The sequence below is a fragment of the Papio anubis genome, chromosome 4 (genome assembly GCF_008728515.1).
Source record: "Papio anubis isolate 15944 chromosome 4, Panubis1.0, whole genome shotgun sequence".
NCBI classification, from domain to species: Eukaryota; Metazoa; Chordata; class Mammalia; order Primates; family Cercopithecidae; genus Papio; species Papio anubis.
The window spans coordinates 159,338,605-159,410,693 of record NC_044979.1 but is presented as its reverse complement, the minus strand read 5'-3'; the positions used below and the strand labels follow the sequence as shown (position 1 = coordinate 159,410,693).

Below are 72,089 nucleotides of genomic sequence, written 5' to 3'. Positions count from 1 at the left end.
AGATTATTTAAAATATATTAAAAATAATTTCACTTTTAGATACAAATTTCTCAAGAAGTAGGGAGAAGAATTTGAAGAAGAAACTCTAAAGCCAGATAGGCAAATCAGTTAAATTAAATTTAAAGAATGTTTTCATGTAGGCCTAGATGATAGACAATACTTCATTATGCCTAGGCAAAATATGAAACCCAGCCAAGTGAAAAAGTGAATGGAGAAAGTTAAAGGCCGAATCTGTTTATAATCAAACCTAATTTTTTTGGACAACCTCTATATTTTCCTATACATCCTTCTACGTGCTGACAAGAAAATGTCTTGCTAAATCTGAATCATAAATATTTGTCAATTAATAGATATTTCAAGACATAAATTAATCTTGACACAATTGAATAGAGTGATTAGAAAATCTACTAATAGAATATGAGAGTATAGTAGGTATTTTATTGTTTCTATAAAGCTAATACTTTAGGGAAAGAAACTGAAAGTTTTATCCAGTTTTTAACCTATTTTCTTCCCAATTTTCTATCTTGCTCTTATATTTGTAACCAAAGTGATGTGTTTGTCAAACAGCCAGTTGATAAATTGATATACATTGCAAAGACATGAAACTGTCTCTGTTAGAAGACAGCTGTTTTGCCTGGGGTTTGAAGCATACCTTGACCTCATTAGCAAAAGGATTTATATAGTCTTGTTAGAATCATTAATAAAAGTTTTACAGATTGCTTAATTTAGGTCACACAGTAAAATGCTGTGCCAGTAGCACTATGAAATAAATAGATCAAACATAGAAGCTAAAAAATGAGAACCTTCAATTCTAGCTATAGGTATATTTTAACTGCTGTACATTGCAAACAAATTTTTGTTGTTGGTTTTTTCTTTGTTTGTTTGTTTTTTGAGACAGGGTCATGCTTTGCAGCCCAGGCTGGAGTGCAGTGGTGCAATCAGACCTCACCGCAGCCTCAGCCTCCTGGGCTCAAGGGATCCTCCCACCTCAGCCCTCCAAGTAGCTGGGACTGCAGGCATGTACCACCATGCCAGGCTAATTTTTGTATGTTTTGTAGAGACGTGGTTTCACCATGCTGTCCAGGCTGGTCTCGAACTCCTGAGCTCAAGGCATCCACTCGCCTCAGCCTCCCAAAATGCTAGTATTACAGGCATGAGCCACCGGGCCCATCCACAAACTGATTTTTAATGCCTTAAAAATACTGTCCAAGTTACCTTTCCTTTTGATTTATCTTTATGTATATTTTCACCAAAACTGCAGCCTTAAAAACACTTTCAAAACCTCACGGAATTGCCCTGATAAAACGTAGTTTAGTTTCAGTTCAGTTACTCCATTTTATGTGTCACGTTTCCAATTACTATGCAATATCTACCTGAGAATTCAACTACTCCACCTTAGATGAAAGACCTCAAGTATCTTTGATAAGAATCTTAAGCATACAAGAAACTTATTTCATTCAATCTATTCAACAAATATACATCGAGCACCTGCCATGTACTATAGGCAATGTTCTGTGAGCCAAGTATACATGAATAAAGAGCAGACATTCAATACGTGCCTCTGGAGAGTTAAGGCTTACTTTTTAAGTTCAGTCATCTGAGTTGCAAGTGATCTGAATGGAGTAGATGTGAGAAAGTGTTACATGTAGAAAACAAATCCAAGAGTAATGTCAAATTGGAGGGATTGTTATTTTTCCCACCCTTTTATATAAATTATTGTAACTTCAATAATTTTTAAATTAACTCATTAAGCACCACATAGATCACTTTATTTATATACAGCATGTCATTGAATAACTTCGTTTCATTCGATGCCATTTTGTTATATGTTGTTGAGAATAAAAAAGAAAAGCAATTCCCTACTGTTTGTGTGGAATTCACATTTTCTCCCCACATCTAGATGGATTTCCTCTGGGTACTCCAATTTCCTCCCACGTCCCAAAGACGTGCACATGAGGTGACTTGGTGTGTCTACTTGGTCCCATCTCAGTGAGTGTGGGTGTGTGGTTGAGTGCATGCTGAGAGGGAATGGCATCTGTCCAAAGTTGATTCCAGCTTTGGCCCTGAGCTGCTGAGATCAATTCCTGCCACCCATGACTCTGAACTGGAATAATTGGCTAAGTAGTGATCTTGTCTTTATTAATCTTTCTTAAATGTATGTATAGCTTACATTTATCTCAATGTTTAATACTGAAATAAATATTAAATATTAAAATGTTTTGTTTTTATTTAGAAGTTTGCTGATGTTTTTGTGACCAGAAATATGTTGTAGGAACTCAACTCTTATTTACATCAATTAGCCTATGGTAAAATGGGTTTCCTGTTAGGTCATTTTTCTTAGCATCACAGTTTTCAAGAACCTCTCTACAACAATATGTGAGAACTTACTCTATGTTGTTTATTTTATATTTTATATATGTTAAATATATATTGGCAATATAATACAAATACATATGTTATATGTAATAAAAGTCATGTTGTATACTATCTACAGTATAAATATGTATTTATATTTATTTATATGTTTTATATTTAAAATATTATTTATCCCAGTGGTCAGACCAAGAAGACAATTAGTGAAATTTTCAAAGATACAAAAACAAACACCCATATTTTATTAGATTAGCTTTGTCACAAATTCATAAAACATATGAAGTGAATACTTATCCAAAATAAAACTACTTAAACAAATAGTTTTGCAGTATTGAAAGTATGATGTCTTTTAGATGAAAACAAACAGAAAGATGACCCTTAAGGATGACCATTCAGATTAATCTGAAGTTTGTAGAATTTTTCTCTACGAATATTGATGGTTTCCATCAAGAATTCTCCAGAATTCTTTTTTAAATAATTTTATTATCAGGATTAAAAGATTTTAAACCTACTTTAGTGAGGTTGTAATATTGGATCACTTTACATCTGTTAGTAACTGATATGGATTCGCTCCCCAATCCGTATCATTTGTTCCCATCAAAATCTCTTCAAATATAATCCCTGTAATCTCCACGAGTCATGGGTGGGACCAGGTGGAGGTAATTGAATCATGGGGGCGGTTTCCTCTATGTTGTTCTCATGATAATGAGTGAGTCTTACGAGTTCTGATGGTTTTATAAGCATCTGGCTGTTCCCCCTGGTTGCCCTTACTCCATCCTGCCGCCCTGTGAAGAAGGTGCCTGCTTGTCCTTTGTCTTCCACCATGATTATGTTTCCTGAGGCCTCCCCAGCCATACAAAACTGTGAGTCAACTAACCCTCTTTCCTTTATAAATTAATCAGTCTCTGGCATTTCTTCATAGCAGAGTGAGAACAGACTAATACAGTAATGAACATCTGAATGTGTCCATTTTAATAAAGAGCATGAATATCCATTTATTCAAAAATAAAAAAATCAAAAATCATTTAATTTTGGATAAAATAGTTCAAATTTAATAATTAATAAATGTCATGCTTATTTTAGCCTTAGACCAGAAATTTGACTGAATATGAGCAGATCTCTCTACGGATTCATGGCTCTTGTCAGTTAGTGCTGTGGTGGTGTCTATCCTTGACCCTGAGTAGCATAATCAATCATTTACTCAAACTGACAAGCTCTTAGAGAAGACAGATGTTCTACCCACTGAGTCAGAGTCACATCAGGATTCAGCCTGATGCTCCTTCTTTTACTGATGCTTGAAACCCAGAAAATCACTGATAAGATTTTTTTAAGTTGAAAAAGTGATTAATGTTTAGTATTATTTATTTTCTGAAACGTATTCAGAATTGAGAAGAACTGCACACTTCTAGCTTTGATAGTGTTTGTTGACTGTGAATATTTCAAAATTTCACTACTCACTTATTTTCTACTTACACTTTGCAATCTAACAGTTCTCTATTTCTTTAGAGAAAAAAAAAGTAGTGGGTTGATGTGGTACTCTAACATGATAAAAGTATCCCAAACAGAAAGACATATTTAAGCATATTTACTTTTACAAAGGTGATTATTTTGATTTTATATTCATTATAAGCTGCTTTCAGCTAAATCTAAAAGAGTTGTTTTTCTCTAAAGCTTAGCTTTTCTATACTAGAAATTTCTAAATTTCTTCATTGAGTTCTAAAATCATGTGAGTTTCAATGTTGAATGTCTCTTGAAGTGTATTTACATTTCAAATACAAATATGAGTTTTATCCTTATTAGAGTAGTGCTCCCTTATCCACAGTGTTACCTTCCCGGTTACCCAGTCAACTACAGTGTGAAAATATTAAATAAAAAATTCTAGAAATAATAATTCATGTTTTAAATTGCCTGCCCTTCTGAGTAGTGTGATGACATCTCTCAACATCCCACTCCATCCATCCTGGAACATAAAATAGCCATTTGTTCAAAGTATCCTTGTTTCATATGCTACCTGCCCGTTACTTCGTAGCCATCTCAATTATTGGATGGCAACTGAAATCTTGCAGTGCTTTTGTTCAGTAACCATTATTTTACTTAATAGTGGCCGCAAGAACGGTAAGGCTTACATATTGTTATAATAACTCACTTTATTATTATTGTTTTTAATCTCTTACTGTGACTAATTTATAAATTCAATTGTATTTTAGGTATGTATGTATAAAAAGTAGAGTATATGTTGGGTTCCGTATTATCTGCAGTTTCAGATATCCAGTGGGGCCTTGGAAGATATCCTCTGTAGTCAAAGGGGAGGCTACTGTATTAGGTTTCAATGCTTGTAATTGTGGTGAACATCCTGTTTGCCAGCAATCAGGCTCTTAGGGTAAAGAGTCTACAGAACTCTTCAATGCCACATGTAATTTAAGTCACACTAGGTAAGTTACTTAATTTGTCTGAACTTCAGTTATATTACTTAGGAAATGGATTTAAATTATTGGCATTGATAAGAAAGTTGACTGAGTGAATGTAAGTATAGTCTAAGGAAAATGTTATAATGAACTGATAAACATTGATTATTTTTATGTTATCACGGTTACTACATGGTCCTAATTTGTTCCCTTGCTTGCAGTAAAATTTAAATAAAACTCATGAGTATATCAAGTTAACATTTCGTTCTCCATTAAGGAAATAGCAAGGTAACTTCCTGTCTTAAAATTACTGCTTATAAGAGGCAGAAGAGGATATTGTAAGTTGTTGGAATAGTTTGTTATTGTTGTTGTTTGATAACTATAGGATTTATGGGTGAATATCTCTACTCTTTCTTTCTAGATACATTGCCTTTCCCACTGTACCTGGCCCCCTTCATTCTTCCTTTTTTTTTTTTTTTTTTTTTTCTGTGTGGAAAGTGTCAAATGGCTTCGCTGTAATAAAGCTTAGATCTCTTTCACAGAGTTTGGCAAATATATGCAGCCTGACCTAAGAAAACACATGCACTGATCATCTCTACGCATTTCTGTTATATTCCCTTCACACCGAGTTGAAAAGAACACTTACAACCAATTATGAATTAAATTTTCTAATAGTTTCTGTAATATCACACAGCTATGATATAGCAATTAGGTAATACCTAATTAGGTAATACAGTGGCAAGAGAGTTTTTGGCACAGACTATGCCAAGAGAATTTGACACAAATAATAAAAGTTCTTAAGAAAGAACATTGAAATTATCAGTTTATGGGTAGTATAACTCTAGATTTTATAAAACAGTGATGTTTCTGACACCAGAATTACAAAGCAAGATGGATGGTCATGGTTGTTACTTTTTTATTTAGTCATAAATGACATCCAGACTTTGTCATAAAAGGCATGAGCAGAAGTAAATATTTGCTCTAGCAAACTTTTTAATATATATATTCAGTGGATACATGTGCACACTTGTTACATGGATATATTGTGTAATGATGAGGTTTGAGTTTCTACTGTATGCATCACATGAACTGTGGACATTATAACCAATAGGTAATTTTTCAACCCTCACTCCTCTCCCACCCTTCCCTTTTTGTAGTACTCTCTGTAGGTTCATGTGTACCCATTGTTTAGCTCCCACTTATAATGGAGAACATGTGGTATTTGACTTTTTGTTTCTTAGTTATTTCACTTGAAATACTGTCCTTTACTAAAAGATGTGATTCCGTTTTTTATGGCTCCATAATATTCCATGTTGTATATACACCATGTTTTCTTTATTCAGTCATCTGTTGATGGACACTTAGGTTGATTCCATAACTTTACTATTGTAAATAGTGCTGGGATCAACATACGAGTGCAGGTATCTTTTTGATATAATGATTTATTTTCCTTTGCACAGATAACCAGTAGTGGGATTGCTGGGTGAAATGGTAGTTCTATTTTTACTTCTTAGAGAAATTTCTACATTGTTTTGGAACCTCAGCAACATCAGGTTTTTAAAAAAAATCTTTTAATAATAAGCATTCTGACTTGAGATGGTATCTTCTTGTCGTTTTAATTTGCACTTCTCTGATGATTAGTGGTGTTGAGTCTTTTTTCATTTTTGTCAGTTGCATTTCTATACAGTAACAGCAAACTCTTTGAACAGGAAATTCAGAAAATAATCCCATTTTGTACAGCATCAAAAAGAATAATACACTTAGGAAGAAAGTTAACCAGGGAAGTGAAAGACTTGTACACTGAAAACTACAAAATATTGCCAAAGAAAATTAGTGAAGACACAAATAAATGAAAAAATTCCATGTTCATGGGTTAGAAGAGAGAGCTAATATTGTTAAATTATCAAAAGTCATCTGTAGATTCAATGCAATCTCTATCAAAATTCCAATGAAATTTTTTACATAAATAGAAAAAAATTCTAAAATTTGTATAAACCATAAAAGAGCCAGAATAGTCAAGGCAGTCTTGAGAAAGAACACATTTGAAGGCATTACACTTCCTGATTTCAAATATATTACAAGCCTACATTAATTAAAACAATATGGTACTCACATAGCTGTGTACATATTGACCAACAGAAAAAAAAATAAAGAGCCCAGTAATAAACCCATGCTTATGTATGGTGAACAGATCTACAAGGATGCCAAAAAGACACAGTGAAGAAAGAATAGGTTCTTCAACAAATGGTGTTCAGAAAATTGGATATTGACACGAAAAAGAATAAAAATATACTTGGTGTATGTTGTAAACAAGAATCAGCTCACAATGATTTAAAGTCTTAAACATAAGACCTGAACTGTAATACTCCTAGAGGAAAAGAGGGAGAAAGCTTCATGACACTGGTCTTGGCAATGGTTTCTTATATATGACAATAAAAGCACAAGCAACAAAAGCAAAAAATGAGGCTACATAAAACTAAAATGCTTCTTCACAGCAAAAGAAACAACAGTGAAAAGACAACCTGCTGGATGAGTGAAAATATTTACAAACCACACATATGATGAGGTGCTAATATCCAAAATATATAAAGAACTTCAAATAAATGGCAAAAAAAAAAACCCTCAAAAAATGGGCAAAGGAGTTGAATAGATGTTTTTCCAAAAAAGACATACCAATGGCAAACAGGTGTATGAAAACGTGCTCAACATCACTAATCATCAGAGAAATGCAAATCAAAACCATAATGAGATGTCACCTCACACCTATTAGAATGACCAATATTATAAACAAACAACAATAAAAAAAAACAAATTATTGCTGAGGATATTGAGAAATTGTAATCCTTATATGCATCGTTGGTGGGAATGTAAAATGGTGCAATCACTATGGAAAATGCTATAGAGGTTTCTCAAAAAATTAAAAATAAAATTACCATATGATCCAGCAATTCCACTACCAAGTATATATTGAAAAAAATGAAATTGATTTCTGGAAGAGATTTCTGCACTCCTACATTCACTGCAGCATCACTCACAGTAGCCAAGATGTAGAAACAACCTAAATGTCTATCAGTGGATGATTGGATAAAGAAAATGTTGTATGTGTACACAGTATAATATTGTTTGTCACAAAAGAAGGAAATCCTGCCATATGTGACGATGTGAATGAACCTGGACGAAATTGTACTCAGTGAATTAAGCCAGTCATGGAAGGAAAATACTTCAGGTTTTCTCTTATATTGCATATTTACAACAGTGAAACTCTTAGAAACAGAAAACAGAATGGTGTTTGCCAGGGGCTGGAAGAAGGGAAAATGGGAAGTTACTAATCAACAGGTAAAAAGTTTCAGTTATGCAAGATTAGTATATTCTAGAGATCTGCTGTATCACACTGTGCTATAGTTAACAATATTGTATTGTGTCCCTAGAAAACTTGTTAAGAGGGTGGATCTCACATTAAGTGTTCCTAACACACACACACACACACACACACAAATTGTGCACACTACAGGGAACTGCCATAAAGTCTGACTCTTCGAAACAAAGATAACATCTTGCATCATTGTCACACAGAGCTCCAATTCCTGAATAAATTTGTGTTTAAAGCATGTATTTTAAGCATATGGATATTAAACTATATATCTTTTAAAAAGTATTGATTGGGGAGGGTTGGGGAGGTGGCAGAGTAGTGCATTAGCAGTCTCAGTGACAACAAATTCCAAAAATAAATTTTGTTCACTTCCATGACTTATAATCTATTGACTTCTTTTAGAAAAAAATTTATTAATTTCAAGTCACTTGTTCAGGCTAGAAAGTATAAACATTTCTCTGTATTGTGTTATAAAGGGCAGAGCGAGTCTTTTCTATTCAGTAGACTACTTTGAAAATGTCATAAAATGGCCAATAATAAGAAAACCTGGAGGCTGAAAGAAATATACTTTGTGTATTTAATTACTAAAGAGAAAACATTAATTTGTTAAGGCATTACAGCTAACACCAATTTTTATTTAAAATATGCATTCATATGTAATTTGCATGGTATGGCTAAATAACCATATTTTATTACATATCACAGACATCATGCCTAAGCATATGTAAGACTGAATGCAAACAGAAACACTATGCTAAGTGAGGCAATGTACTTAACTTCAGGCTCTTTGTCACAGAAAATGACAGAGTTGATTTAATTATGATAAGTAATTTTAGAACCACTTTGGTACTATTTCTTTTCTCTTGTTGCTTAAATTGTTCTTTATTGTGTAGACAAAAGATATTTGCTAGAATTAGATATGCACAGAGTCACTAATTTTGCTACTCATGAGTTACAGAAACCTTAATTTTGTATTGTCCAATGACATCATTCAAAATCTGAATTTTTGGTTAAACTATATCCTTTAGAAAAAAAGATTTTAAAGTTTTCAATTATGTATAATTATATTTTGATTCAGATAAATAAATATTATGTACCTAATAAACTATACGAAAGCAAGATCTGAAATTATCACCAATATTTCTTTTATAATTATCAATTATAGATATTTAAATCAATATCATATACAAATGCATTGCATTACATATAACTTCATTGAAATATGTGAATTAATAATCCCACTCATAGATAAAATATTTCAAAACAGCTGATTAGATGAAAATGAACAATAAGAGACTTCAGCAGCCAATTTTCCAGAGGCCAGTTCTAGCATTTAGTACTTACTATTTCTCACTAAAACAAATACTCATTTTGTACACAAAAAGAAGACACTAAAATGTATGTATTAGTAGCATTATCGTTTTCAGATGCATTAGGCTGTTTCCCTCTTTATATCTAGTTTATAGTAATCTAGTAATTAGTGCTCATAACACTGAGCACTGCACTGAAAAAAATTTAAAGATCTTAATAAATTTTCAGAGAAATATTCATGAATTGTCCAATGATATTAGACACTTTTAAAAGATTGGCAATTTATTAGTTCCTTCTGACCTAAAGCATTTACTGTAAATGTACTTTCATCTAAAGTTAACTTTCATAGACTATTCTATATTAGTAATGTCTCTTCCTATTTCTTTTCACAAGTAGAACTGGAAAATAGCTAAATAAATAATAATTAGCATCATCCAAGTGAAAGACAGCTGAGATAGATAGATGATAGATAAATAGAGAGATGATAGACAGATGATAGATAGATAGATAGATAGATAGATAGATAGATAGATAGATAGATAGATTTAATAAAGGAGGCTCCATAACATTCATAGTTTTTCTTTTGCAGATTCATCTGTATTCAGTTATTTTTCCCCAAAGAAACTTCCAAATCATATTTTTTTACACACTTTTGAAAGCCCCTTTGGGAATTGAGGCTATACTAGAGGGATAGAAATTATAAAACATATTTTAAGTTAGGCCCTAGAGCAGGGGTTCCCATGTTCTGGGTTTATACTGTCCCATGGCATTTTAGGCACTGGCTGCACAACAGAAAGTGAGCCAGGGGCGAGCAAGCCTGACCGCCTGAGCTCTGCCTCCTGTCAGATCAGCGGTAGCATTAAGGTTCTCATAGGAATGCCAACCCCATTGTGAACTGTGCATGGGAGGGATCTACGCTGTGTTCTTTTTATGAGAATCTAATGGTAAATGTAATGGCTTGAATAATACCAAAACTATCCTCCCACCTTCCCCCATCTGTGAAAAATTGTCTTCCATGAAAATGGTCCCTGGTGTCAAAAAGGTTGGGAACCACTGCCTTCGAGAATAAATGCAAAGTTGCCAAAAAATCCTACAAATAATATTCTTTCTGTCACTAGCAATGCACAAATTTCCTATTTTAGGATCGAGTTGAGAATCCAAAATACAGTTCAGTATCAGGCTGGAACCCTGCTGATCTTTGTGTTGTTGTTATTCATTTATTTTTATTTGTATTTTTGGTTTTGAGGCACATGTGTGTCATGGGATTTGTTGCACATACTATTTCATCACCCAGTTATTAAGCCCAGTACCCAGTAGTTGTCTTTTCTGCTCCTCTCCCTCATCCAACCTCCCCCAGCCCCACTCAAGTAGACCCCAGTGTCGGCTGTTTTCAGTGGATACATTTCCAAGAGGGCCTCAAAAAATTATGGAGTTCAATTTAAAATGTATCTGGATCAGGCAACACACAGCAGAGTCACCCAGCCTGGAATCAGTTCTTACTTTGTGTGGACCGCTCAGCCTGCTGCTGTTTCTGTAGCTTGAACCACATACCTCCTCCTATTTGACCACTTGATGTTCTGTCTTGAGCAATTCCTGAAGTGTCTCCATTGGAGGTGAGCTCTGTCCTTGCTAGACATAATTTTTTATTCTTTTCTTCTTCGTATCCTGATCTGTTTTATAGAAATCAGGCAAATCATATAAATAGATATGGAAAGGTACCAAAAAAAAAGGAGAGGACGGGGTAGTATAATCAAACATGAATCAGCAATGACACTGGAAAAGTCAGGGTATCAAGAGGGCTGAAATCAGTTTTTTCTTAAATAGAAATATGGTAACTTGAGTTAACAATTTTATCAGAAGTAGGAGTCAATCCTTTGTCACTGAGCCACTCCTGGAAATACATTTATGTTCCTGAGAACTGTAGACACATTTATCATTCTGATGTTATCGCTTCCTAAGCATTCACTGACCAAACTTATCATGCTGTTCCTTCTGATTAGTCTTGATGGCCACTTAATTAGCAGTATGATTTTATATTGTGTTCAAGTTTCAAAAGCCATTCTTATAATGTTTCACTGAGGAGTGAAATACTTTCTTTTTCTAAGAGGATTCTTAAATTATGCCAAAAAGTATTGAATACCTCATGTAAGTTAGACCCTGCAACTGTCATTTTCACTTTTATTACCTCTTTTATTCCTTATAGCAACCCTCTTTCAACAGTTTTATTATCTTTCTTTTATCGATGGGAAAACTGAGGATCATAGATATTATTTAACAGCAGGAATATTACCTATGCCCTCTGACTTTAAATTCAGTTTTTAAAGATATTAAACCCATAATATGTTAGTTACATTTAACCATAATTTTGAAGTATATAAAAATTATCATCTGAATTGATTACAATTAAAAAAGTCACTAGTATTTGATTTAATTTTTTCTTCCAAGTACATGAACATATTTTGTTTTGCTTTAGTTTTTGAATTTTTCAGTGCTTAAGTTAATATTGCCATGAGATAAATAATAAGATGAGAAATAATTTTAGATCATATAATAATTTTCCGTTAGTTATTATTTTTATTACTGTAGAGACTCTTAATTTTTATGAAAAACTGCTACCTATTTAAATATTTTAAACTTTTTTCAAATGTTTGAAACTTGTCTTTGCTTCAAATTCAGTTTTTCATTTTTATTTTTCTATAACTAGACTATTGATTATATTACTGTATTTGGTATTCTGCAATTGAATATAAATGTTAAAATGTAAAATTGAATATAAATATAAAAATAAGAGAAAGCTTAAAGGAAAAAATGATGGTTACAAATATAAGCACCATGGATTAAGAAATATATTTCCAATGTTCTTGATATCTTCTGCATGCCTTTTTCTGATCCTATTCAGTCCTCACTGCCTATGTGGCCACTTTTTTGAATTTATATTAATTTGAATTGCATTGATTCATAATTTATACATACACATCTCCCAAAATAGCATGGAAAGTTTTACTACACATAAAATGAGTTCTTCGGGAAAGAGCAAGTGAGGCTTCCATGCAGATCTGAAAATGACTTGAGAGAGAAAAGAGTAGAAACTGGCTTTAATTATTATTATTATGATTAGAGGTGGTACCAGAGTGAGCGTTCCTGGGCCAGTGACTTGCATGATTTAAACTTCCTGCTGGTACCAAAGGAGGAAGCAGCTGGGCTTTATTTTTGTCTTGCTTAGATACAGGCGAAGAAGGAGGAGTGGGACTTGAAACATTAAAGTTTGTCTTTGTAAGCTATATGTCTGACATTCTATGAGAGCTGTAGCCTAGGCCAGTAAGAAAGTTTAGTTTCACTGAATGATTTGTCCAAGAGCCCAGTACTGGGCATTTTTGAGAAGTGAGATGTACCTTGGCCACTATGAAAGCTATCTTGAAATCCAAGGGGTATAAATGCTTTGATGAGAACTTACATTGCGGCTTTACTATGTACAGAGACATATAGAACTGTGGTTTATATTGTTTACCCCATATGTTCTTTACCACAAACAGAGAAACCTTGGATAAAGAATTGTTGCTTTGGCCATTGGCTGGATCAGATGACCAGAATATTGGCAATAGCTCAATAATCTGTAAAAATGTGCAGATGGGGCTGTTGTTGGCCAGGGCATCCAGTACTAAGAATGAATGCCCAAAGCTGGGCCAATTGTGCTGACCCTTTTTTGTGTGTCTTTGATCTGTGATATCATGATTGAAAGGTAGATGGCAAGAACTCTCCTGGGGACTTCATCATATGTAATATGGTGCTGCCATCTTTAAAATTTAGAAATGCCCTTTGCTATTTATTCACTTGATCACAAGGAGCTGCCCAGGTGGCCAAAGGGTCTGGGAGAGGGATAACTTCATTCAGCACCATGGCATCTGGCAAAGGAATGGGGAGAGGAGGAGGCCAACACCTCTTGTATATGGGATATACCAGAGAGGCCGAGTTCTACTCTTAAAGGTCATGTTTTTATTTATACTAAGCAGTATTAACTATTTTAACTGGTGGGGATGGAATAAGTCCTATTATGTCAATAGCATTTTAAGGGCTAGAGATTTGAATGCAATTTAATTTAACTTAATTTCATTACTAACTAATTTTATTAGTTACTATTTATGAATATTTAATTTAAGTTTTTACTTGTGTGGTAAGAGTTTCTGTCTTTGATGGAATATTTTAGGGTAATGGGCGCTATGACTATGGGGAATTTGGGCAGTGCAGTAGTTCTGGTGAGGTATACTTGTTTTCTTCTGTCTTCCTTGGTAATTCCCCCTAGATTAAACAGGATATCTTGTTTAAAATTATTTCGATTCCCAGATGTAACTGTAATTTGAGACCTAATGTTGATAAACGCCTTTAAATTTTTCTGATTGGTACATTTTAGCATCTGCTAAAGTTAATCAGAAGTTTCCTCTCTTGCAGCAGCACAAAAATCATCAGTTCTTTTATTTTTCTTCTTACACAAATTACTATAGTAAATTTTGGATTTCTAATTGTGTCAAGTTGCAGATGTCTGATTTACTTTTTGTTTGTTTGTTTATCTTCTCCTTCAGGTTTTTCATTGTTTTTGTTTTTTGATGGTTACTGGATATGCAATAGGGGTTTGACTGAGTTTCCTCTACCTTGCTTATATTTATACACTAACTTTTGCCTAGAATTTCAAATAAGCCTCACGTGAGTTAGTTAGAGACCTCTTCCATGGTGATGGTAGCTTTATTGAGATTAAGGACTTGGGCTTAACTCAGTTTAAAATTAATATCTTGTCTGTGCCAGAGAGGTATCTTGGACTTTTTTCCTGTACCTCCAAGAATCACTACCTCGTTTAATGAAAGGCACATAGGCAACAATAGCAGCAAAGGCATTTGTGAGGTACTAGTGAGCCCTCTGCTTTTATGAATGTGGGCCCAACATACCAAATGGTGACTATTCTTTCTCCACAGGAGTGGCCACGTGGTGAATCCATATATTACACAGGGCATCAGTCTTTCCCAGAAGTGCTCTATCGGATGGAAATAATAGCCTGATTAAGACATAAAACTGACAGTCACCGGGCAAGTCTTTATCCTAAGCTTACTACATATAGTGATGTTATGGTCTGAATATATGTGTTCCCCCAAAATTCATATGTTAAAATATTAATTCCTAAGGTGATAATATTAGGAGATGAGGGCTTTTGAGAGATGATTAGATTGTGAAGGCAGAGCTCTCATGAATGGTACTAGTGCCCACATAAAGGAGGCCCCAGAGAGCTAGCTAGCCCCGTCCATCATGTGAGAACACAAGAAGACGACCGTTAATGAACCAGAAAGCAGTCCCTCACCAGGCATTGAACCTGCCAGCACCTTGTTCATGAACTTCCCAGACTTCAGAACTATGAGAAAGAAATTTCTTTATAACCTACTCAGTTTTTGGTATATTTTATAGAAGGCTGAAAAAACTAGACAGAATCAAGACACATGCCTTCATCTGAAATACAGGTAAATCCAGGTTATGATGCATGAGCCAGGGCCCCTTTAAGGAAGGTCCCAATTTCATAATCCTTTCTTCACATGCCAGTAAGGATACTTCCGATATTGATCAGTTAAGTCTATAACAGATGCATGGCAGAACTCAGCAAATGCAGCACAAAGTAGCTCAACTCAAAGTGCAACTTTGCCTATAGGCAGCCACACAACTCAAAGAGTATGCAGGGGGCAGGCACGGTGGCTCACGCCTGTGATCCCAGCACTTTGGGCGGCCAAGGCGGCAGATCACCTGAGGCTAGGAGTTCAAGACCAGCCTGGCCTGGAACCCCATCTCTACTAAAAATACGAAGATTAGCTGGGCGTGTTGGCACATGGCTGTAGTCCTAGCTACTCAGGAGACTGAGGCATGAGAATCTCTTGAACCCAAGAGGTGGTGGTTGCAGTGAGCCAAAATTGCGCCATTGCACTCCAGCCAGGGCAAGAGAACAAGACTCCATCTCAAAAAAAAAAAAAAAGGGTATGCAGCCAGCAGGTTATACACCATTTACGAAGCCAAAGCAAGAGAAGACAAACACCCTTTCAGCACTGATCATCACCTACACACACTGCTTTGTGGCTGTTGTCTTGTGGTCTCTATATGGAGGCAAGATAGAATTCCCCATATGAAATCCACCTCAGTTGCTGAGGTGCCACACATATACCAACAGGGTATATGAATGTGTACGCTCATAATAAGGCTTTCTAGAAGAGCAAGACAGCTAACAAGCAGGTCTAAAACCGGGTTGAAAGAGCAAGGAGGAAGAACTGGCATTGTCTGTTGTTGTGGCTGGAGGAAGAGAGTACAGTGAGGGCTCCCATGGCTCATCTGGTGTTCGCATAGTACAGAGATTCTAATTGACACCAAAGAAGAAAGTAATCGGGTTTTCTTACTGGTTTTCACAGATATAAAAAGCAGAGAAGAGAAAAGAGTGGGAATTAAAAGCTGTCAGCAGTCAGATTTAAAAAATGGAATCAGAACATTACATTCCTGATAATTTTCAGGTTTATTTATTTTCTTTACTATAGAATATTCTTTTGTACAAAAGTAACATAATTTATTCATTTCAGTAGTAATGTAAATGAGAGATGTTTTCATATTTTTCTTTTAGAAAAACCAGCTACTGTCAAACCAGACATGCTGTTCCTTGAACTTTTCAGGCGATCATGTTACCTATTCTTTGCACGTGCTGTTTCCTATGCCTGAAATCCTCATCCTCAAATATGCAGAGCTGTCTCCTTTATCTCATTTAAATCTTTTTCCTAAATTGTCATTTCTGGGGAAAACGTCTCAGGTCAATTTCTACTACTTATTGCCTGCCCTGACTGCTTTCCTTTTCTTATCAACATCTGAAGTATTTTGCGGGTTTATTTGTTTGTTTGTCTGTTTATTTTTTTGAAACAGAGTCTGGCTCTGTCACTCAGGCTGGAGCACAGTGGCGCAATGCTGGCTCACTGCAAACTCTGTCTCCGGGTTCAAGCGATTCTCCTGCCTCAGCCTCCCGAGTAGCTGGGATTACAGGTGCACGACATCACGCCCAGCTAATTTTTGTATTTTTAGTAGAGACGGGGTTTCATCATGTTAGTCAGGCTGGTCTCAAACTCCTGACCTCGTGATCTGCCCACTTCAGCATCCCAAAGTGCTGGAATTACAGGCATGAGCCACTGTGCCTGGTCTGAAGTATTTTATAGAGGTGCGTTAATATTTATTTCTCCCAATGGAATTAAAACTCCAAGAAACCAGAGAACTGCATTTTGCTCACTGCTGCATTTTTAATGTCTTGATCAGTTCCTGATGCAAGGCTGAAACTTGAATATTTTTAATTAAAAAAAAACCTTCTTTATAAATGAAGATGAGTTTCTCTAGAATATATACTTAGCTAAACATTTTCTCTGTTGTAGGATGCACTCAGTCATGTTATACTTTAATAGTTGATGCCAACCAGTTATAAGTGGTTCTACTAAGTAATACTTCTTCATGATAACAAATACTGGTAATATCTTCTTTTTCTTTTATTTTCTACCTTCTCTTCCTTCTCCTCCTCGTCTTCCTGCTTCTCCTCTTCCTCTTTCTCCTTCTCTTCTACTTCTCCCTCTTTTTGATGATGATTATAAAATTGCACCTGCAATTTAATTTGTATTCTCCTACATAATAACATGCTTCTTCATGAATGAAATTCTAGTTCATATATTTTGCTCTTTTTTTGCAAATGTTGAACTTTCTTAGTGGCTCATTGTAATTCTTACATATTCTGATATTAAATTTATAGGTATCATTGTTATTAAAAATATATCTTACAAATTTCTTCAAAGTCTTAAAATTTTTACCATTAAGATTTTAGACAACTTTAGTTGTATTTATTCCTATAGATGTCATACTTCAATGATATTTTAAATGGAATATTCTTAAAAGTACACAGCTACATTGCTAATCTATAATGTGCCTTTTTTTGTACACTGACAAACTTTTACTCTAATAAATGAATAAAGTTAATATAGATATTTTGGTATACTATCTTAAAATGCTGACGACCTTTTTGTCTTCTTTGCAAATCATGTGTCATTTTAAATTTTCTGATAATTATGTACTGGTTGCTATTTAGTTTAGGGCTGAACTGAATTCATAGCAATTGGCACAATACCATTGAGTATGATGTTTTTATGCTTTTGGTTCATTTGTTTTAATGTTCAATAGGTTAAGGAAATTCCCTTCTCTTATTTCATATGAATTGTTTGTGTCTATTAAGTCAATCAATTTTACGTGTATTTTTATGATCATATGAGTCACTACAAATACAAACTATAATAGAATATAAGCAAATCTTTATTAATCTTAAATATTGTTGCCCAGTTTTTTCTTTTCTAAAAATCTCTCCTCCCTCAGCCACCCTCCGTCACTATGTTCATCTAGATGCGTGGCTTAATTGGGAGGAACTGGAACTTTCTTAGGAGCATTAGCCTTTTTCTGATTAGCATATTACATCTGGCATTCTGGGATGTAATGATAATTGTCTTTGGTTTTCAGATTTATAGCACTTGTTGTTCAAAAACCTTCCTTGAGAGTGTGAAGTATTTTTTGAAGAAAGCTAGTAATTTTAAGGCACTTGTCATAGTTAGTAATTTAGGATTACACTGTAATAGAAGTGTACACATCTATATTTGTGTCTTCATGAAGATTTTCTATGAAATATTTTCCCCAAACAATATTCAATTATTGGATTTTTGACAAGAAAAAAATGATAGGTAAATGATTGCTGTTGGGGAAAAGTCCCATATTCTTCATATGAACAGTGTTGAGTCTCTGTTCTTGCCTCATTGTATTCTTAATAGAAGAGTTTTTCTGAAACCTAACTACTTTTACACAGAGGCAGTTTACTTAATGTGTGGGGATCACTAATAAACAATCTGATAATTATGCTTTTTACCATTTTTATCCCACCATGGTCTTTGCACATGTTTGGTCAGAATTCCCTTTTTCATCCTTGGTATACACATCTTACATAATATATAGTTTTCTAGAACCTTTTAGCTTAAGTTTGATTTCATGGTCAGTATGAAAGACCAATCCAATCTAAACCAAAACTAATTTGCATTCAATTGTAAGTTCTCCCATCCTGTAGGCCAGGCCTTGTGCACAGTTTGGAGGGGGAGTTGGGCAATGAGATGTTCTCATTACTCACTTTCTTCCACCCCCTCACCTTTCTATCCTGCTGGCTATGGACACTTCAGGCTCAGAGGAGGAGAGAGAAGGCAGGAGAGGAAAGTAAAAACAGTATTTCAGTTCTTGGTTTTGTGCTGTCTGAGCACAACTTCATCAGGGAACATACTCAAAATTAGGATGCCCTGCTGTGTATGTTTTGGAGAAGTAAATGAAAAGCAGACAGAAGTCTCTGTTCTTCCCAAATTCCGGAGGACTTGTGAGGGTTTCCCAAAGCTCTTGAGTGCCCTACCAAGTGTCTAGGTTCTTGTAACAGTACATACAACCCACATGATGTTTAACTCAGCAGTATTCAGGTAAAGAGTGAGAGAGATGCTTTTCCCATTTTCTTACAAATACCTTCAAAATATGTCTTGAGGGCTAAAACTGACGGCATTCTTTATAGAATCCTTCATTCTAATGAATGTTTAGCTTTCTTTTTATAAAGGCTAAAAGGAGAAACTCATACAGTCATTTTTAAGAAGACATTAATCTTTTCTTTCTGAGATGGAGGCTCGCTCTGTCGCCCAGGCTGGAGTGCAGTGGTGTGATCTTGGCTCACTGCAACCTCCGCCTCCCAGGTTCAAGCAGTTCTCCTGCCTCAGCCTCCCCCCTAGCTGGGATTACAGGCACCCGCCACCACACCCAACTAACTTTTTTTTGTATTTTTAGTAGAGACAGGGTTTAACCATTTTGGCCAGGCTGGTCTTGAACACCTGACCTTGTGATCCGCCTGCCTGGTACATGTCTCCATTCCGCCACTCTACCCGTTTTAAGGATGTAGCCAAATTCTGGAAGACCAAAAATTTAATGAATAAATAAACTAAATCGGGGCAAAAGAAGTCTATTTGAAATCCTGTTTCATAGTTATTGAGGATGTATATATAGACTAATTTTATTGGGCAAGCAATTTATTTGGTAATTCAAATATCTGCCACAGGGGTGCCTTTATAGAAAAGCTTGCCTTTTCGCAGTACAGGTATAAAGCAGAAAGAAGTGTAAGATGTACAGCATTCATGAAAATTTTATTTTTGCTATCCCAAACATATAAAGTGAAGATGATCGCTTATGCAGGAACTAAAACATCTTGAGAATTATTGCCTCTGTATTGTTTGATTTTTAATATGATAGCCAAAATTAAAATATTAGGATTTGCTTCCAGAAGAAAACTGTATCTTTATGAAAATGCACTGTTCTATGGTGCTAGAAGTTATATAAATACTGACACATAGAGTCAAACATATATAATTTTATATTAATGGGTAAACTTGCAAATATGCATGTGATTATATTTATACATGTGTGGCATATCTGGGTATTGTATTGAACTCCAGCGAAGAACTAAGACTGTTACTCATTTATCTTCCACCTGCCATTATTAGAAAAATTTAACTATTAAATCTGTGGGCCAGAAAGTTAATTATTATATTGTGTTTTATATTTGTGAATTGATTACTTAATTACAAAGGAAATTCTACAATAGATCTGACAAACATATTTCTTTCCTTCTTCTTCCTTTTTCTAACATCAATATTTCTATGGTAGAGTTAATTTAATTAGTGCTTTAGTGACTTACTTCCCAAATAATATTATCCAATCTCTTCCATATATGCTTTTATTTCTAAAATGAAATTTGTCTCAGACTTTATAGACATTTTAAATACATTTCCAGCTAACCACGTGATATAATGTTGAAAGAAAATGAAGAATTTGAAAGAATTTGAAAAGAAAATGAAGAGTGAATGAAAGTAATACAATCTTTAGCTCTATGGACAAAATGTAGAAATATATTTAAAACTAATGGTTTTCCCATTGCCTATGTGTGAAACTTGCATTTTTACATAGATATTATATGTTATTGGGTTCAGGGAATCAATAATTATTGAACTCCTTCAAACAATTTTCAATGAATTCTTCATTTGGGAAGCTAATTCTGTAGAAATGGAATAACAACTTGTTTTGTTCATTTTTAAAAATCAGGAAAAATAAATAAAAGTATGTTATTTCATAGAAATAATTTTATGTTATTGTGCCAGCCACTATTACATGAAAGATTTTTATAAACAGAGGAAAAGTGTCTGTGTGTATGTGTGTACACTGCGTCTGTATTAAATAAAGATGAAACTCTGACTAACATAGATCTCACAGGTTAATGATGTCTTTTTTCCATAAGCTCTTTGGTTGCAAATGTTATGTATTGCTTTATTTGACAAGAATCAAGCAACATTTTCAAATCTTAAAATAGACAGTAAACTTAAATGTGACTGACTTTTAATATTTGCAATGTACCCAAAGCTACCGTGACCCACATAACATTGGCTGAGAAGTAAATGAGCAAGAGTGACAAGATCTACTGCTCAGAAAGAATCTTTAAATGTTTAAAAGGCATTGTCATTATGTTGTACAAAGAGGAATTGATTTCTAGCCCTATCTCTAATTAGGAAATTATTCTGCCTGCTTATGTAACTTGTAATCCTCTTACAATCACCCCATTAAACAGAGTGTAGACATACACAGAGCCTTCTTGGATGCAACAAATAGCCATTCCCAAGGTTAATGGGCAAAGACTGAGCACCTTCTGTGCCTGCTTAAAACATACTGTGTGGTGTGGCAACCAGTCCAAGACACAACTATATGCTTACACTGACGAGTTAAACAGGACTGAGACTTTAGTCAGAACATATCAGTACTTTGTATTTCTGAGTGGATGTGGTGATGAGCAGCACAAGATCTGAAGTTGTACTGACTGGATAAGAATACAATAATAAGATGAGATAAGAGAGGCATGGAGATGAAATGAGAAAAGGAGTGGGCATGTCATTAAAGACATCCTAATTTTTGTTTTATTTCAAGTGTTAATACACCATTAAAATACCCAAGGCAATCAGTAGCAGGTAATATTGCATGAGCTGTTTTGATCTATGACAACATTATCATAAGAGATTAAAAATTGCAGAAATATTATTAACAGGTATTACTTTATTAAAACAAGAATTACATAGTGAAATGAAAGATCTTAGTGTAGTTGGAGTTGGAGAAGAAATGCCCAGAACAATTATTTCATGGGGTATAAAAAATGAGGCAATTGAGCTAATTAGGTAAAGGCACATGACTGAAAAAGGTCAGAGTCTCTATATTTTTTGCTTCTACAAATTTTACTAAAGTTTCATGGTTTTACATGTGAGAAAAAATCCAAACTCACCACTAGAAATCTCCTTTCTAACACACTTCCCTCATCCTTTCTGACATGGTGCATCACTATCAAACTACTCCCAGGCAAATTTTGATCCAGTAGAGGGGCAATAATCTTGTTAATATGCCAGTCTTAAAGCTGTTCAAACTTCTGGAATTAAAGTCACCTCCTGAAAGAATATGATTTTTAATTTTTTTTTTAAAGAAACAGAAACTCACTATATTGCCATGTTGGACTCAAACTCCTGGGCTCAAGATATCCTCTGGCCACAGTACCTGGAATTACAGGCATGCAACATCATACCCAGCTTGAGATTTCTTTAAGAATTTCCTCCACACGTTATTAAAAACAGCAGGGAAGTTTCTCAGAAAACTAAAAATGGAACTACCATATGATCCAGCAATCCCATTAGTGGGTGTTTATCTAAAGGAAGGAGTATCGGTACATCAAAGTGATGCCTGCACCCCTATGTTTATTGCAGCACTATTCACAAAACCCAAGATGGAATCAACCTAAGTGTCCACCAGTGGATGAGTGGCTAAAGAAAATGTTGTATATAAATACAATGGAATGTGATTTGGCCATTAAAAAAAGAATGAAATCCTGTCACGTGCAGCACCCTGGATGGAACCAAATGTGATTGTGTTAAGTGAAAAAAGGCAGGCACAGAAAGACAAACATTGCATGTTCTGACTCGTATCGAGAGCTATAAAAGTTGATCTCATAGAGGTAAAGGGTAGAATGATAGTTACTACAGTGGGGGAAAGAGTGTGGGGAGCAGGATTTAAAAAGTTTGAATAATGGGTACAAACATGCAGTTAAATAGATAGAATAAGTTCTAGTGTCTGATAGCACCATAGGGTGACTATAGTTAACAATTATTTGTTGTATTTTGAAAATAGCTAGAAGAATCTAGTTGTTCTTAACGCAAAAAAAAAAGAAAAGAAAAAAAAAAAAGATAAATGTTTGGCCAGGCACGGTGGCTCACGCCTGTAATCCCAGCACTTTGGGAGGCTGAGGCAGGTGGATCACCTGAGGTCAGGAGTTCGAGACCAGCCTGATACATCTCTACTAAAAATACAAAATTAGCCAGGCGTGGTGGCACATGCCTGTAATCCCAGCTAGTTAGGAGGCTGAGGCAGGATAATCCCTTGAATCTGGGAGCAGGAGGTGAAGGTTGCAGTGAGCCAAGATTGCGCCATTACACTCCAGCCTGGACAAGAGTGAAACTTCTCAAAAAAAAAAAAAAAAAGATAAATGTTTGGCCGGGCGCGGTGGCTCCTGCCTGTAATCCCAGCACTTTGGGAGGCTGAGGCAGGTGGATTCCTTGAGCTAAGCAGTTGAGACCAGCCTTGCCAACATGGTGAAACCTTGTCGCTACTAAAAATACAAAAATTAGCTGGGTGTGGTGGCATACACCTGTAATCCCAGCTAGTCAGGAGGCTGAGGCACAAGAATCGCTTGAATCCGGGAGGTGGAGGTTTTAATGAGCCGAGATTGCATCACTATACTCCAACCTGGGCAACAGAGGCAGACCCGGACTCAAAAAAAAATTTTTTATATATAAATATATATATATGTATATAAACTGTTGAAAGAAAAAACAAAAAACTAGAAATCCATATCTAGTGAAATTATCTTTCAGAAATGAAAAAGATATAAAAATTTTGTCAAACAAAAACTAAGGATATTAATTATCAGCAGACATGCCCTTCAAAATATGTTAAATAAGTTCACACAACTGCCTGTGAATGGTTCACTAGTAGAGTAGCCTTAGTGGCCAAGATACCAAGATAGAGGCTAGGTATGGCTCCAACAGTCTGTTATCTTTTAAGGAGTATTCATCTGGAATGCCACTGCTAAATGCCCACTGTGTCAGCAACAGAATCTGACATAAAGCCTGAGAGATAGCACCATTACTCAAGGTGATCAGCCAACCACATGGTAGAAAGCTGATTTTTTTACATATTTTCTGTCTTGTTGATACATACTGGAAAACAACTATCCCAGATATAAGATTTTCATTCTTGCTTTGATTTCCTCTGCTAGTATGCAAAAGGCTTACAAAACATGATAATTACCCATGCAATCCCAACCTAAAAACATTTCAAACCAAAGGTCTCATTTTGTGATGGAGAAGTTAAAAACAGCATAGAATACTCTTATATGATTGTATACTGTGTAACAGGAAACAGTTGGCCTGATTAGTTGAGTGGCCTATTAAAAGTTCAACTCAAATGCCAGGATGGAGATGGTAACCTGTGGATTGGGGCTCTGTTCTCCCAGCTGTGTTATATATATTTAACTAATGGAGAGACAGCCAGGTGGGAAGGGCTCCCTGAGAGAGCCTCCCACCGACCTGTGCACTGGGAGGAATGCACACTGGGATGGAGCCTTGGGAAGTTCATGCCATTTGCAGTGGGGAGGAGCCTGGCCCCTCCTCTTCCTGGGTGGTACCTGGGATTCAATCTGCCTGGTGGGAAGTGCATGAGCAGGGACTCTGGCCTTATGGAGAGTCCCTGTTTCTCTGTTTTCATTTTCACCCAATAAACCCTGCCCTCCTCACCCTTCAAATTGTCTGCAAGTTAAATTTTTTGTCACTGTGTGAAGGACTTCACTCTTTAGCTGAACTAAGGAAAGAATCCTATAACAGTGGCTGTTATATAACGTTGTGTTATATGTAGTTAACTAACAGCTGTTATGTAATATTAGGATAATGAAACCAGCCTTCAACTGACTTTGATCACTTTGGGATCTTTATGTCAAATAACCAGTAAAAAACGAAACAAGATATTATTCTTGTAAAGATCCTTGACCTAGATTATTACAAGGAGCTAGAATATAATGGCAAAAGGCAGAAGTCTATGTGGATGGAACTCATGGAATTCACTGGGCACCTGTCCTCACCTCCATGCTGGGAGATAACAGTACAATGTAATGATGTCAATGAGCTAAGGGCTCACACTTTTCAGGAAAAAAATTGCCGATTACCTCAACAGCCCAACAACTTGGACAAACTGAATTTCTAGCTGAGAATAAAGAAAATTAAGAGTTGATACTAAAATAGGGAGAAGATGGATATTGGAAAATAAAAATGACATCCCAAGCCCTCCAACTGACCAAATAGACCCCTCTTAGGCAAGGGGAACTCAGAGAAGCATTGAAAACTGAATTCCTGGTCATGACCAGATAAGAGGCTGGACATGCCTCATTAAACACCCTCCCTCACTAACAGCCATAGGCTTGTTTCCCTAAGGGCTAAACAGAAACCAGCCCCTTGGAAAGACTCACTCCACCTCAGTAGACTTCCTAACGCTGCCCTTCTCTTTTCTAGTGTCTACACACCAAATGACCAGCATTCCTCCTTGATAAGAGACCACAAGGGATGTGCAATGAGGTTTTTCATGTCCTGTGTCTCACTTTTTGATATCAGAGGGCTGAAAACTCCACCCTCCGATCATGTTGACATTGACATTTTTAGAACACGTGAAGAGAGGCATGGAGCTCAAATGCACATGTGCATGTGTTTCCTTTCATAAATATTCATGACTCCTATAGTGTATTCAATATGTATATTCAGCTAACTCACTCAGCAAAGATTCCTGTTCCCTTTGCTTCACCCTTGAAGTGTTGTTTCTGGCTTCTGACCAGAGGCTGTGCTTCCCAGCCTGTCTGAATGGCCACCCTGCAGGCTGCAGCCCTTTATGAGAAATAAAGTTCTGCTTTCCAAATGTATGAACCTCCTTATCCTGCAAGGGACAGTATCAATAAGGATTCAGGATCCACTGCAGCAGGTTCCTATTCCACTAACCCATAAGGCTGCTTTAGAGATTGTTACTGGCAGCTGCATTGAAGAGTCAGAAAATGGAATTAATGTGGAGCCTGAGAGGAGGGCAGTAGTACAGGGGGTCAGTAGTAGCAGAGGCTTTTAGGGCCCTGTGCTCCGCATCCCCAGCCCACCTCTGGCTTCATCTCCAGCTGAGAGAGGGGGCCCTAGTGCACACCAATAGTGCTCCACTTCAAGCTCCTCTCATTCTCTTTTCTTCCAGGGGCTCTCTCCCATCCCCACTCCAGCACACAATATTATTGGAATTTGCTAAGAGTTAACTAACACTCTCTGGAAACAACTCTCAACTAGTGTAGGACAGGTGTCACTGAATAAATATTTCTGTTTTCTCTCCTCCAAAGGGATAATTCTGAGGCACTTGCTATGTAATTGCTCAGCAGATTCTCAGTAGGACTGAATTCCAGTTGCCTACCACAATGGTCAGCTTAATAATACAGGATTCATCAGCTCTTTTTTCTTCCCTGTCTCTATTTACTAAGACCTTCTGGAATCACCTCTCAAATAGTTGTTGAGACCTGGTTTCAGAGTGAATTCCATTTACAAAAGTCTATAATTTATTATTTGAGTCATGGGATACCAAATGAGATTTAGGATTCAGCTATAAAAGGAATGATCATAGCCTAGAGATTAATACGAGATTTCAGTAACTATGTTTTCTCTCTAGAGAGATTATGACCATGTTTTAATTGACTAATAAGTAGTGTTCTCATTAGATAGAGCAGTAAGATTTATTTTTATTCTTATTCAGAGGTTTAAAATTGGCCGATCATGATTTGACAGTAGGGCCAACTTCACTATAGAATCTGTCCTAAACTCAGCATTAACACCTCCTAAATTCTCTTCTGAATCTCATAGGAAAAGTTGATGACTCAATTTCTCAGATCGTCTTTCTTATATGCTTCCTGGTTAGACTCTACCATTAGAGGCATTCACTCAAGATTTAGAAGATAAAAGACTGAGAGAGACCATTATTCCAGGGAGGCTGTTATGTGTGTATGCATGAGCAAATAATTTATGTGAAAAGCAATTCAGTGACTTGTCAAGCATCTTAAGAGTTATTTTTGCTAGTGTTGCATGCTGAGATAGGAGTAAATGCCCAGACATATCTGAGTTCTGCAGCACCTTCTAGAATAATTATTAAGTATCACCCCTTTAGTGTTGCACTCTGAGGACATCATTGTTGGCCTTAGGATCCTTTTTCTATCGGTGATTGCGTGTTCCACTCTTTTCCTCAATTAAAGCTTTTCCTGCTGGAACAAATATAAGCTGTATTTTCTTATCTAAACCCTAAAAATCACAGAAGATTGCTTGATCGTTTTGGTAAGAAATAAATACCAGCCAAATGTATGGGAATGTTAGTAAGAAAAATGTGTGTGTAGATTTGCAAATAGAATTGATAAGAATCACTGTCATATTTTTATAACCAGGCCTGTTTCTCTAGGCCTATGCTTGGTGTACGTGTGCGTGTGTTTGTGTTTGTATGTGTGTGCACTTATCATTGTTAAATAACAAGTCATGTTTAATGAGGCCATTTTTCTGCACTTGTTTAATGTGTTCAGAGGTAATGTGCTATCGAAAAGCGAAGCCAAGGACACAGAAACCCTTACTGCATATCTTCCATGGCCCAGAAGGAATGCTGATCAGTTGTTTAAAACAAAATTTTAAACTCACTGTCTCCTTTAACAATGCTCTAGCCATTCATATTAATGGTCTTTAGTGTCAGTGAAAATATTAACAATATAATCAAGCATACAGTGAAATTTGTCACTGATAATTTATTGAGTTTGCATTGTTAATACTTATTTATCTCTTCTGTATCTATGCCAACCTCAAAATAAAACTAAACCAAAAAAAACAAGTAAAGCAATCAAAACACACAATCACACAGATATAGTAAAAAATAAAATAAAATAAAATACCAGAAATAGTTCTCATGATCACTTATAAATATTGTTTGTAACAATAGAGACTGGACTTTGAAAAATAATGTCCTTGAGGAAGAGTATGATTACTGGGAAGAGAAGATAGTTTAATCTATTTGGCACAAATATGTGGTTTTAACAGATGCTGCAATAACAGCAGTGGAGAATGTCTGAAAGCATTCTTGAGAGTCACCACTGGGAGCAGGGGATGCTACTAGAATCTAGTAGGTAGAGGCCAGGGATACTTCTAAACATCCTACAATGCTCAGGACAGCCTCCCACAAGAAAAAGTTACCTGGTTCAATATGTCAACACTGAGTGTTAAGAAACTTTATTTTAGAAGAGTAAGAGTAAATGGAAATGTGGGAGGGTGATTCCATTTGTTATTTTTGTGCCATTTCTACAACGGGGTAAGTTGCTTTCTTATATTGAGTTCCCTTATTCATGAAACATAAAGGGAAATTCAACCTTAGGGATGGAATTTAAAAGTATCTGTCTGTCAAATCATGTGTGCTATAAATAGAACAAGGAAAGTAAATGATTCTTCCAGAATAAGACTTTTCTCCTAAGTAAAGTCTTTTAAACAAGTCTCACAAAATCTACAAAAGTGTGGGAAATATGCCTAAGACTAGAAATCTAAAGTGAAAAAAAAAAAAAAATATTGGTGGATTTAAAAGGTGTTCATGTCTAGAAGAAGAAAGTGCGATTTACAGGCTAAGGCATTTCAGGGAGTGTGACAGCCAAATAAGGAGGTAGCTCCTACAGCCTTCTCTACCCTCTCCCAGCCAAGAATAATAATTATGCATGTGCAGAATTCTCAGTCACCAGTGGCTTGATGTTAATGATGATCATGTGAGTTTATTCATCAGGCTTAGCTATTACAGTGTGAGCTCCCTTCCTCATTCTAATTATTGACTTCCAAAATGCATTAAGCCTAATGGGGAAAAGACAAATCACCAAGTCTTATTTTAACAATTTAAGGATTTTGAATTGTTGGCATTCTATTAAGTCAGTGAATGCTGCTTAGAGATACTCCACAGAAGGATTCTTGCTCACTGTTTTTCTGTTACTATTGTGGGTGGTTTCACTGATATTACACATGACTTATGATCAGGAGCAGTGTAAGTATGCCCATTGAGCTTCCAAAACTGCAAAAATTACAAAATGACGGAAATTGTATATAACTGATAAAAAGAGAGCAAAATAATATATATATTCCAAATAAGTCTTCAAATATGAACCTTTTCAATTATTTATTAAAATCATCTTGTTTCCCATAACATATTGATTTTTAATAAATAATTGAAAAGGTTCATATTTGAAGTCTTATTTGGAACAACCCAAAAAACATGTAAGTGTTCACATGAGGTAATCAGAGGAAGACTTACTCTAGACTCAACATTCCAAATACATTACAAGTTAGAGCATAGAAACAACTAACTCAGAACTTTTGAGACCATTTCTCAAGGAAAATTAGGAGAAGAGAACGAAACATTAATTTTCGTGTTGAGTTATTACAGACATCAACAATATGGACCAAACACCCATGAGATAGAGTCCTGAACTGGGCACCAAGAGAGGTGGGAAATGTATTAATACCTACAACTCCCTGATCTCTGGAAACTCCTATCAATAGTTTTAGAAATAGGTATCCTGAAACCAACTGCAAAACAGTACAGTAAGAAACCCCAAAGAGGTGAGAAGTTTAGAAGTAGGCTTTAGAAACAAATAAATCTTTTAAAAAGAGTACAGTATATATTCTTCCTGAGAAACATCAGTATGGTATCATTCTTCTGCACAGACAACAGGAATATAGATTTTATATTTGAATTTTGAACAAATTAAGTTCCAAGTTACTTTCTTGTAATACCTATCGATAATGTATATTTTCCAGTAATATGCTATCTAATTAAACAATATGTTCCATTGCAATGCCTTTGAATTACATGTCTCTGTACTACAGATGATAAGAGTAAAAAATGTTTTGTTAATCTCTTATATCTTACTCAGGTTGTCACAGAAACATACCATGGAAAGGTTGACTTAAACAATAGAAATGTATTTTCTCACAGTTCTGCAGGCTGGAGGTCCGAGGTCAGGATGCCAGTAGAGTCGAGTTCTGGCAAGAACTCCCCTCTGGCTTGCAAATGGCTACCTTCCTGGTGCATAATCATAGAGAGAGAAAGATAACTCTCTTTCTTCCTCCTTTTATAAGGCCACTAGTCCTGTTAGATTAGGGGGGCACCTTTATGACATCATAAAAGCTCAATCTCCAAATTGTTGGGGTCTAAAATTTTAACATAGGAATTTTAGGATACGTAATTCAGTCTAGAGCATCTTAACAATAGAAAAAAAAAATTCTGCAAAAACATAGACATTATAATTTTATTTATTTATTTATTCAGTTTTATTTACAGGTTATTTAGAACAAAAAAATTAAAATAGAGACTTAAAAAATTATCCTTGAAAATCTACTCTACAACTTTCTGAGAAACAAAATGGCATTAAGCATATTGACTGCAATACATGAAATACTTGTGTTTCTTTTATCTAACCTACTTAAATCGTGAAGAAAATAAGAATGATACTTCAGTAGGAAAGTTTGACTCAAGCGGTGTTTTTTTGTTGCGATTACTCTTGTTTTTGCTTTTTAAAAAAAAATTGAAAACATGGGGAGTAACCATGTGATAAATATCATGATTTCTGAGTTTTTCTGTGAATTGAATTAAAAAACAGAAAAAACACTTTCAAAATAGCAGAATAAATATAGAATTATTGAAACAACTACCCTAACAGATTGTATCAACAAGGTCACTAGATTAAAGGAAGACAAGAACAAATGCTGTGTTCCAAAATCCTTTGAGTAATCCCAGGGAGATCAGACCTCACTATCTCAGTCAGCATCAGTTGTTCCAAAGAAAATAATATCATATGCAATCAAGCACAATTAATCTCTGGAATGAGGATCAACAGAAGTTCAATGATGCTTGCTGCCAATGACCTTTTAGCAAGAATTGCCTATGCAGAGTACTGGCATCATTAGCATTTTGTTGTGTACGATAAAATAACTGAACTCCTGGTTGTTCTTGTCTAATCCTGCCCAGGTGCTTTACTGGTAAACAAAAATGTACAAACCAAAAACAGCACATGGAGTCCAGGGATATATCAAAGACTACCTTTCAAATGTGGATTGTTTTGCTGCTTAATTCACCCACAGTGTGTTGCTTTTAGTTTTGAACACATTCTTAATCTCTTTACTATTTTACATATAATTATTTTTAAAAAAATTTGAATTGAGCAATAATTAAAATGAATGAGCAAAATCTCTACTAAGAGAAAATAATAGATACTTTAATTTTAATTTTTACTTTCTCTTTTTCTAAGTACATTTCTACTTTTAGCTAAGGTCAAATTTTATGTAGACATTTGAATACTAAGATTTTATATTACATTTCATTTATTATTTTCGATGTTATTTAAATGTTCATCCATCTTAGCATTATTAGTACTCCTTTACTAATGAATAATTCATTAGTTAAACCACAGCCAGTTTTGGCAGAGGAATCTTTGCATCACGTATCTTAGTTCGGGCTGCTATAACAGAATAGCATAGACTGGTGGCTTATAAGCAACAGAAATTTATTCTTCATAGTTCTGGAGGCTGGAAGACCAAGATTGAGGTGCCAGGGTGGTCATGTTTTGGTGAGGGTTCTCTTTTGGGTTGCAATCTGCCGATTTATCCTCACGTGGCAGCAAAAGCAAGACAACATTTTGGGGATCCCTTTTATGAATATTAATCTTATTCATGAGAGTTCCACCCTTTTGACCTAATTATCTCCCAAAGGACCCATCTTCTAATGCCAACATACTGGGGCATTAGAATTCATCACATGAATTTTGGGTGGGTGAACACAACATAGGTATTCAGTCTATAACAACCACTTAATTTCATTTGGATTTTTACATATATTATCATGAGATAATTGACTTTATTATTACTTTTTTTTAAATTTCTGGAATAATTGTCAGGATTAAAAATCTAATACAAGCCTCCTAAATGAATCCGATGGCTATCCAACTATTTAAAAATTATTTTAGAATTATATATCAATGGATCCATCTGCTTTTCAAAAAAGCTATTCCACTAAGTAGTTTTTAAGTTAACTTAGGTCAAATCCCATAATGTTTGTTGTTTTTCTTAACTATATTATTTGCACATGCTCTAAAATATATTACATTATTTGTTTTTATCAATACTTCCTAATTATAAACTTGCCTGATTTACATATTTTGATGTGACATATAGTTGTGCTTATAAATGCATTTTTGTCATTTAAATAGTAGCTATAACTTTCAGATAAAGTAGATTACCCCTTTTGCTTCAGTTCATGTTTTTATTACTAATAAACTATTTCCTATATTTTTCTCATTTTGATAAACATTTGTTTCACTTTTAAGGGACATATATTTGGTCATTCTTTGTTTCCAGCATTTTGTTTATGTTGGGTTACTTAAATATTTTATAAGAAATATTTATAACTTTGTTGACTCAATGTAAATAGTCTCGCCTTTAAAATATGAAGTTTAGACTCTTTGAATCTATTAAAATGTCTGTACCATTTAATGTCTTTTATCATTTTACTTTCTTCTGCTAGCCATATAGATAATATGTTATTTTGTCTGATATTTTCTTATTCTGTGATATGGAAGATAGACCTTTTTTTCCTATTCTTATCATGTATTAAGGTGTTTCTCACAAAAAACAAAAAATTTAAAAATTAATAAACTATATTTTCCTCTGTTTTGAATTCTCTGAGTAAATTAAGCAGGGCTGTAATCCTTAGAATTTTACATTTAAAACACTTCTGTAGCATTTTCCAAACAAAAATGTGGTCATTTATATACAAATTTAATTCAAATATTACATTTATATCTATATATTTATCCATTTTAATGCTGTAGACAATTATACTGTAAAATTTTCTGCTCATAAGTGCTAATTTTTACTGCATTTACATTTACTGTAAGATTATCAGAAGGTGCTATATTTTTACAAAATTTATATATTTATGTGCTTATTTCTCAGCTCTGATATGTATGTAAATACTATAATTTGCTTTTACACAGTAAGGAAAATCTGTCATTGTTTCCTAATACTTATTAAGTGAAGGTGAGATAAGAGGCAGGACTTAACTCTGGACCAGATTGAAGACTGGCTGAAATAGGGAAGAGGCACAGAAATTACCTCTTCCTAAAATATGCCCACCATCATCCTGACAGTGGACCATTGCCATAACAACACCCAGAAGTGACCGCCCATTTCCATGGCAACAATCCAGAAGTTACCACCCCTTTTCTATAATTTCCGAATAACTCACCTCTTAATTTGCACATAAGTAAAGGTAGATAGAGTTTGACTGCAGCACTGAGCTTGAGCCGCTGCTGTCCACACACCACCTAGGGGGCAGCCCGTTCTGCAGCAGCAGTCACTGTGCTGTAATGCCGCTGCCTCAGTGAAGCTGTTTTCTTTCACCACCTGCTCACTCTTGAAAGCTTTCCTGGGCAAAGCCAAGAACTTTCCCTGGCTAAGACACAATTTTGTGGCTTGCCTGCCCTGTATCACAGGGAGATTTTAGATCAACCTGATCTCTCTCCATTGTTGTTATTTGAGAGAAGGGGCTAGGTAATTTTAAGAGTTTCTTTTGATTTATAAAGTTTGAATATATGAAAGGATTGCACAATTATGATTTTTTTCCCTTTAGTGTACCCTCTCACTTTCCTTACTGTAAAAATGGAGAGTTTTTATTATAAAAATATATCTGGTATATTCTCATTAGGATGAAAATTCTTCCTGTGTTCAGGTTTCTAGGTTTTATCCATGTCTTTCTTAGTTTGTCACTGTTTTAAAACTCTTCTTCCTTTTTTCTCCTATGCTGTAAGGTTTAATCCCAACAGGCTTCTATAGTAATTCTCATTCATGTGTTGCTCAAGTACCTGTACGTGCACGTAGCATGAAATATACTGAAATTCTATTAATAATGCTACTAATCATCTTGCTTTGTAACCATGTGTCTGTCCATGGAGATTTGGAGGCAGATTGTGCCAGCATGTCAACACTAGTTATTAATAGCAGTGAGACTGGTGATTAGACCTCTGAAACACAAGGCAAATCTAGATTTAGCCAAGGAAAGACTTTACTCCAAAGGACAATTGCTATGGGAAAAGAGGATAACTCCACTTAGGAAAGGGAGTCTATCAGAATAAGGACAACATTCAGATCATAAGATCTGAAAACGCCTCAAAGGCCAAGCAGGAAGAAATTTTCTCTCATGCAGGAGTAAACAGGTCTAGAAAAAACCAGGTGTGGAGCAGTGGGATGAATGGGGAGCATGATCAGACACTTAAGCAGGGAAGGTTTTTCTCTGAGAGCAATAGATTCTTAAAAAAGGGTCATTGGTAAGGGGTTGTTCTGTTTGCCCAGTCTTAAAGGGTCAAAGTTTAGGAGTTTAGAAATTTGTGATAAAGCAGAAGAATTTAGCAAAAAGTTTGATAATGATGAGTTAGCAGGTATTTTGTCCAGTTTGGTCAATGGGTACAAACAGCTCAGCAAATCAATCATTACTGAGGCAAAGAATGAGAATTTGGAGGGTCTGCGTCTGGCCTTGTCTTAAACAAAGCATCATCCACAAATCTTATCTAAGTCAAGTGGAGAAGGGTGGTACTGAGGTGAGGGGGAGAACTTGATTCCGGAGATAGGATTCGGACACCAGACCAAATTGAAGACTAGCAAAAACAAGGACACGGCAGAAGCAGCTTTCTATTAAGACACACGCACCAGTGTGCCTTGCTAGTTTACAATTGTCATGGCAACACTCAAAAGTTATCACCACTTTCCATGGCAAGAACCTGATGATCCAGACATTATCACTGATTTCCTAGAAATTTATATATAATCTGCCCCTTAATTTGCATGTGATTAACAGTAGGTATGAATATGACTGCAGAACTGCCTCTGAGCTGCTGCTCTGGGCACAGTGCCTATGGATTAGCCCTGCTCTCCAAGCAGTGTCTCCACTGTAGCTGGACGCTGCCGCTTCAATAAAAGTTGTCTAACACCTCTGGCTAGCCCTTGATTTCTTTCTTGGGCAAACCAAGAACGCTCCTGGGCTAAGCTCCAATTTGAGAGCTCACTTGCCCTGCATCAGCTCTTTGCTGTAAGTCTTTTCTTGGAACCACAAAGAGTGGGGGTATTCCCTAACTTCAGCTGTTTCCCAGGAGCACAGGGCTCAGGTAAAGTTTAACATTGTCAGCACCTGGTTTCCATAAGCTTCTTAGAGGGATCTGACTTTTGTGCTGGTTACACAGCAAGAATATGCCTACAGCATAAACCGTGTATAAGAAACTCCTGTTGAGACTCCGTTCTGGGCAACTGGTTTTGAGGTGTTCCGTGCAGATATCAGTGGTCCACTGTTCAAGACATAAGGTATAGGCTGGGCATGGTGGCTCACATCCGTAATCCCAGCACTTTGTGAGGCCAAGGTGGGCAGATGGCTTGAGGTCAGGAGTTCAAGGCCAGCCTGATCAACATGGTGAAACCCTGTCTCTACTAAAAATACAAAAATTAGCCAGGCGTGGTGGTGTGTGCCTGTAATCCCTGCTACTTGGGAGGCTAAGGCAGGAGAATCGCGTGAACCCAGAAGGCGGAGGTAGTGAGCTGAGATCGTGCCACTGCACTCCAGTCTGGGTGACAGAGTGAGACTTCATCTGGAAAAATAAAAACAAAAAACCAAAAACAAGAGAGAGAGAGATAAGGTATATACTGGAGGAGGCCTGGAGGAGGCTCTACAGAGGATACTTGAATGTGGCCCAGGCCTTTTCAGACCCCTTGCTATGAGACAGCTTTTAACTTAGATGTATATATTTTTACTATAATATTGTATCATGTCCTTGTCCTGCAATAAGCCATAAATTGGTAAGCATTGACATTTTGGGTCACATGTATTTTCCTTACCATTCAAACCTGAACTGCGACTGCAACTCCTTGGTTCTTGAAAGATTTATCTTTTTTTCGCAATTGTGATTATGTATTATAGAAAAATATTTTTCTCACTGCTTCCCCAAAGTCAACTTAATACCTCCATAATGTTTTCCTTGCCACAAGAATTCTTCTTGATCTCTCACTGCTTTTTCTTCAAGATGACTCATTCTTGCCATCTAGATGCACTAGAATTAAAAAAAAAAAAAAAAAAAAAAAGAACCCAAAGGTCAGAAATTCAGAACCTCTGTGGTAGGGGAAGATGGAGTACTAGCAATATCTGTAGGGGGTCACAATGGCAAATTACTCTGTATGGGGAAGATCATCAGTATCTTTTGATCATTGCCTCAGATTCCAGCCTTCTCTTCTGATAGTGGAAGGGCTACTTGCAACAGAGGAAATGTAAGACTTTCTATATGCCACTGCATGTATTTAAATGCCATCAATTCAGGAAAGCTAGAATGGCAATATTTGCTGGCTCCTTGTTCACCTCTCTTTAAATTAAGATTTCAGCATATAAATTTTAGAAGAACACATTTCAGCCCATAACAGCCCCCAGTGCCTCTCCAAATTATTTCCACATAAAAGCCACAAAAACACCTCACATTTTCCAGCTTGGGAAATCCATTCATTTATATTTTCTGCATTATACAGCCTGATGATTATTTACTAGACTATAACATTAGGACTATTATTACTTGCTACTCAACAGTCATTAGCTTGGTGTCAGGGGCATAGTATGATGGGGGCTTCTCTATGATTCTGATTAAATCTCAGTCTTAAGCAAGCACTGCTTCCCTGAGTCATGGATGTCGAGACTTCTCGGGGATCCTGTCCGGCACTCAGCTGCAGGTCAGTGCCCGGGACTTATTCCTGCCACTCCCATGAAGTCAGAGGGTGTTGTTTGTTTGTGTGTGTGTTTTCTCTTGGTCACTTTCTCCACTTGCAATAGGTTTTCACCAGTGCCCCACAGATGACAAGATAGTTGTCTTTCACCTAGTGGTTTAAGATTTTCCAGGCAGGAGAATAGATTGAACCCGGAAGGCGGAGGTTGCGGTGAGCCGACATCGCGCCATTGCACTCCAGTCTGGGCAACCGGAGCAAAACTCCATCTCAAAAAAAAAAAAAAAAAAAAATTTTTTTTTGCCCCATAGGAGAGGAGTGGGAAAGGATATTGTGTTGGCTTTCTGCCCTCCTTGAAGCAACCTCTCATTTAAGTCAGCATCTTCACACCCCTAATCTTTTTTTGAGAGTTCTAGAAAAGTCAATAGAAAAGAATCTATGAATAAGTGCAAATTGCCCTTGTGTCCTCCGCCCCCCGAGGTTCATATTTTCTTGCTACTCCACATGTAGCTTGAGTAATTCATTAAAAATTCAGCTAACTTCTTTTCACCATTGCTGAAATGCCATCTGCTACAAGTAAGCTAAGGTTTCTCTCATCTCATTTTGGAGTCACGTGTCTTACACTTAGGGTTAACTGTCTTCCCAGCAACTTCAGCTTTCTGTGAATTCAACAAAAATTATGAATAGGAAGAATTTCTTTGCCTTGTTGCTGTTTTGTAAAGAGCGAGATATATACTTTCCAGGTCTCCACATCCTGGAAGTCTGGCTCACCTGTTCTTTTTTGTTTTGTTTTTGTTTTTGTCTTTAACTGGTAGGCTTTATTTTTAGAACAGTTTTCTATTTATAGAAAACATAATAGAAAAGTTCAGAGAATTCTTGTATTCCTCATTTCCACCCATTGCACAGCTTTCCCTATTAACATCTTGTTTTAGTTTAGTATATTGGTTGAAATTGTTGAATCACATTGATAAATTATTATTACATAAAGTCCAAGTCTTTCATAGTAATAGTATGACAGCTCTTTTTTTTTTTTTCCAGATGGAATCTCGCTGTGTCGCCCAGGCTGGAGTGCAGTGGTGTGATCTCGGCTCACTGCAAACTCTGCCTCCCGGGTTCACACCATTCTCCTGCCTCAGCCTCCCAAGTAGCTGGTACTACAGGCGCCTGCCACCATTCCCGGCTAACTTTTTGTATTTTTTAGTAGAGACAGGGTTGTATTTTTAGTAGAGATGGGGTTTCACCATGTTAGCCAGGATGATCTCGTTCTCCTGACCTTGTGATCCGCCTGCCTCGGCCTCCCAAAGTGCTGGGATTACAAGTGTGAGCACTGAATTTTTCTTAGCGCCGAATAATATTTCATTTTATGGATCTATCACAGTTTCCTTATCCATTCACCTATTGAAGGACATCATGGTTGTTTCCAAGTTTTCCCAATTATAAATAAAAATCGTATGAACATTTGTATGCAGGTTTTTGTGTTGACATGTTTTTGACTCCTTTTGGTAGGTACCAGGAAGTGTGCTTGCTATATCATATAGTAAGCAAATGTTATTTTTGGAAGAAACTGCCAAACTGTCTTCCAATATGTCTGCATTATTTTGCATTCCCACAATCCATTAATAGGAGTTCCCTTTGCTCCTCATCCTCACAAGCATTTGGTGTTGTCAGTGTTTTCATTTTATTCATTCTAACAGGTGTGTGGTTGTATCTCACTTGTTTTTTCAGTTAGCAACTCCCTGAGGACATATGACATCAAGTATCTCTTTATACTTTTATTTGACATTGTATACCTCCTTTGGTGAGGTTGTCCATCCAGATATTTTGCCATTTTTAAAAATTCGGATTGCTTCTTTTCTTATTGTTGAGTTTTAACAGTTCTTTGTATATTTATTTGTATGTCAGTCGTTGATCTAGTATATGTTTTGCAAATATTCTATTCCAGTCTGCAGCTGGTCATTTCATTCTCTTGATAGTGTCTTTGGAAAAACTTTTTTTTTTAATTTTAAGGAATTCTTGCTGATTTTTTAAATGGATTTTGCTTTTGGAGTTGTAATCTAAAAATCCACCAAAGCTACAGTCACCCTGATTTTTTCATTATGTTACCTTTTAGGAGTTTTATATTTTTGCATTTTACCTTAGGACTGTGAACCATTTTGGACTAACTTTTGTGACAAGTGTAACGTTTGTGTCTAGATTTACTTATTTATTTTATTTACTTATTGCATGTGGAAGTCAGGCTGTTCTAGCACCATTTATTTAGAAGACAATCCTTTCTCTATAGAATTATCTTTGCATTTTTGCCAAGAATTAGTTGACTATATTTATGTGAGCCTATTTCTGGGATCTCTACTGTGTTCCATTGAACATTTGTTCAATTTTTAAAAATATAACATTTATTCTGTTTGTCTAGTTTTTCATTAATACCACTGTCTTGATTACTGTAGCTTTATATTAAGTCTGGAAATCAAATTGCGCTAGTTCTCCAACTTTGTTATTCTTCAATACTGAACTGGCTACTTTGGGTCTTTTACCTCTCTATATAAAGTTTAGAACCATTTGTTGACATCCACAAAATAATTTGCTGGGATTTTGATTTAAATTGCCTTGAATGTACAGATAAATTTGGAAAAACTGAATATATCTATGATAGTCTTTCTACCCATGAACCTGGAATATCTCTCCACTTAGTTAGAAGCTTTGATTTCTTTCATCAGTATTTTGTAGTTTTTCTCACATAGATTTTATAGATACTTATTTTCAGATAGATACCTTAAGTATTTTATTTTATTGGTTCTAATGTAAGTGATGTTTTATTTTTTATTTCAGATTTCCATATTTTCATCTCCAGTATATAAGACAGCAATTGACCTTAAAATATTAATCTTGTATTCTACAACATTGCCATAATCATTTACTAGTTCCAGCAGTTATTTTGTTGATTCTTTGCCATTTTCTACATAAACCACCATGTCATCTATAAACAACGACAATTTTATTTTACTCTTTCTCATATTTATACTTTTTATTTCCTTTTCTTTACCTATTCTTAAGTTTTTATGACACCTCTTCCATCTCAGGTACTTTTACGTTCCATTCTTTTTTCTTCACCAAGTAGCCTCTGTGATATTTCTAGTCCAAATGACGTTGCAGTAATCTATGTATTTCCTTCTCTTTCTTTATACATAGCTTTGTGTTTTCTTCTTATGAACTGAGTCCCCAATTATACTAATGTGCTCGAATTCCGGAACTGTGTCTTACTTTATATCTATCTCTGCTACCTGAGACAACTAGCTGGACACAATGCAGACATAGCGTTTGTTAGGAGAACAAAATTCTAAAGGAAGAAAGGACATTTTGTATTTTGAATAAACGAATTGCCAAGGCCCAGGTGAGCAGAAAATATTATTTTAAAATAATAGAAGCCATTCAAGTCTCTAATAGCATTCACTAAATTTTTTAACCTCAATTTTCTTCTCAGGCATATTAAGAAAAATTGAGAGAGGATATACAACTAAATAGGTAAAATATTGAAAGCCATCATTTTCAATTTAATATACATAAGATTTTAAAACTAAATTGGGTAAACAAACCTCACCAAAGGTTCGCAAACTTTAGGTCACATATGTATTTCTTTCATGTTTAGGATAATCTGACACGGCAGACAGTTAATTTGAAACATATAACATGGCATAGAGTTAGCCAGTTGGGATAGCATATTCCTTACCAAGCTTATATTTTGATTAATGTGAGACATGTCCACACTAAATTAGTCAAACACATGACTTGACCTTTTTAAGTTAATAAAGCAATTTGTTTACACATGTTTACCAGAGACAGGCATTTGGATTTAAGTCTTGGGAAATATCCACAAGTAGAATCCGTTGTAAGTTTTTTTATCATTCTGTTCAACAGAGTAGCAACAAATTAAAATATATAAATGATTGTGGCTACCAGCAAGGAATATTTACATCGACATTGCACTCTGAAAGACACATCCAGTTTGCACAAATAAAATACATTTTTTAAAAATACTTATTTCAAGATTTTTCTTTTTTTTTTTTTTGGAGATAGTGTCTCACTCCATCACTCAGTGTAGTGGTGTGATCACAGCTCACTTCAGCCTTGACTTCCTGGACTCAAGTCATCCTCCCATTTCAGCCTCCTGAATAGCTTGGACTATAGGTGCAGACTACAATGCCCGGGTAATTTTTAAATTTTTTGTAGCGATATGATCTTGCTATTTTGCCTAGCCTGGCCTGGAACTCCTGGGCTCAAGAGATCCTCCTTCCTTGGCTTCCCAAAGTGCTAGGATTACAAGCGTAAGCCATCGTGTGCAGCTATTTCAAGATTTTTGATGTTATATGTTTTGGTTGCTAGAATTAATAAACTTGAACTACTACTATCAATGTAAAACAGAAATAGTTTCGTGCTGTGATTGAGATAGAGCAACTCCTTTAGAGACCATCTAAGCACATATGGAGACATTGTACTGCCATCTACATATAATAATGTAATCATGGGGTTTAATGTTGGCTAGTGTTGGGATGCTGGCGTTATAATAAGGTTCATGTGAATTCCTTGTGTAGAAGCCTTTCTGGGCAGGTCAAAGACATATCTCATGTACAGGAAATCTAATAAACTGTTGTTTGAGTTATAGTAATTTTCTACTATAGTTAGACTAATTTGTGAGTCGCCCAGTCATGAAAATTGATATTAATTTCTTATATTGTGTAATCCAACTATTCTGAAGAACTTACCTTTGTTTTGGTCAAGAGAAACAAGTATAATAAATGCATTAAGAAGTAAACATAGTGTTATTACCATATCTAGTTATGTCTAAATTATAAATCTATGAGGTTGAATTGCCCTTTATTATCACACACTCATTGAACTATATAATCTCATGTGTCTCTTAGCAGATTTTATCCATCAAGTTCCTGGCAGCCAAGCTGACATCATTATTGTATCCACTGCTTCTTAAGCTCTTCCATTTATTGCAGTATGCATATACAGGGTCTCCATCATAATAAGAGATTAATAATACAATTATAAATAAAATAAAATTAGATCATATGGTTTTTCTTTCATAATACCAAAAATGTTTCATATAACATTATGAAATTAGAAAATAAGGATGAGTTACATAGAAAAAAATAAGCTCATTAAAAATAGTTTTCCTTTTTATACTGTCACATTTTTCTTTGCTTTTAACTTCTCTTGTGAATGTTTAAATCCCCATTAAGCTCAGATGGAACAAGAACAATTATGCCAGGAGGTATAAGGTGCTCTCATCAGGCTTACTAGAAAGAAGTAAGACATCCACACTGCATGACAGTTATCACTGGATTTACTGTCAGCAGATGCTCACTGAAATGAAAATGTTCCCTGAATTCATCTCATGCCTACAATCTTCATCTTTACTCCCCAGTTCCTTTCCTGGGGGATTTACAGGGATAAGTATCTCTGCTTTTTAAAATGAACGCTTTAAAGCTCACAGAGAAGCATGTCTTTTGCCTCCTCCCTCGGGAGTCATCTATCTCCTCCGCAACACATTTTCACTGTTTTGTTTTAAAGAGCAAGGTTTGGGTGCACTTAACTCAGTCAATTAGCAGGGTCAGATGCAATTGTTTCTGTATTCTGGAGTCTGTGCCTTCCCTGCGTGATGAGTGGCTTATAAATTCCACATTCTTGTTTTATGCCTTTGCTACCTATCTCCTTAGAGGAAACCATTATTTGTTCAAAAGCACACTACAGGCATTGTAAAAATATGGTGAAAATCATTTTTATGGGCAATACTTGAACTATGTGAATTGAAAAGATGAGAAATTGGGTGAACCATGCATTTATAAAAACTTACTGCTGACTATAATCCCAGCACTTTGGGAGGCCGAGGCAGGCGGATCACGAGGTCAGGAGAATGAGATCATCCTGGCTAACACGGTGAAACCCCATCTCTACTAAAAATACAACCCTGTCTCTATTAAAAAAAATACAAAAAGTTAGCCGGGCGTGGTGGTGGGCGCCTGCAGTCCCGGTTACTCGAGAGGCTGAGGCAGGAGAATGGCGTGAACCCGGGAGGCGGAGCTTGCAGTGAGGCGAGATCGCGCCCCTGCACTGCAGCCTGGGCGACAGAGGCGAGAGCGAGAGCGAGAGCGAGAGCGAGAGCGAGAGCGAGAGCGAGAGCGAGAGCGAGAGCGAGAGCGAGAGCGAGAGCGAGAGCACAACTACAACAAAAACTTTACTACTCTAGTTTACTGTGTTTGACCTCTCCATACCTCTTGTTGAAATCGGATCCTTAAAGTTGAAGGTGGAGCCTAATGGGAGGTGTCTGGTTCATCGGGGTGGACCTCCCTTGAATGGTTTTGGTGCCATCCTCAGTAATGAGTAAGTTCTTGTTCTATTAGTTCTGTGAGAGCGGTTGTTAGCACCTCCCCCATTGCTCTCTTGCTTCCTGTCTATCTATGTGATCTCTGCACATGCTGGTTCTCTTCACCTTCTGCGGTGAGTAGAGGCAGCCTGAGGCCCTCACCTGAAGCAGATGCTGGTGCCATGCCTCTTGTACAGCCTGAATAGCTGTGAGAAAAACAAATCTCTTTTCTTTATAAATTACCCAGCCTCAGGTATTCCTTTGTAGCAACACTAAAAGGACTAAGACAGAAGATTGGTACTAAAGAGTGGGATGTTGCTATAAATATACCAGAAAATGTGGAAGTGGTTTTGGAACTTGGCAAAGGATAGACAGATATGGAGGTCTGAGAAAAGACAAGAAGATTAGAGAAAGTTTGGAGCTTCTTCAAGATTGGTTAAGTGGTGGAGACCAAATGCTTGTAGAAATATAGACTGTAAAGGCCAAGCTGACAGGATCTCACATGGAACTGATTGGAAACTAGAGCAAAGCTTACCCTTGTTAACCATAGAAAAGAACTTGGTTGCATTGTTTTCAAGCTTTAGGTCTTCATGGAAGGCCAAGCTTAAAAGGCATCACCTAAAGTATCTAGTGGAAAAAATTTCTAAGCAGAAAATCCTTCAAAGAGTGTCAGATACAGGAGCAAAGGAATGGCCTAAAGTTGTAATTTATAATTAAAAATAAAGCAAAGCCTAAACATTTGGAAAATGTGCAGCCTGGGCATGTGATAGAGAAGGAAAGAGTATTTTTGAGAGGGGGATCCAATGGTGCTGCAGAGCAACCACTTGTTAAAAGGATTAGCATGACTAAATGGGAGTCAGGTGCTAAAAGCCAAGATAATGGGGAAGAGGCCCCAAAGGCATTGCAGAAATTTCCAAAGCTGCTCCTCCTATCACAGGCCCAGATACTAGGGGAGGACAAAATTGTTTCATGGTCTGGGACTGGAGCATCATTTCCCTGTACCAACTTGGGATGCTGCTCCCTACATCCGGGCTGCTCTACCTCCAACCATTGCTCAATGGCCCCAGGTATTGCTTGGTCCTCTGCTGTAAAGTATAAACTGAAAGCCTTGACAGTATCCATATGGTGTTAAGTCTGCAGTCACTCAGAATGCAAGAGTGGAGGAGGCTTGGCCACTTCCACTTAGATTTCAGAGGATATATCCCAAAGCCTGGGTAACCATGCACAGTTCTGCTGCAGTGGCTGAGTCCTTGCAGAGAGAATCTACTGAGTTCATATTGAGTAGAAGTGTGCAGTTGGAGCACCCTCAGAGAGTCCCTACTAGGGCACTGCTTAGTGGAACTGTGGGAGCAGGACTGTGTAGATCGACCAGCAGCATGCACCATCAGCCTGGAAAAGCAGCAGACATTCAACTCAAACCCAAGAAAGCACCCATGTAGGCTGTGCCCAACAAAGCCATGGGGACAGAACCACTCGAGGCCTTTTGAGTTGACCCCTCACACCATATACCCAGGATGTGGGATATAGAATCAAAGGATATTATTTTGGAGTTTTAAGATTTAATGTCTGGCCTGCTGGGTTTCAGACTTGCATGGAGTCTGTTACTCCTTTATTTTGGCCAATTTCTCCCTTTTGGGATGGAAATGTTTATTTAATGCTTACACAACCATTGTATCTTGGAAGTAAAAACATTGTTATTGATTTTACAGGGTCACAGCTATAAGGAATTTGCCTTGAGTCTTAGATGAAACTTTGAATATTGGACATTAGCGTTGATGCTGGAATAAGTTAAGAGTTCTAAAGCCTATGGGATGGAATGACTGTATTCTATATATAAGAAAGGTATAAAATGTAGAGGGCCAGGGTTAGAACTGCTATAGTTTGGATTATGTGACGCCTCCAGACCTTATGTTGAAATTTGATCCTCATTGTTTTAGGTGGGGTCTAAAGGGAAGTGTTAAGATCATGGAGGCAGATCCTTCAGAAATAGCTTGTTGCTATCCTCACAGTAATGAGCCCTCTTGCTCTATTAATTCCTGTAAGAGCTGGTTGTTATAAAGAGCTTGGTACCTGCTCTCACTGCTTTGCTCTCTTGCTTTCTCTCTCACTGCGTGCTCTGTGCACATGCCTGCTTCTCTTTGCCTTCTGTCATGAGTGAGGACAGCCTGCAGCCTTCCCCAGAAGCAGATGCTGGTGCCATGCCTCTTGTACAGCCTGCATAACTGTGAGCCAAATAGATCTCTTTTCTTTAGCATTTACTCCAACTCCAGTTTTCCTTGACAGCAACACTGAAAGGACTAAGACAATGGCTCTTCCAAAGGAAGAAGGATTAACCTCTCCTGGCTATCCTGGCTGTCACCTACATTCCAGGATGAAGAAATATGGTGATATACTCAGGCCACTGGAATGGACTCCAGGACAGCAGTAAGTCTTAGAATCTAGCCATCCTCTTGCCTGCAAAGCTGCTACCTTGATAAACAAAAAACAAACAAACAAACAATAAAAAAATAACTTTCCACAGACATGCTAAGCTATTCCAGTAAAATGGGAAAATGCTCGGGATCTCATTCCTGTTCTTTTTACACAATTTGCTTATTGAAATTTATCTATTTTCATTTATACTTATATGCTCATTCATTTTTCTCTCTGTTTCTCTGTTTCTCTCTCTCTCTCTCACCCCTCCATATCTTACTCTCTCTCTCTCTTTCCTGCCTCCCCATCTCTCACTATTATTCATTCTCCCTAGTTTCACTGTGTATCCTCTACTGGACACTATCCTTGAGATCATTTTACTCCGAAGATTCTGATCTCAAAAAAAATTATTATATATCTGCTATCTATAACTTCTTACAGTAATAATTAAAATAAAATAAAAAACAGATAAGTATTGAGCTATCAGACACCATGTCATTTTAATCCTTTACACAGTAATTTTTTTTTTTTTTTTTTTTGGTAACATACTTAGGAATTTTTGCTTAGTTACTTTGATTAATAAAATTAACTTTTTAAAATTTTTTTTATTTTTTTATTATTATACTTTAAGTTCTAGGGTACATGTGCATAACGTGCAGGTTTGTTACATATGTATACTTGTGCCATGTTGGCGTGCTGCACCCATCAACTCATCAGCACCCATCAACTCGTCATTTACATCAGGTATAACTTCCAATGCAATCCCTCCCCACTCCCCGTCCCCATAATAGGCCCTGGTGTGTGATGTTCCCCTTCCCGAGTCCAAGTGATCTCATTGTTCAGTTCCCACCTATGAGTGAGAGCATGCGGTGTTTGGTTTTCTGTTCTTGCGATAGTTTGCTGAGAATGTTGGTTTCCAGCTGCATCCATGTCCCTACAAAGGACCCAAACTCATCCTTTTTTATGGCTGCATAGTATTCCATGGTGTATATGTGCCACATTTTCTTAATCCAGTCTGTCACTGATGGACATTTGAGTTGATTCCAAGTCTTTGCTATTGTGAATAGTGCTGCAATGAACATATGTGTGCATGTGTCTTTATAGCAGCATGATTTATAATCTTTTGGGTATATACCCAGTAATGGGATGGCTGGATCATATGGTATTTCTAGTTCTAGATCCTTGAGGAATCGCCATACTGTTCTACATAATGGTTGAACTAGTTTACAATCCCACCAACAGTGTAAAAGTGTTCCTATTTCTCCACATCCTCTCCAGCACCTGTTGCTTCCTGACTTTTTAATGATTGCCATTCTAACTGGTGTGAGATGGTATCTCATTGTGGTTTTGATTTGCATTTCTCTGATGGCCAGTGATGATGAGCATTTTTTCATGTGTCTGTTGGCTGTATGCATGTCTTCTTTTGAGAACATAGGCATGGGCAAGGACTTCATGTCTAAAACACCAAAAGCAACGGCAACAAAAGCCAAAATTGACAGATGGGATCTCATTAAACTAAAGAGCTTCTGCACAGCAAAAGAAACTACCATCAGAGTGAACAGGCAACCTACAGAATGGGAGAAAATTTTTGCAATCTACTCATCTGACAAAAGGCTAATATCCAGAACCTACAAAGAACTCAAACAAATTTACAAGAAAGAAACAAACAACCCCATCAAAAAGTGGGCAAAGGATATGAACAGACATTTCTCAAAAGACAATAAAATTAACTTTTTAAAGACAATTCTATCAAGCTCTGCAATCTGCTCAACAATAGTCACTGAATTTATCAGCTCACCAGCATATTTTCTTCAGCTTTGAGAAATTAAATGTGACCATGTTCCTGGATGGTGGTACAGTTCAGTGTGAAACCAACTTATCAGTTGCCTGAAAAGGAAGGGAAAATTTGACTGAAGATAATTAAGTCACAGAAATGTGTGTGCTTAATTTCTAAATATGTAGCATCTGATGCAGTGGGCTGGCTTTGCCCTTTTACAGGACTTATACTTTTCATTACAGATTAACCACAGATATGAGTATAGTTCCTATTCTATACTAAACAACTACATTGGTGAGAAACTGATGTAGAGTGGCCCACAGTGCTTACTGTCTTTGTATTTGTGGGGTATTCCAAGGCTATTTTTCTCTGACAGCGGAGACACACACCCTCTTGCATACCATCACCGCAGTCCTCCGCTATAAAGCAAGCTTGTCTTCATACCATTTGCTTTTTTTTTTCAGGATATCGAATCAAAACACACAAACAAAAAAATCTTTTGGATGATTGACTTCTTCTCCTTCAGTCAGGGCTGCTCTGTGATTTTCAAAATATTAATAAGGGAGTCCTTCAATATCTCTTCAATGTGCTGATAAGACCATGGCACTCCACTTCCAGACAGTCATTTGTTAGCTCCTGGTATCCTCTATGAGCTTGTTCCAGATTTCATTATACACATAGGTATTTCATAATCTGTAGGATATCAGAAAGTCCTTTTCCAGTTTTAGTCTGGATAAAATTTTCATCTCTTTGTTCAGCAGTTTTATTAATTTAAGTACATTAAAAGAGAAGAGATTTGGACATGTGATCTAACTCTCCGTCTTCTCAAGTAATACTCAGTGCAGTTAGTATTTATTACAGGTGAATGCCAGTGGAATGCAACTTCTTTTGCTTTAAAAGATAAGCTCTTAACGATGTCAAGTTTCCAGGTACAACTGAGAGATATTTAACATATTATTATTTCCACTAAGATGGGAAACATTTCCCAGAGGTTATTTCTCTTTGACAGCAGAGAAGTATCCAAGTTATTCTAGATAATAAAGCAACGTTTTCCTCAAGTCCTGTATTATATGAGACTGCTGTTTCTGAAAAGTATAGTTCCACAGCAACCTAGAAAGTTTAGAGATTGATATTTGATTTTTCCATCTTGCTAAATATTCTTCAAATCAAATATTAGTTGTCCCTGTCACTCAGAATGAAGAAAAGCTGTGTTAAAGAGGACCTGGAGAAGTAAACTGACTACTGACTTACCAGACTCCAGAATTATAACAAGTAAATTTCTGTTGTGTATGAGTTACCCAGATTATGGGGTTTTGTTTTAGCAGCCCAGGTGGACTAAGGCAAGGGTACTTTTAGCTTTTTCCATGTATTTCTGTTTGTGTATATGTACATGTGAGGCAGAAAAAAAGAGTTTGTTATTATTCATCATAGAGTTAAAATATTTTAAGAATATAAACTTTTCTACAAAAATGTAATTCAAGTTTTAATAAGAAAGTTACATAAAATGTATGTGTATAAAACAACTCTTCATAGAGGACACCTGTTCTGGCAGGTGAGAAACTGATAGCGATGTGCTGCACTGAGAAGATAAACGTAACCAGCACATTCAGTAGCATCTTCATATACTGCTTTTGGAGGAAGCTCATCAAACTAAAATATGGCTTCCCCACTCAGGCCTTTGTTGGCGATCCAGCCTCACTTTTCTTTCTTTGTGTTGTTACTCTTCCAGGTAACCCTCTGCTTTTTATTACTAGGGTTTTCTTTTCCATCTCTTTATTTCCTTGGTAGAAGAGACAGCATGAACAGAGTTGGAATCCAGTCTTTACAGACTTTTGTACTGAAAATATGTAAGTGTCCTCCAACACTATGTGTTATATAAAAAATTATTAACCATAAAATAATTGTCAGGAAAACCCAACCTTCCCATTAAGTGATAGTTTTACCAAAGCATCAAAAATAAATGTATTTCCAATGAAATACTTGATCCTTATGCATGCATGCAGGGCAACTACTGAATCTCCAATCAGTGGCCATGAATAATACTTTTGTTTTCTGGCCTTGAACCTGTTGCATGTGTTCTAGCCACTGCCTCTTCCTATGGAAATATTGATTTTTCTCGTGAAAAACTAACAGCTTTCCAGTCAGGAAATGGTATGTGCCTTATTAAGAAATACTTTGGTCTGAATGTTCGTGACCCCTCTAAATTTATGGGTTGAAATCCTAACCCCCAAGATGATGTATTAGGAGATGGAGATTTGGGGGAGATGATTTGGTAATGAGGATGGAACCCTCATGAATGGAATTAGTATCCTTATAAATGAGGAACCAGAGAACTACCTTGTCCCTTTCACTATATGGGGACACAGCTAGAAGACACCTTCTATGGATCCGGAAATGGATCCTCAACAGACACTTCATCAGCAGATTCCTTGATCTTGGACTTCCCAGCCTCCAGAATTATAACAAATCAATTTCTGTTGTTTATAAGCTACCCAGATTATGAGGTTTTGTTATAGCAGCATGGATGGACTAAGCCAAGGGTACTTTTAGCTTTTTCCAGATCTTTGTGTTTATGTGTGTGTGTATGGGACACAGAAAATAATGAATTTATTATTATTCATCATAAAGTTAAAATATTTTAAGAATTTAAACTTTTCTACAAAAATGTAATTCAAGTTTGTGTGAGAAGATTTGGGGTATTGAAGAAAATATAAAGAAAAAATCATTAAAAATTATATTATTTTTTATTTATTTATTGTCTCTCTTAGGATCTCTCTTCTCCCGCTCATTACATATATATTAAATACATAATAAAAATCCTGAGTATTACTTATTCTTCTCAAGCTTAATTTAAGGACTGAATATTCTGTATTAAAATAACCAAAATATTAATTTTCAAATGTTTTTTGTTTTAGATATTTCAGCTTTAAAAAATTGTGAATGTAAAATGGATTTGGATAGACAAATTAGAAGTTACTCTAGATATGAACATAATCATTTTATGTTTGCATAAACGCAATATTTAGAAATCCAACTCCTCTCTAAGCCAGGATGTTAACCAAAACAAGTTTAATTAAGTATTCATATGCAACTTGATTAAATATATCTGATTAAATAGGTAAATTTAAATAAGTGAATGGCAATGTTAAGTCTTATGCTAATTAATATTCTTTAGACTGAAAGAATATTATGTTTTGAAAATTAAAATGTCCCATGTAATTTTTGCAATACTGTATCAAATATATTTAATTTGACAGTAATTTGCTTTATAAAGAAAGCTAAAGTAATCTAATGCAAATCTTGCATTTCAATAAATTCTTAAGTATCCTGATTTAGTGAGATGAATGCAAATTTTTTATTCTGGATGAAATAATTTTTAATTGCAGCACTACACTTTCCAATAGATGATTTGATCAAACTTCTTCTAAGAATCAGCTTCCTCATTGGATTGTCTAATTGAATTTTTTCCATGAGAAAACAACAACAACAAAACCCTAAATACTTAAAAGAGGAATTCTTCATTGACTATATATTTAGTTTATTCACTCAAACAAAAAATATTATGACTTACAGGAAAATGATGCTACTGTAACTTCTGTTTTATTTAGTCATTGTTATTCAAATAAAATAACTATTTTGGGCTAAATTATGCAGATCAATCTTGTAAGGTTTCCATTTGGTTTTACGTGTATATGCATGGCCTCTATAGCTCTCTACCTTTGAAAACATTTTACCATATTTGTTGATTCAAGAACTAATTGGTGTCATGAATAATGTACACACTTGCCATATTTTCCACTTGGATAAGTACCTTTATTTTTCATCTGGCTTCAGATCGTGTTCTGCTTGTATGCCCCCGGGGAAACAATAATGCCAGCTGCTTATGTCTAGAAAAGGACATGACTTTGATAAATGAAAAGAAAGTTCATGGTAAGTAGTTTTTATGTACCATATTTTAGAAAGTGTTTTCTTTTGGTGTTTTTTAGATATGATATCAGCAAGAGTTGATATACTTTGAAATGTAATGCTGAATACAATGTTCTCAAAACAATTAGTAGTTTTTCTAATAATAGCTATTGTTAGCTTGAGAGTGCAGGGATTTTCATACTTAAAAAGACATAAAAGAGATCATCATTTCCAGCAATATTCTGAAATCTTACTAATCAATGTGCTGCTACTTACTGTTATGCTACAAATGGAATACAAGTGTACAAAATATAGACACTCAGGTTTTTGGCCAACTAAGTAGGTCCCAAGATCCCACTGCATTTCCTTTGTTTTTTGCATATATACATACAAATATATTCAAAAGGATATATACACACAAACACATATATACATATATATATACACACACACGCAGACACACACATATACGGGAGGAGAGAGAGGAGAGAGAGAGAGAGAAAGAGAGAGAGAGTCTATTTTCATTATTTGTGAAACTTACATTCTACGAAGTTGCCATGAACGTTGGATTAGCAAACATTGAGCCACTTCTCTTAGGAGAAATACAGAGTTAGTTTTCCATGAGCCTCTAATCACAAAGGTTTCATCAACTGATTAATACATAACTTATGTGTGTTTCTCTTTAAAGACACTTTATCTAATATATATTGTTGGATTATTAACATTAAACTCATGACCAACAACTTATCATGCCTGAACCAAGCTTATGTAACATATTTTCTCCATAAGGCACACACAGCTTTCTTGCCTTTGGGAACACTAGACATACTTCCTATTTATGTTTGGGTCATGTTAAACAGAGAAATCAGCAACAAAAGGCATAAAACTGTAAAAATATTGCCACTAACTAGAACATAAACAAAACACTTTTTTACAATATGAGTTGGAACAGGAAGGCAGGCAGACAGTCACCTAGTTCAAACTCTGGTGGGAATGCACACATTGAACATGTCAAAGTTTTCACTGATCTGCAAATGTCTGCAAATGACCATGAAGAAACAATGAGTAATAATTTTAGGGTTACAAATAAGTTTTAGTAAGTGAATTCACAAATACTGGAGTCACAAGTTATGAAAATTGACTATACTTATAATATGTACAAACATGGTCATATAAACAGTAATTATATATATTTGTAATTATGCATTTAAATTAAGATATATATCAAAGAAAATAAAATTTCAAGCTATATCAGGAAGAAGATAGCTGCATCAAATATGACCAAAAGATAATTAATATTGAGAATAAAATAAAATATCCTACAAATAAAAAAAGACTACTCACATTTTTAAAATGTATAAATTGTATGAAGAGGCACTTTTACATCTGATATAATCAAATAAATATAAGCTCAGCTTAAATCAGTAATAGAGAAATTCAAGTAAAGTCAGTGAAATTCCATTACATAATCTACAAAAGTGAACAAAATTACAGGTCTAACCCTACCACATGATTAGTGAGGTAATGCAGTAACAGACACTCTCAATCACTTTGTAAAACACAAAGAAAAAACCTTGGAAATCAAAATGTTATTAAATGTAAACATGCCATTATCCCGCATTCAGAAATGTTTCTCCTTAGCATATTCATTCAAGAACTCTAAGCACTACGAACTAATGTATTATGTTTATTCATAGCAGAATGATTGGATATGTTATGTTGGAATGGAATACTATATAGTTCAGAAAATGAAAGTGTAATTGAACATGGATTTTTCTCCGTAGATAACATTGAACAAACATATCAAGTCAAAAAATAAATACTATATGTTTCCATTTATATAAAGTCCTAAAACAAACATATATCTATTTTAACAACACAAACATTAACGTTTAAAATGTAAGAAAGAGAAGAATATGCTTAACATATAATTCAGGACAATGTTAACCTTTGTGTGACTGGAATGGGAATATAGAAAGAAAGGGCTTCTGGTGTTGAATTGTTTCTAAACAGTAATTAAAATATTCTGTTTTTTGAGGTAGTTAGTAATAATTATGTTGGTATTATTATTTCCCAAACATTATGATATATGTCATAATAAAAATGTACAGGTAATATTTCTCATATAGGAAAATTTTCCACAGAGTCATATTACTTTCTTTCCCTGCCACCCCAGCCATTAACTTGGCTGAAAACTCAGGTATGCCTAAGTACACTCTAATATCTATGCCACAATATGATTGGAGAAGCTTAGTGAAACTAGCTCTCTTTTTCTCTAAAATTAAACCCCAAAGAATCACATGATATCGAATGGTTGCTATCCTGCCCAGGTGTGTAGACTCATCCAGCTGGAAGTGTAACTAGCCTATAATTTCCTTTTTTAAAGAAAGAACAATAGGAAATCTTATTTCATCCTAGTATTTACTCTTTGTAGAAGCTTACCCTTAGCTTTTCACTGGTGAAAATAGCATGAATTGTCACCTGTGATCTATATTCACAGGCCCACAGATTTACTCTACCATGCTTTACATTCTAACATTAAAACACATTCATTTAAAAAGTCTGAATACCACTTGTATTATGTTGGACAATTTTACCTATTACCATTATAAAAATGCAATGGAAATGTTCACTTTACTATTGTAAACCTATTTTATTCAACTTCTATAGTTTCAATCTTCATTAGTAGGTGAAAACACATTTCTTTCTTTACAGTCTATTAAGAGGCATTACTAATTACCTGGATTATCTAAGTAGTTCCATTGTCCCCATTTTTATAAAAATAGTCCAATATAAGATATAGTAACACAGTAGATAATGTTGTTGTGGACATCCTATTGATCAAATTAGTTTGGCAATCAGCTACTATAATGGAATTCTATCCACGTATCATGTATAAAAGTGATATTTCAAAATGACAACCTGGGCCCATTATGGTGGTTCATGCCTATAATCCTTAGAAAGGTGCTAAACTGAGCATTTATGACTATTGATTCAATGATGGCATAGCTACACAAACTCTACTTTATTTGCTATTATTTATGCCCCAAATTTATATAGGTTGTTCATTGTTTTCAAATATACAAATATTCACAGTGATTACTTCCTCTCCAAAAATGCCAGATCTAAAAGACAGGAATTATTTTTATTATATTCTTTTATGTCATTACCTTACACTTTTCTCATAGTTTCTCTTCTATTTCCCCAATTTTCCTGCCTTTCTTACCATTGAGCTCTCCAACTTGAATTTTTACTATTTTGATTTTTAGTTTATGTTGATCATTCTTCACAATATTCCCAATATTTTGTTCATCCTGATTTTCAGTTATTATTGAGTCCATTAGATCTTCATATTCTAGGAACTGCAGGATTATGTCTGTAATGCTTGACTCCCTCTGAAAGCAGTCATCTAGTTTAAGTTCCAGTTAAACCAGAGCAGGTTTTCTGGTGGAGAAAAACAGAAGACTCTTCCATCATCTTGCTATGTTCTCAGTTTATAATATGCAAATAGAGAGGTCCCACAACACCTATATAAAATGAAACATAGTATCTTAGTGAAGCCCCATACAGTTTAATATGCAATATATATTTTTATTATAAATTAAATAATTATACATGTATATATATAAATTTATATTAAATATTCAACATATATATAATAAATATCAGGATTTTCTAATGTGGCATTATTAACATTGTGGACAAGGTAATATTTTCTCTTCAGCGGCTGTCCTGTGCGTTGTAGAATATTTAAAAGCATCCTTTGCATTTGCCCAGCAGATACTGATAGTGTCTTATCCCCCTCAAGGTGTGTCAATGAAAGATATCTCCATATAGTGGCATATGTCCATTGAATGAGCAAAATTGCACAGAGTTCAGAAGGTTTAGAGTCGTTGATGTATATTGTATCAATAAATATATAATATAAATATTGTTTAACATAAATATACATTATATATACATATACACAAAATAAGGTACTCTAGTTTGATGCTTAAAAGGTTGGCTTTGGTTTGTGTTTCAGTTTTGGTTCAATACATGCTGGGTGTCAGGGTCATTATTAAAATATTTCTGGTAAATGTGAATTCAGAACTATCCTTGATGTCTATCTGATTTATTTTCCTTTTTTCCCAATGTAAATGCCTTGAAATAATGAGATATGAAGATAATTTCAGCATATGCTTTGATGGTAGTTTAAGAGTAAGTATTAGACTTTTGAATTTTTTTATTATAGTTTAAGTTCTAGGGTACATGTGCACAATGTGCAGGTTTGTTACATATATATACATGTGCCATGTTGGTGTGCTGCTCCCATTAACTCATCACTTACATTAGGTATGTCTCCTAATGCTATCCCTTCCGCCTCCCCCGACCCCACAACAGGCCCCGGTGTGTGATCTTCCCCTTGCTGTGTCCCTGTGTTCTCATTGTTCAGTTCCCACCTATGAGTGAGAACATGCGGTGTTTGGTTTTCTGTTCTTGCGATAGTTTGCTCAGAATGGTTGATTTTGAGTTGAATCCTTTTCTTTTTCCGTTACAAATGCTTAGGAACACATAAACTGCAGATTTTCTTGGCTTTTCTTTAGCTTTTGTCGGAAGCTTATTAAATGTAAGCATGGAGAAAGGAAATTCAGTTAAAGAGTACTTTGACATCTTTTGGGCTGCAGATTATTTTTGACACTTAGGTCAATCGGTTATTTGTTTCTACAAGCTGGTGAAATTCCCTAATGTTTCAAACGCACTCACAGTGTTTACGAACCTTACATTTTATTTATAAACGCTGAATTGAAGGAAGGAAATAATTTGCTTCTACTGGTGTTTATAAGCAAGTTACTTCAATTTTTAAAATAGATTTTAAACATATTTATTTCCATAAAGAATGAGATGTCTATCCAAGAATTGAAAGATTATTGGAATAAAACAGTTAATATTCAATATAATATTTTGCATCTGCTCTAATGGAGGTTTAAAAATCTATAGCTGAAGGGGAAGGACTTTCAAATTCAAAAGGACATAATTTAAGCTGTATTATTTCCTAGTTTTTATATGTTGTATTTCTTTAAATTTATTAAGGATTGTGAAAAGAGTCATACAGCATAGTAAGAAAAAAATGTATCTTTTCTTAAGAAAGCATTATATTTTGAGAAAGAAAGCATGCATTGCACAATAGTAGTTCTTGTTGATTTTATCCTTTTTCTGTTGCATTTTGGAAATTTTCTTTTACGGTGGTATTCATCATAATTTATACTGAAATTTCCTAAATATTTATTCATAGCTATATTTTACATTGTGTTTTACACCCTAAATATTAGAATTGTGGAATCAAATCTCTTGTCTGTTTAAATTTTTGCCTATGGGAGTTTCATAAAATGCTGGGTAAAATTTGCTTTGCCTCTGACATCTGTATTCCCATTCCTTTTAGAAAAAATTTTTGATCAATGCCATATTTTTCCTTCATCTTATAAATTAATCTTATAAATTTAATTCACCAACAATTGCTGAGACTCTTTTCTATACTTTTCAAATGATCTTTCCTTCATTAGTGGCATTAGGTAAAACATTAAATTAAAATTAAGTATACATGGATCTGGATCCTAAATCCTACATCTATTAGCTAAGTGACCACAGTCACCTAATTCCCTTTTATGTAAAATGCAGATATAATGGTGTCTATTTTATATTATAATCCAGTAATATTCATAATCTTCCAATACATAGTAATTCAATTGTGCCTATGTATTCTTTATTAATTTTTAAGCATCTAATGAGTGCCTTAGTTTTTAAAATTTGTGCTTTCCTTTAGGAAACCAAGAGAAAAATCATGATTTAAAAAGTTAGAACAATGTACATTTACCCAGCTACCTTCTGTCAAGTGTAAAAAGAATCTTCTGCAGGCTGGCTTGTAGAAGACAACAGTTGTTCTTGTGAAATTCTAATTCCCTTATCAAACAAGCTATGTAACTCATGACCACACATGCTGGTTCATGGATTGCTAAGGAATTTTGAGCCGATGTCATATACCTGACTGAATTTCAGAAATAGATCTGGGTAAACACTGTTGTGTTATTGAATATAGTCCTTAATACCTTACTGGAAAGTGATTTCACAAATAAAAGAGCAGAGAGTATTACTGGAAGATCTATGCTGCAACTCAGAAACGTGTTTTTATGGAAATAGTGACTTAACTAAATTAATGCTTTGTTTTTAATCTCCCTGTTTCAGTTTCCACATCGGTAAAATAGTTTAAAAAATCACACCGGGGCCTGTGGGGATGGTAGGGGTAGACGAGGGATAGCATCAGGAGAAATACCTAATGTAGAGCATGGGTTGATGAGTACAGCAAACCACCATGGCAAATGTATAACTATGTAACAAACCTGCACGTTCTGTACATGTACCCCAAAACTTAAAGTATAACAATAAAACAAGAAAAAATCTAAAAAAAAAAAATTCTTCAAAACAAGTTGTGAGGGTTAGATGTAATTAGTGCAGGTTAACTTTAGCTGGTATTGTTATTAATATTATCAATATTAACATTTTGATTATTACAAAACATAAAATAAATACCTTTTTAAAATCCCAGTGGTCCTCCAGACTAACAACGTGCATTTGCTTCTTACCAGCTTTCACCATAAGGTCATGCTTTAGAACACTGAGCAAAGTAGCTTACTACAAAAACACCCTGAGGATTTGTCAAAGACCTTCTTGTACTTCCAGAGACTTCATGCTTCCAATATATCTGGCTGGTCATGAAAGTGCCTTGGTTAATGTATAGTTTAAAACATGTCCAGTTGAATCAGATGTTGAGAATATATTTGCAATGGCATTTGTCATTTTGTTTGCTTTTCAAAGAAAATTGCTGCCGATAAGTGAAACAGGCAAGGAAGACTTTATTCAAAACAATTTCAATAACAGAAAGAGGTTGAATTCAATTCTGCTGGAACAAAAGCAGGAAGAATATTTAAATGCTGGAAAGAGGCTGGGTGTGGTGGCTCATGCCTATAATCCCAGCACTTTAGGAGGCTGAGGCGGGTGGCTCACATGAGGTCAGGAGTTTGAGACCAGCCTGGCCAACATGGTGAAACCCCATATCTACTGAAAATACAAAAATTAGCTGGGTGTCTTGGCACACACCTGTAGTCCCAACTACTCAGGAGGCTGAGGCAGGAGAATCGCTTGAACCTGGGAAGTGGAGGTTGAAGTGAGCAGAGATCTTATCTTCCCCTGGGTGACAGAGCAAGACTCTGTCTCAAAAAAAAAAAAAAAAAAAAAAGAATGGGAAAGAGCTAATGGAAACAGAGTAGGAGATTGGCAGGACTTATTTCCTGGTCCTGACAGAATGGAAAAAAGAAACTGGAACCAGCAAAATGGCACAGAAGGCAAACTCTGGTTGCTCTCACTGCACATAAGACCCTCCCATCAAAGTCACGACAGTTTACAAATGCCACAGCAACACCCAGAAGTTACTGCTTCATCTCTAGAGATTTCTGAGTAACTTGCTCCTTAATTTGCATATAATTAAAAATGAGTGTAAATACTGCTAGCCAGCAGCTTGTATGCTGCTACTCTGGGCACATCACCTATGGGTTTGCCCTGCTCTATAAGGAGCAGTCAGTGTGTATTGCAGTGCTTCAGTATACCTGCTTTCTTTTACCAACGGCTCACTCATAAGTTCTTTCCTGAGTGAAGCAAAGAACCCTCCCAGGCGAAGCTCCAATTTTGGAGGGGGGCAGAGGGGACACTCACCCGTCCATCTGTGTCTGATTTGACTTTATGCAAAGAGACATTTGTCCAGTTTTTGGAGGATCCAGAGAAGTTTATAGAGGAGTTTGTTAGGTTGACTGTGTTCTTTGATTTAACTTGGTATGACTTACAGATACTATTGTTTCATTGCTGTACCATAAAGAAGAAACAAAGGTTTTTGTTTACTCTCCATGAACATGTAGATGAAACAGCTGCTCAAACCAAGGCCATGCTATTTATCTTAAGAAGGCAGATGCAATTCCAGATCCAGACCCCTAGTGGGATTACCAGAAAGGTCCCTAAGATCTTATTTTTATTTTTATTTTTATTTATTTATTTTTGAGTCAGAGTCACGCTGTGTCACCAGGCTGGAATGCAGTGGCACGATCTCAGCTCACTGCAACTTCTGCCTCCCAAGTTCAAGTGATTCTCCTGCCTCAGCCTCCCAAGTAGCTGGGACTACAGGCATGCGCTGCCACACCCAGTTAATATTTATATTTTTTAAGTAGAGATGGGATTTCACCATGTTGGGCAGGATGATCTTGATGTCTTGACCTCATGATCTGCCCACCTCGGCCTCCCTAAGTGCTGAGATTACAGATGTGAGCCACTGCACCCAGCCCCCAAGATCTTGAATGCAGAACTCACATGCTAATTTATTTAATAGAAGGTATAAATGGTGTGTGGTTAAGTCAGTTAATTATGACAAGATTAGAATATCACTTAGGGAAAAGATAAAAATATCACTGTGTTTCAGGGCCTGATGGTTTGAATCTGTGTCTCCACCCAAATCTCATGTTGAATTGTAATTTGCAGTGTTGGAGGCAGGGCCTGAGGGAAGGTGATTAAATCATGGTAACGAATTTCTCATGAATGGTTCAGTACCATCCCCTTGGTACTCTCCTCAGGATAGTGAGTGAGTTCTCACGAGATCTGGTCATTTAAAAGTGTGTGGCACTCCCCATCTCTCCTGCCCCTGCTTTCACCATGTGAGGTGCCTGCTCCCACTTTACTTTTCACCATGAATAACAGCTCCCTATATCCTCCCCAGGAGCAGAGGCTGCCATGCTTCCTGTACAGTCTGCAGAACCCTGAGCCAATTAAACTTCTTTTCTTATAAACATCCCAGTCTCAGGTATATTTTTATAGCAATGAAAGAATGGTCTAATACAGGGTCGCTTGGTTGAGGCACTGAGACAGTCTTCTAATGCAGGCCCCAACTGCCCAGAAGGACAAGCTCTCCTTGGCATATATTTTATTACAAAGTCTGCCCCTGACATTAGGAGAAAGTTATAAAAGGCAGCAGTGGCACAATAAACCCCGATGAGACAACTTTTAACATAGTCTTTGTGGTTTACAACAATAAGGACGGGCAGAGGAAGAGAAAAATAATAGCCCAAGAGTAAAATTGTTAGCAGTTGCTTTAAATCCCCTGCAGATTCAGTGTTACCCATCCTAAGAAAGTGTGGTGAGAGTGACATGTAGGATGTCCAGACAAAAGCCCCCAGCTCGTCAGCCCTTGGGACAGAATCAGAGTGCCTTCTGGAACAAGAGAGCCACTGGAGGGAGGATTGCCTCAGGCTCCAAAGGGAGCCTTGGCTACCCAAACTCATACTTGCAGAGAAAACAGGACTGACAGGGCCTGATGTTCCCCACAGCTCTCACTGGATACCAAATCCTCTTCACAGAAGAGCATCAGGTAACCCTTGATGTGGCAGGTGAAAATATTGAGTTCTTATTGGAAATGGGAGATACCTTCTCAGGTCTAATCCATTTCTCAGGGCCACTGTCTTCCTGCTCCTATACCACAAGGAAGATTAATGAACAGCCAAAATTTCGGAGAGTCACCACCCCCTTGGTTTCATCATGGAGGGCTATACATTTTACCACAAGTTCTTGTGTATGCCTGAGTGCCCTATTCATTTACTGGGAAGAGATTTACTTTCCCAATTACAAACCACAGTTCAATTTTGAAAGCCTCGTGAAAAGGCAACAGGGCAGGAAGCAACACTTCTCCTACCTCTAAGCTCATGCCTTCCCACAGGAAAAGACCTATCTTTCTCCACGTGTTGCCTCTCAAGTAGACTCCTCTGTTTGGGACATGGAAGTTTCTGGTAGAGCTGTTAATGTACCCTAATCCAGGTTATTTTAAAACCCAGTGTTAATTATCCATGGAAAAACAATATCCTTTGAGACCTGAGATTTGGAGGGGCATTCAGGTCCTGATAATAAAGTTTTATAAAGTATAAATTACTACAATCCTGTCAGTCTTCATGAAACACCCCCCATTTTGCCTGTAAAGAAGCCAAATAGGGAATATAGATTTGTTCAGAATCTGAGAGCAGGTAATAAAGCAGTAGTTCCAGTCCACAAAATAGGTCGTAATTCTTACATGATGTTAACCCATGTCCGTGAAGGTGCTTGTGTGTTCACAGTATTAGATTTAAAGGATGCTTTCTTTTGCATACCTTTACACCCAGGGCTCTAATGCATGTTTGCTTTTGAATGAACTGATGCAGATACTTATGCTGCATCTCAGCCTACCTGGACTGTTCTTTCCTAAGGTTTTAAAGACAGTCACCATATTTTCCACAATGCATTGGTAAAAGAGTTAAGGGAACTACAGTTAATTAATGGATCCTTCTTACAACATGTAGATGACCTATTAATTTCCAGCCCTACTAGGGAAGACTCCAATAAAAATACAATTCAGGTTCCTAGTTTTTTGGGAAAACGAGGATATTGGGTATCACCCCATAAGGCCCAAATTTATTTCCAAAGTGTTGCATATTGGACACGAATGTTGGACTAAGAATATTCTTAGTCCCTCAGACTAAGAAACAATTAAAAGCCTTTTGGGGAATAGCCAGATTCTGATGGATTCAGATTCTCTGGCTGGGCTCATAGCAGAACCACTATTTGAGACTCTAAAATGAAATGAAGTAATTGTGAGCCTTTAAATTGGTACAGAACCTGTTCATAGGCATTCTTTTTTATTTTTTATTTTTATTTTTTTTTTGAGACAGAGTCTCATTCTGTCACCCAGGCTGAAGTGCAATGGTGCAATCTCGGCTCACTGCCATCTCCGCTTCCCAGGCTCAAGCAGTTCTCCTGCGTCAGCCTCCCAAGTAGCTGGGATTACAGGCACGTGCCACCATGCCCAGCTAATTTTTGTACTTTTAGTAGAGACAGGATTTCACCATGTTGCCCAGGCTGGTCTTGAACTCTTGGCCTCAAGCCATCTCTTTCCTCTTTTTCTCCTTTAATGTCTTAGTATTTCTCATCTAAAATTATATAATGTATTTATTTTTCTTATCTACTGCCTTAGTCACTGGAATGTAAACTCCATGAAGACTTTGGCATTGTCTACATTTTTTACTCTGTTGCTAGAACCAATAAAGATGCCTTGTTAGCAATATTAAGTTCAGGCACTCTCCTCAGATTTCCAGAAATGATATCAACCAGTACATCTGACCATAAATTTATATTGTTCGTTTTGATTACATAAATACATTATTTGTTAGAAAATATAATCTCCAAATGTATCTCTTATGACAGTTGAAGAAATAACATTAAGGAAAGTTTTTTGAATGAAACAAAGCAAAACATTCCATCACATATGCAAAAGTATATACTTATATATGGTGAATGACTTCAAACTTCAAGACCTACTGTGGTTGGGCTGGAATGCAGAATGTACAACAGTAGGTAGTAAGTGAATTTGAGGACTTACGAGTTATTTAAGGGGAAAAGTAGTTGTTCATACACTGAATGTGGTGGTTGTGCATAAATATAGGCTAAATGTTGCCATGTCTTCCAATTTTTTGAGGAAAGCTGAGAATATAAATATTTATGTGAAATTATGTGATATTTATGTGCCATCAGATAAAAAAAATGTTCATAAGTGGACTGCAGCATACATCCCTATGGTTAGAGTCTCTCCATTGAGTTGATGAGATAGTTATGTACTTCCACTTTCAGGGGCCTTTTTAGGTTTATCTTCATCTTACTCACACTTTACCATTGTGCCATTGGCCTATTTCAAGCACATCATGAGAAATACAGCTATAAAACTCTCTATCGTATTTATTATAAGGAAACTTACTGAACTTAGTATGTCTTCTTTAAGAAAATTCTCAGACCACACTGCATTTTTAATTCCAGTTAACAGGTTTACACTGAGAATCAGGAAATGGAAAGTGTTATTATGTTTTTTGAGAGCTGTAAAGAAGTCATTTCGTTTTATCCCATGCAAATATATGAAATCATTTGGCATATATTTTTAGCAGTAGTTTGTATGTATTATGGCAATGAGTTCTAGTTGAACTTAGGAAATACTCCCTAAACATCGAAAATAATATTCTACTTTACTCTGATGACTACCTTAATAATGTTAATGATAGCATAATAATATTAATAACATGTTAAAGTATTTGTATAGTGTGTGCATTCAATGGGCATGGGCATCATCTGTGTTCTTCACTGCTACATCCCTGGGAACTGGAAGAGAGCCTGACATATGATAGGTTCTCAGCAAATATTTGTTATATGAATAAAAAATCCATTATAACTTATAACTCATTATAACTTAAATACCAAATAAATATCCTAAATATTGTTAAGAACCCAAGCAGCCAAGTGATACACAAACCTTCTAAAAGTATGACAAATATAGCTCTCATCTTATATATGAGGAAATTGAGACTCAATATAATTAAACCATTAGTCCAGGGAACACGCATCCCGATAAAATAATGCCAGTTTCAAAAATCTGTGCAGATTTTTAAAATTGTTTTATGTTGTCAGATGATCTTGGTTTTATAACTTATATAATATATGTTTATAAACTAATTACAACCACTTCACAAATCATCTTTCCTGCAAAGCGTTATCATAAAATAGGAAAGAAATAAAGAGAGAGACAAAGTAAGGAACAAAGGAAAGAAAAGAAAACCCATGTGTCTTATGTTCAGAATGATACTTTCTGGTGAGCACATACACTAAGCAAGATAATAAAGCAAAAACCAGTGCTTTGGTGCCAGGACTTATAGTAATAATTAGAAATTGAGCATTCAGGAAACACATAATTAAAACTGCATATTTTATTTTTCAGTAGCCATTTACTTTTTATTGACTACATTCTTCAATTTAAATTTTTTAAAGAGGAAGAACTATTTGAGCAGAGCCTCCAAGTGTTACTTTCACATCCTCAGCTATTTTTCTGTTTAATATGGAATTCCTATTCAGAAGCATAGAAGCTTGATATAATCATGTTCTAGTAATTTCTAGACAACCAACATTGAGTTTTAGGTTTAAATTAAAAGAAGACTGTCTCTAATATACTTTGATTCTAATCTTAAATAAGGCTTTCACTGTACATGCATATTTCTAATAACCAGGTATCTTTGGTATTACTGTAAATTTTTCCCCAAATATGCAATAAGAAATTATCAGACTGTAATTAACTCAAAAGATATTCTGTGATATATTTCTGAAAATAAAAAATAATAACTATTTCCTTCTACATATGTAATAAATATTTATAATTTACTAATTTAAAAAACAATGTAAAATACATAGAGGATGAAAAGCATCCATGGTCAAACCAAATGGAATAACCACTAGTAATACAGTCCATTTCCTTCTAAAACAATACATATGCATTTATTTGCATAGAGGGGCACCATAGTCCATACAAGCTTTTATATTCTCATTTAATTCATGATTGTAATTTGAGCTCTGTCTTTAGTTAAAAGTATCCCATATTTATTGTAAATATTTGGATGGTATTCAATGTATTAAGCATATAAACTAATAATTTATAGAAAATATAATGCTATTTTCATATTTAATTATTGTATAATTTGATATCTTTGAAACTGTTTTCAAGTCTGTCATGTAATATTACAATATCACAATAAACTTCTGTATGAATATCTTTGTGAATGTTTTTGATTATTGTATTAGAATCATTTCCAAAATTAAGAATATGTAAAAAGTGTGAACATTACACAAGTTCTTGATGTGTATTTCCAAAGTGTCCCCCAGAAGGCTTAAGTGAATTAACAGAAATAGAAAACGAAATACTGCATGTTCTCTTAAAAATGGGTAAGTGGGAGCTGATCATTGGGTACACATGGACATAAACATGGGATCAACCGACACTGCAGACTCGAAAGGCAGGCAGGGAGAGAGAAGCAAGGGTTAAAAAGAATCTGATACTATTTTCACCATTTGGGTGATGAGCTCAACTGAAACCCAAACCTCAGCATCACACACTATATCCATGTAACAAATTTGCACATGTATTCACTGAATATAAAATTTAAAAAAAAAAATTTGACACCATTTTTGATGTTTGACTTGAAACAACATTCAAGCCCTTCCTCACACCTTATGATATTTGGCGTCACACCTGAAGCTGATTGGCAAGCAACCCAGGCAGGAAAACCACCCTGGCTGCAGCACCTAACCACAGTAAAAATCAGAGCCTCCTGCCCCTACTCACTCTTGTTTCACTTCGGATCTAACCTGAGCACTTTTTCTTGGGGAAGTGGTTTGCAGTTACTCTGGAAACAACAAACTCTGACATCTGTTGGTGCCTGTGTATCATTCTTCCAGACATCTATGTATTTCTGAGGAAGGTGGAGGGCATTGAGAGACTCACAGCTTCCAGCAGGGGATGCCAGGAGCCCAGATAAAACATTTGTATTCTAATTAATGGTGTAAGAGTATATACTCATTTTACTACCCTCTGGTAAATTTGGTGGGTGTAGTTTTTAAAATTTTTATTATAATAACTACACTCACAAAGTGTACAAAGGGGTAGTAAAATCTAAATTAATGAACAGATTAATTTAAACTAATTAAATGTAAGTTATAACTACTGCTTCCATTTAACATTTTAAATAAACTCATCTGTAAGGGAAGGTGTAGACTTTTAAAATAAATGCACAGAAGAAACAATCTATTTTCATATGCCTTATATGAGGAACATAGCCTTTAAGCTACAATTTTTATCCACACCATCTGCTCTTATTTAATGAGAGCATATTTGATCTGAATGATGTGGATAATTGCTTCAATCTTTCATTTCACTTGCCATTTGCAAGCACAGCTCTAAAAAGACAAAATGAAAGTAAATAAGCCCTATTTAGGAAAAAGAATGGAGGCCTTTATTTCTTCAATAACTTTCAATTATAGCAACAGTTTTGCTTCCAGTAACCAATGTTTATTTTATTTAAAAAAAAACCCCAAAATCCAGTTCTGATTTTCAAAATGTAACAAATTATAATTTTTGACATTTTAAAATTTGGAATATGTGTGTAAGTCTCTTTTCAAAGTTTAAACGGTACTCATTTTTAATTGTATTTAAAGGGTAAAATAGAAGGTTGTCTTTAGTTTTGAAAATATATATGTCATCAGAAGTAAAGAATAAAAATTATCAGGACAAACTGAAACAAAGTTTAAGTTGAGATTTCTCAAAATAAGAGTGACTCCTCAGGGGAAAAGGAGGGACGCTCTATAATTACAAGCAGGGTCTTAGATCCATCAAGTATAAGATATGTTTAGTAGTGATTTAAAAAGGATTGAGATTAAGTAAGCTCCTGAAACTAATGGGTTATTCCTAATTCTCTACCTTTATAATGCATTAAAATACAGAAAGAGATCATGAAGCTTTAGAGATCTGTTATGTACTGAATGGTTGTGTTCCCCTGAAATTCATGTTAATGTCCTAACCCCCGCTGCACTATTCTAAGGAGACAGCCTTTGAGAGATAATGAGGATTAGATGAGCTTCATGAGAGTGAGCCCCTGTTGATGGGATTTGTGCCCTAATATGAGACACCAGAGTACTTCCTCTTTTTGTTTCTCTCAATAGCATGTGAAGACACAGCAAGAAAATGATGGTCTGGAAGCCAGGAAGAGAACTTTCACCAAAATAGAACCATGCTGGCACCTTGATCTTGGACCTTCAGGCTTCAGGACTATAAGAAAGTAAGTCTTCGTTATTTAAGTCACCTGGTCTATGGTATTTTGTTACGGCAGCTAGAGTTGACCAATGTAAGCCATAAATAGGTTTTGTCACCTCCATTTTTGTTTTGAATATTGGGAAAGAGACAAAGATATCATCATAGATTTCAGGGTCTTCAAGACTGGAGAATATTGAAAGAAATAAAAAGTTATTCTAAATTAATTTTGTAGAATTGGATGGAGGTATGGATCATTATACATAAATATATAGGAAATAATTTCATTGTTTCTAGAAACTGTAATATAGAATTTATTTCACAATATTTAATTACTTTACAAACATCATGAAGTTTATTATATCATATTTCCTAGAAAATGTATAAAAATCTAAACTATAACTTCAGTTATGTTTATTATATAAATAAATATTGTTGCTTCAACTTTAAACCTTTAACTCATCAGATATGTATTAGGATTTTCAGAACTTGACCTTTAGTTTCCACATGTTCTATTTACTTCTTTTAGCAAAAAGCTAACGATTAGACACTGATTTTGTAGAAGTATTTTAACATTTCTATATAAGGCAAACTAAAGTTATTCAAATAAGCAATAACATAGTTTGTAGCTGTACTTTTACATTTTGTGAAAATGCTTAAAACTCACAGGTTACAGAATTTTGAAAAACAATTGAACTCATTCAGTTTATCAAAGAAAAAGCCCAATGAGCAGTAAATAGCTCATATTAACATGAAAAAAAAAAATGCCAGTACCATGGGTAACACAGAAATATTCAGAAACATTAGTAATAAAGCACAACAAATCATAATTACCGATAATGACATTATTTTCACTGCAGTGTTGGAGAAGACTTTTGAAGAGATAATAACAATATTATTATCTGAATCATTATGAATAAATTACCGAATAAATCACATACCCTCAGGAATACTGTAATGTACTGAATGTGTTTTCCCAAAATTTACATGTTGAAATATATGATAAATTATTTTTTACTGTAGTCATCCTGTTGTGCTAGCAAATAGATATTATTTATGCTATCTAACTCTATCTATTATTATAAAATATCTAAAAGAGTAGAATCGAAATGTTTCTAAAACAAAAAAATGATAAGTGCTTGGGGTGATGGATACTCCAGTTACCTAGATGTGATTATTACACATTGTATGGCCGTATCGAAGCGTTATATGTACCCCATAAATATATATACCTACTATGTAATTATCAAAATTAAAAATCTAAAAATTTAAAAATATCTAATGTGGTGGTATTAGGATGTGCACCCTGTATGAGGTAATTATTAGATCAGTAGGATAGAGCCCCCATGAATGGAATTAGTACCTTTATGGGAATGCAGGGAACTTTCTCACCTTCTTTTTAAAATGTGAGAACACAATGAGAAGACTGCCATCTATGAACCAAAAAGTGAACCCTCACCAGATCCAGAATCTGCCAGTGTCTTGATCTTGGAGTTTTCAGCCCCCAGAATTGTGAGAAATAAATGTGTGTTGTTGAACCATCCAATCTACATTATTCTGTTATATTAGTCTGAACAGACTAAGAAGAATACTAAAAGTATATAAAGAAAAACAAAAAACACTATGCAGTCATTTGATAAAATCTTTTCTAATTTGGAAGACTCCAAAGATTCACTCAGACGTCTTGAGGCAAGGCTTTAAATGATTTTCCCCTTATTTATGAAATTACTAACAAAATAGCCTCCTAAAAAACTAAAGAGAAGATTTTCATAATGCATCAAATATATTTTATTATGAATAGATACTATAATAAAAGATCACTTTAATAGGATGACTGTTTTTGTTGAGATTAAGCATTGTAACAGAGTATTGTATGCCGAAAAACATTTGACCTTTTATTTGTGGAAATGGCCTCTATATTTCAGGAAGTACAGCTATAAAATATTAAAAGTAAATTGAGCTAAAGGTATTACTTTCCAGTACTTATGCTGCCGAAGCATTTAGTAGCATATTAAATCATAGTATGAATAATTTATGCATGGCAATTGTCATGATGTGATGTGTCCTTTGTGATTACAGCCAGCTTTTTTCATTAGGTTTTCAGGTGTAATTTCAGTAAATAAACCCAAGTTTGAAGCTCAGGGCACCCAATTCATATCGAAACCTTAAGCCCATAAAATCAGCCACACTGTTTTTGTTGAGTCAAGTGCTACTGGCCTTCGTCAGCATTTTACAACTGCAGTTCCTAATTCTAAGTGGCCTGGTTTGTTTGAGACACTGTATACATTCAGTGTATTTAAGTTCTCCTTTTATTGCATATTTCTGTGTCATTTAATCTGAAAAAGATACAGATCTAAGTAACTTCATAAAAGTCAAAGATTTTGTTTCAAGATGATTGTCAGAAATAAAAGATAAAGTCATGACTCATACAGATATAAAAATGAATAAGCATTAAAGATTTTATTTAACTCATTCAGTGAGGGAAGAAGTTCAATATTGTAAGCGGGCACAGAGTGAATGAAAAGATTGGGCATATTTATACAGAGTTGTAAAGTAGCTCAAGAAAATAAACAGAGTTAGTATCAGATAACCCAGCAGGGTGTGCTGGATGTAGAAAAGGTATAGTTGAAAATCAGCTCAAAGGCAGTCAAATACTAGAATCAGATGATTTGGAGAGAATGTCCTCTGGAAAATGCATAGTTCCCACTGAAACATGTATTTTTCCTACATTCTTTTGTCACTAACACCAAAATAATGTTTGTGATTTTTATCTACCTAACTGGGGTGCTTTGGTTGTTCAAATTAAGGAGCCCCTCATTGCTCATGTTCCGAATGTTGCAGTGGTTGATTAGAACAGGTTTAAATCTGCTGGGCAAGGGGGCTCATGCCTGTAGTCCCAGAGTTTCGGGAGACCAAGGCAGAAGGAGCTCTTGTGGCCAGGAGTTCAAGACCAGCTTAGCTAATACAGGAAGATCTCATCTTTACAAATAATAATAATAGAAATAATAGAAAACAGATGTAAACCAGTTCAAATTAGGCCAGACTAAATGTCACAATAAAACTCTGACTTACAAATTCTATAGTAACCAGTCCAGGAAGCCAAACTGCAACCTCTGAAGCAATCAACCAAGAGTCAGAATTAATCTTTATTGCCATGTAGTGCCACCCTTTTTTTTTTTTTTTTGAGATGGAGTTTTGCTCTTGTTGCCCAGGATGGAGTGCAATGGCGCCATCTTGGCTCACCGCAACCTCTGCCTCCCAGGTACAAAGAATTCTCCTGTCTCAGCCTCCGAAGTTGCTCGGATTACAGGCATGTGCCACCAAGCCCAGATAATTTTTTTGTATTTAGTACAGACAGGGTTTCACTATGTTAGTCAGGCTGGTCATGAACTCCTGACCTCAGGTGATCCACCCACCCTGGCCTCCCAAAGTGCTGGAATTACAGGTGTTAGCCACTGTGCCCGGCCTATATTTCCACCTTCTATACTTTCTGGTTTCACTCCCAATTCATAACCAAATGAAGTATCCCAAATATGCTCCTCAAGCCAATTGCATAGGATGGTCTACTTCTAGTTAGCCTGCCTCTGGCTTCCACATTCCAACAGCCTACAATATGAGCATACCTGGAGCCTTCTTTCACTCTGAAGCTTTTTTACTTCCCTGCCTACCTCTGAGGAGTGGCCAAATGCAAGTGATGGTGGCTGACTCCCTGGCTGCAGCAAGCTTTGAATAAACAGCCTCTGTTCTCATGTGGATAGGCTTTGCTTATTTCCACACCTCCCAACTATGAATAATAGTCAATAATAGTAACTTAGCAGGAGAAGAAAACTGAAACAGTTTAACATGTTTTCAAACACTCACCTTTGAGGCAGATTGTCTACAATCTGTGTTTCGTAATACACATAGGCTGTCATTCAAGATTCATGTAGATGTGTACAGAATATATCTATGTATATTCTGATCATTAAGAAATTTTCAAACAAAACAAGTATTACCTAAATATTGCTTCTTTGCAAAGAGAGGATAGTTTTTATCAATCTTATTGTATTAGTTCATCCTCACACTGCTATAAAGATACTACCTGAGACTGGACAATTTATAAACAAAATAGGTTTAATTGACAGTTCCACATGACTAGAGAGGCCTCAGGAAACTTACAGTCATGGCAGAAGATGAAGGGGAAGCACAGAAAGTCTGACATGATGGCAGGTGAGAGAGAGCACACAGGGGAAACTGCCACTTTTAAAACCATCGGATCTCACAAGAACTCCCTCACTGCCATGAGAACAGCATGGGGGAAACCTCCCACATGATCACATCACCTCCTACCAGTTCCCTGCCTTGACACCTGGGGATTATAATTCAAGGTGAGATTTGGGAAGGGACACAGAGCCAAACCACGCCATTGATCACTGTGCAGTACTTCAATAGAATATTATAGTTCGCTAATATTTATGCTTTTATTTTTACTAATACCATACACATTTGTGTATAAAAGTAAAATACTTTCATTAATACTGTATATACTTAATTTCATTCTAAATATTATTTTTATTGTGCTTATGGTCATTTATGTTTTATCATTCTATATTTTGTTTATCTTACCTTGTTATTTTCTTATTCATTTATTTCAAAGGTCTGTTAAAAGTAATATATTTTTCAAAGAACCAAATTTTTGGTTTTATTCATTTCTAATTTTGTCTATGTATTACAGTGTCCTGGCAACCTAATTCCACCTATTTTTACAATTAGGAATGGTTTTTAAACACTAATGTTAATGTAATAATCTCACAGTCATTATCTAACATTGAGTACAATTTCATGAGGTAAAGATCATGTTGATTAGTGATATCACATGTATCTTTGGAGACCTGGGCGCAGAGATATTCTGCTGAGTGCTGCCCTTCCAGTGTGGTCTTATTTTCATAAGTCCTTCTTCACTTAGACTGCCACATTGAGTGATAACCAGAGGTTAGACTCTGGTAAGAAGCCAGGCCTTTGTCTTGAATGCCTTAGTTATGATTCACACGACCGAAGTATACACAATTCTGGGCATATACATAAACACACATATATATATATATAGCGCTGAGCATAAAAAGAATATGTAGTTATCCCTTTTTTCTGTTAAATGTAATCTAGCTGATGAGATCAAAGACTACCTAATCACTTATATTAAAATTCAAATATGTAAACAACTTCAAAGAGGAAAAATAAAATGCTGTGGAGGCCAAAAGAAAGGAGAAACCTTAACAGGTTGCAAAAATCATCAAAGCTCTTATGGAAAAAGCAATGTTGAGTTTGAACTTGATGGATGAATAAAATGTCAACAGGTGAGAAGAGTAGTGAGAGATGACAAGGCAGAAGTATAAACTGTGAGCAAAAAGTCTAGAT

General features: G+C 35.7%; 1 long non-coding RNA gene across 1 annotated transcript; it reads left to right on the top strand.

The window, feature by feature from the left end:
• The first annotated feature begins 42,721 nt into the window (after positions 1-42,721).
• LOC116274576 lies at positions 42,722-66,908 on the top strand. The gene is made up of 4 exons (XR_004183347.1): positions 42,722-42,905; positions 45,172-45,312; positions 50,912-51,007; positions 66,608-66,908. It is a non-coding gene; the product is annotated as an uncharacterized LOC116274576 (long non-coding RNA).
• Positions 66,909-72,089: the final 5,181 nt, after the last annotated feature.